A 59,092-nucleotide genomic window follows, 5' to 3' on the forward strand; every position below is an offset into this window, starting at 1 on the left:
TTTTTATTTGATTTTATTTTAACTGCATATTTTGTCATATAAGATTCTAATAAATTACTTTTTTTTAATAAGCTAGTAATTGATGTGATCTCATTACTCAATGCCTTGATATAAACTTGTGTGGAACTGAAGTAACATCTCAGAAATTTAATCGTTTAAACTCCCTATATTGACTCATGAACCACTTCATCTTGATCTGTTGGCTGTTTCTTTTAGAAAATAAAACAAAATGAGCTATTAAATTAATTTATTGCTGTTTTCCATTTGGAAGCTATTGGAGGAAGTAATGCCCGTCCAGCAGCAACTCAAGAGTGAAAAAAAAATTCATCTTTGATATGGCTGGGAATAAATTTTGAATAAGCATTTTCATTTTCACTGGTACAAATAGTTCAGCTTGTATTTGATGTTTCAGTATTGCTTCGAATTTTCCTTGTTCATGTGAGAAAAAATATTGGGAACTTTGGAAGAGCTGAAACATAGTCATTTTTAAAGTGCCGACAACGTATGGAAAAAGTTGATATTCAAAAGTTTTGACACAGTTCTACTGTAAATCTTGTGCTATGATCATGTGGGACTTCTGAAAATCATTACAATGCAAGAAAACTTGACTTTCTAAAAGTATACAAGGGGGTGACGTGTTAAATTGTTTTGATTAATTTTCTCAACTCAACCCAACACGGTTAAGACTCGGTCCCAAATTAGTTGGGATCAGCTAATGAATCATTTTCTTCCATACTGCTTGGTTTGGAGCCACATTTTCTGAAAGATATAGAAATATCAGTCCTTCCTTACTATTTTATCTCATATGCTTTTTGATCTCTCTCTTTTGTCTACACTTATCAAACCATTCCTCTGAGCTGGTGCATAATTTTTAAAGTGGTCATATTGGGTGAAATTGTATCAATTAATGATACAGTTTATGTACTAATTTGCTTGCAGCACAGTGCATCAGTGCTGTTGTTCTAAAACATTTAGAATGGAGTTTGCTTCCTTTCAGGTTCATCATGAAATGTACATTCCCAATAAAGCAATAACTTGTACGCCTCAAATGTATTGGAAGATGCTGAACGACTGTTACTCAAGGATTTGATGAAGGTGCCTTCTTAGATGCCATCGTTGCTTAGCTTATGAGGCTTTTTGTTTTAATTTGGACATTAGGACTAGTGGCACAGAGGGCGTACTGATAGAAGCAAGCTTGCCATGCAGCTTGAGATTAAGAAAAGCAATCAAACTTTTGTCCCACAGCCCATGAAGCATGGGTGTGATTTGCAAGAGAGGCAGGAAGCTAGAGCTCCAAAGGACAGTATGACGGTCTGTCCTTATATTTGACAAGGTAATCGGTTTCTTGCTGGTTCAAACAAAGAAAATAAAAGGAAAATATTAGCTCTAAATCCATCAAGAATTAGATGATATGAATGTTTCATGTCCTTTGGAAATTCAGTTTTCTTATGAAGTAACCAAAAAAGGGCAGCGGAGGCTATAGGATAACGAGCAAGCATAAGTGCCGCTAACCATGTTTGGCTTTTTGATATCCATAAAAATCGCTAGAGAAATCTATCACAACCTAGGACCTCATCCAAAAAGACTATCCAAAAATACTTTTTTGGACTCTTTAGTCCTGTATAAGTACCTAAGATCTCCTTGGCGAATAACCAATATGAGATTAAACACACCCCCGCACAGGTCTTCACATACTCATCCCGTTTAAGCTCTTATGTTCTCATCAGGCTAGGGGTTCAAATCCATTCAAATTTAAGTGAGGATGGATGCCTCATAATCCGAGCCCGACCGGACCCTAGACTCGGCCTCACCCAAAGACGGCAGTTGTCAACCTCAAACAGAGTGATTAGATGGCCAACTCCCCTCTGGAGCATTGGCATCAGCGCCACTCATAGTGGCATGGAAAAGACGAAAGAAAAGACCAACAAAAAATTAAGAAAGGGACACAAAAGAATATAGAAGTAGAGAAAAAGACGAAGAAGATTGGCCGAGCAGCTAAGGAACAAAATCCCACCAAAAATTAGAGAATGTGGAAAGCACGAGAGCCTGAGTGAAGGACTTCGCTAGAGCACCACCCGGGAGTCTGGACGTTTGGGCACCTGGGCCGCGGAGCAAGTGAAGCAAGAAGTAAAAGTTGAAGAAAGGGTCCAGCCTTATATAGGTGCCCAAACAGCCCCGATCAAAGCATCGGTTTGACTACCCGGGGAGATTGAGCTATGTGTCAACTTGAGGTGCGATGTAGGCGATTCTCTAGATCGCTGTAGTAATGATGCCTTGAGATAGCCATACATTAATGGTAATTTGGAGTCATCCTGCCATGACGATGTCTTGGGATACCCCGAATATGGCGACAATTTGAGAAGATTGATCGATACATTTATTGCCCCCTAATAACGACCCTATCCTCGACCGAGGTGATGGCTCGACTTCCATCTCCTAAACTGAAATGCAGTTCGTCCTCGGAAGTGGGGGCCAAGTGATGGAGGAATATTGGACACCTTGACCTCAAACAATTCTAGCCCCAGTCGAGGGGTTGATCGCCCAAGGTGAATGACTTCGGCCCCAACTGAGGATCTGACCCCCTTAGGTGAGTGAATTCGGCCCCGACCGAGGAGCCTATCAACACATGTCGACAAGGACTGACAATCCAACAGCTTTGGCATCCTACAGTCTTGGCAAAACCACAGTATACACCTGACCAGCGTTGCACGCCACCCTCATGGACTGACTCTACGTCGTGGCCGTACCACTGGCCATTACCTGACCATTCGTGCATGCCACGTTAGCTCAGGTAACGATAAATCCGGTTCCTCTATATAAAGGGGCGGTCTGAAGGACCTTAGGCATGATATTTATTCCTCACATAGCACTAGACTTTGCTAAAATCTTTTCTCTTCCACATTGTTGCCTCTCTATTCTGACATAGATATTGGAAGGTACCCCGCCAAAAACTCTCCAGCTCGACGCCACCACCAGCCTGCTCAGCTTGTCTCCAACCGACCTCAAGGTCATCCAAGCTGAAATCTGATCTCGGTCCGATTCCTGCGGCAACAGAGTGCCCTTACGGTCTTAGTGGTAGTAATGTCCTCGATTGTTTGTTTGGGACAAGGAGGAGCGGGTCTAGCCTTAGGAGGCGGAAGAGGCAGAGTTTGATTCTTGAACTCATATAAGTAAGTCAAGCTATTCCTTAACATGAAGGATTGGATATGAGTGGCTTGTCCATAGATTTCATCATAAGTTTTCATGCCATTCATAAGTCCTCTCCGACCGCCTAATTCATAATTCCCTAAATATTATCTACACCTCATCATCTTCGTCCATGGTGAGCCTTGCTCGTGTTGCCATCTCTCACCTAGCAAATTCAATGAAATCTTCCTTTGCCTACATCTTTCTGGTAGTGTGCTCACTCATGGGGCCAATATTCAATATAGTAACTATAATATTCTTGAAACAGGCTAGAAGAGCGGAAAGGGTTTGAAGTTCACAATCTTTCAAGGTTTTAAATGTTAGAAAAGCGTATGTCCTAAAGTCAATTGTATGTAATTGTAAATAGTGATTGGATTAATAAATAGATTTTTCCTTTTCCATGATCACAAATAGTATAGGGTGTTTTCACACAGAGACTTTAGAGTCAGAAAAAAAGTCCAGAAGGATTCAAGAAAGTTTATCCAAGTGGATGGAGTGTTTTCCATAGAGAGAATTGGAACTTTCTATGTACTCAAAATTTGTTCATAAGTATGGATGAGGTTGGAGGATAGTGATTTTGTTGGAGTTCCTCCTTCACAAAGGCGAGACCTCAAACTAGCACTTGAGTGTGTCATCACACTAAAGAGTCAACACTCATAATTCATTACATAGAGCAATGTTAATGGTATAGGTGCAAAACAAGTTCACAAGCTCAAAAGTGGTCCGTTGACCTGATGAGTAGGATGCCTTGTTGTGTTTTGAAGGTCAGCAAATTTACATCCAAACCCATGTATCGACAATCATATTTTGTACTATGTCCTTAATAAGGAGTATAATAGTTTACTGGATCTAGATATGAGTGAGGGTCGGTATGTCCAATATGAAAATTGTTATATATATTGGGGTAGTATTTGTAGTATAATAGACAAATGTCAGACATATAAGATCTGAGGCCTAGGTGGTAACTTGAAAGCTTAAATTATTATAATTAATAATTAATTATTTTCAAAAGAGTTTTGCATAAATAGCTTCATAAAAGGATGTCGGTCATGATCTAGGATTCTAATGGGCTATTATATCTTATGACTAAGGGTCTGATAGTGCTTAACTCATTGGTCATATGAGGATATTAGAGTAATAGAAGACTGAATTGTAGGACATAGCTTGTGTAGGAATAAGGATACCGACTAGTTTCATTCTACTCAATAAAAGTTTGAGTTATAGGCTTCATATCCCTATGCTGAACGATATTGCTAATGTGCGACTATGGAGGACTTGAAGGGGTAGATCTTTGGTGAGCGAGAATCTGAGTTAATCTATTTTAGAAACACATCTAGCATATACCATTTATCTATAGATAAATTGGAATGTGATTCTAGTTGATGATTCTCCAACAGATTGGATCAACAAAGACCAGGTTTTGATTGGAGAAAAGATTGGGCTAGAGAATTTATCTAGGCACCAGGATGGAGCTAGGTTAGGTCAAGCAAGTATTGATTTGGACCAAGGTAGAGCCACTTGGATTGGATCGAAATAGGACCAGGGTGACCTCCCAAGGGGCTGACACCCCTGTTCTCTTCAAATCAGAGTCCAGGTAAGACTCTAGAGAGGGGCAACCAAGAAAGGATGCTGCCCACATCGACACCCTTATCCTCTCTCAAATTTCTGTTAGGACTCCATTAAGGGGGCACCTCCCTCTGTTAAAAGGAGGGCGTCCTAAGGGCCAGGAGTCCCACTTCTATCCATGCCAACCAATAAAAATAAAGAGAGAGAAAGACATAGAGATACTCGTGTCTTTCTTCTCTAAAACGTACCTAGCTTTGATGGGCAGACTGGCTGAAAGAAGGTCACAAAAAGACCTAATTGTATGAAGGAAGGCCAAAGAAAATTATACGGTGATCCAAATAAGGTGTGTATTCTCCGGCAGCGACACAATGACCATTGGATCGGAAATAATAATAATGTGTGCCTCAAAATAAAGAGGTGGTTGATATCGGAGCCTACCGTTGGATCAGTTACATCCAAAATGTCTCAGACATCAGTGTGTGTGTATATATTAAATAAAAAATAATTATAACGATGCTTTAAAGCATTGTAATAAAAAATATTAGTGGTTAAAAGCTGACGTTTTAAGCGTCGCTAACTGCCAGACGCTTATAAGTGTTGGCTTTTAGTGATGCTTTAGTGATGCTAAAAGCCGATGCTTATGAGCCTCGGCAGTTAACGACACTTTCTAAAGCGTCGATATATTTTTTCCATGCTCACATTGTCGATGCTTTTGCGACGCTTCATAAAGTATTGGTAATAAAATTAACGATGCTTATAAGCATCGGTATAGACAATAAAAAGCGCCGACAATATCTGATTTTTTTGTAGTGGGAGGAGAAGCATGAAATTTTTTTTATATATATATTCTGCTAGAAAGAAGAAGAAAAAAAAGGGAAGGAGAAGGGCAGCAGGAAGAGGAAGAAGGAAGGAGAAGAAAAAAAAGTGATCTTAAAAAAACTCTCTTTCCCTAATGAACATTTTTTTTAAAAAATTGTTTTTTGATGTGGTAAGAAATTTGAAAAAAAAAAAAAGAGATGAAATCAGAGGATAGGAGGAAGGAGGAGGCAAAGATTTTTTTTTTTTTTTTTTGCATTGTGAAATTTTGAGAAAAAAAAGATGGGATTTGGAGATATAAAATTTTAGAAAAAAAATGAGATGCATAGAAAAATGAAGGAAAGAAAAGAAGAAAAGGAAGGAGGACAAGTGATGGGGACATCAGAGCTGATTATGTCCCCGCCTAGTCCACCATTTTATTTTGCATATTTATTTTATTTTATTTTATTTCTGGGCTTGTTTGCATTTTAGGGTTTATTTATGTATTTCGAGTTCATTGGGAATTATTTTCTGTAAGGGAGTTTTATCTTAATTGTTCATATTTGGGCCCTATTTATAGGGGACTTTTATGTTGATTAGGGTTAATGAAAGATTAAGAAACTCTTTCCCCCCCCCCCCCATCTCCCTCTTCTCTCTCCTTCCTCTCCTTCTCCCTCTTCTCCTCTTTCTGCCGTTCTTCTTCTCTTCTTCTCCTCCTGTTCTTCCTCCCTCTTCTTCTATTTCCCATTGTAACACCACAGCAGACGCTCCGAGTTGGACCTTCACTGCAGCCGATTTCCCCGTGCTTGGTGCGGCATCAACTTGGTATCAGAGCAAGGCTAGCTTTGCCCCTGCTGCCAAGGCCACGATCCACCTCTTTCCCTTCTCTCTCACTCTCGGTTTTCAACAGATAAAAAAAGAGAGAGAGAACAGACACCCTACGGCTGCTCCTCCCCTTCCACTCGTCACCGCACCCGACGCCACCACCACCCGCAGCACCCTCTACCGGTGTATGGCAGAGCAGCGCCGGATCCCAGGATTCCGGTGGGCGCACGAAATTTACGCGGTACCCAGACCACGGACGCCGGAGCGTGCTGACAGGCCACGAGCGACTCCCGTTGCCAAAAAGAAGAGGAGCATCGCGGCCCTTCTTTCGGCCCTATCCCTCGGACCTGTCGAAGCACCCGCCGGCCACCGCACAGGAGGAGTCCACCCGCCGCCGCGTTCGGCCGCCGACCACCGTGCCGGGGCCACCTGCTCTGTCCCCATTCCCTTCGGTGGTTCCGCAGCTACCGCCGAAGAGATCAGATCGCTCTCCCAAATCGGTCAGGAGGTTGAAAACGAAGTCAGGTAATGGGTAAGTCCTAAACCCGTTACCCACAACCCGGTAACCCGGGTCCAACAATTCAAAAAAAAAAAAGTGCACGTGATCTGCACGTGCTAGGCCTGACGGTTATCGGAGCGGGTTGCAACCGAAAACCCGAACCCGTAAAGGTTCAAAAAAAAAAAAGTAGCACGTGCCTTGCACGCGATGAAAAAAAAAGCCTACCTCTGTCCTGATGAAGTGGAAACCCTAGGGGCTTCCGCCGCCGTCGCCATCGACGCCGCCGCCCATCCCATGGACGACGAGCCGTTCGCTTCTCCAGGTCGTGTCGCCATGTTGCCACCGTCGTCGCCGCATTCGCCACCATCGTCGCCACGCTCCCGCTTCACTCGTCCCTTCCGAATCCGCCTCATCGCCTTCTCAGATCCACTCATCCACCGCACCCGCCTCACCGCCATCCCGTCGCCGCTTCTATCTCCACCACAGCCACTTTCGCCGCTGGAAGACCGCCGCCGCCTCCGTCCTTCGGGCACCGCTTCCTCCGAGCCTCCGTCGAGCTTTCCCCTCTGCATCGTAGAGCCACTCCACCGTTTGCGCCGCCCCTTCCAGGTTCCGCCTCCATCGAGTTTTATCCACCGACGCCGGAGTGCCGCCATCCTAGCCACCGCGGATCCGCTACCGCACGCCATCACCGCACGCCTCCCTCTTCTTCTGTTTCCCATTGTAACACCACAGCAGACGCTCCGAGTTGGACCTTCACCGCAGCCGATTTCTCCGTGCTTGGTGTGGCATCAACTTGGTATCAGAGCCGAGTTGCAGCGCCTTGACCCTGACCTTCTGGAGCAGTACGACAGCCGGCTCGCCTCCATCGAGTTCTTCCCACCCGGGAGGAGTTGATGGGGACATCGGAGCTGATTATGTCTCCGCCTAGTCCACCATTTTATTTTGCATATTTGTTTTATTTTATTTCTGGGCTTGTTTGCATTTTAGGGTTTATTTGTGTATTTCGGGTTCATTGGGAATTATTTTGTGTAAGAGGGTTTTATCTTAATTGTTCATATTTGGGCCCTATTTATAGGGGACTTGTATGTTGATTAGGGTTAATGAAAGATTGAGAAACTGTGGAGTGATTGATTATAACCCTATTTGATTTTGATGAGCTCAAAGCATTTGAGTATATCTTATGTCATACTAATGAATTCAATCTAGTGTTTCAGTCAAATATTTGTAAATTTATGTTCAAGTGTCTCTAGCTTTGGTTCAATACACTTTGGATAAGTAAGGAATTCAATTTGAACCAAAGTCTGAATCTCGAGTCGACTTCGGAAGATTACGAGTCGACTCCAAGCGTATCAGAAGCTCTGGCACAAGCTCGAGTCGACTCCTGCACATTACGAGTCGACTCCGACTGAGAACAGACAGCCGGACAGAAAGATTCATCTCAGAACCTGTCAACGAGTCGACTCCTGAAGAATTTGAGTCGACTCCGATGCTTGCCGAGTCGACTCCAGCATAGTACGAGTCGACTCCAGGGAGTAACAGACAGAAAGACAGAGAAGCAATTTTGGACTCTGAGAGCCGAGTCGACTCCCGAAGAACTCGAGTCGACTCCGATGGTTGGCAGGTCGACTCCTAAGGAAGCACGAGTCGACTCCCAGAGAAATGCAAGGCTAAAAGTCAAAGAGCCAATTTCGGACACTGAGAGCCGATTTCCTATTGTAGAAAGTTTACATATAGCTCTGAAAAATTGGAAATGAGACTTAACGAGCTGTGTTCAATAGAGCTGGTTTAGGGTATAAACCTAAAAATAAGCAAAAGCTCCTTAGTAATTTCTTTGTAAAAGCGGGAGAAAGCAAAACTAAGAAAATAACCTGTTTTTGCTGTGGAACAATAGGACATAAAGCTAATGTGTGTGATCATAGAAAAGAAAAAGCTAAAAGAAAAATTAAAAGGGTTTGGGTTCCAAAAGGAACCAACATTACTAACCATGAAGGACCCAAGAAAACTTGGGTACCTAAAATTGTATGATTTCCTTGTGTAGGAGTGTCTTGCAGCCAAGGTCGACAAAAACTGTTGGTACTTGGATAGTGGCTGCTCAAGACACATGACGGGTGACAAAGACCAATTCTTCACCCTTGAGCCTAAGAAGGAAGGTGCTGTGACATTTGGAGACAATTACCAAGGTCACATCATTGGTATAGGTAAAGTACAAATCACCCCTTCAACCTTTATTGATAATGTTCGATATGTTGATGGTCTTAAGCATAACCTACTTAGAATTAGTCAATTGTGTGATAGAGGTTTTGATGTTCTGTTCAAACCATCTTTATGCATCATAACCAACTCAATTGACAACAGTTTAGTATTTAAAGGAATAAGACGTGGCAATGTGTACGTAGTAGATCTTGAGGATCTTGCCAAACATAACCCCTGTTTAGTTGTTAATGATACTAAGGATAATGATGCAAGTTGGTTATGGCACCGTAAGTTAGGTCATGCAAGTATGGATACAATATCAAAACTAGTTAAAAGAGATTCCGTGATAGGGTTGCCAAAACTAAAATTTGAGAAAAATAAAATCTGTGAAGCTTGTCAATATGGCAAACAATCAAGGAACTCCTTTAAATCCATAAATTGTGTCTCTACCTCTAGACCTCTTGAATTACTACACATGGACCTACTTGGACCAACTAGAACCACAAGTCTAGGTGGAAACAAATATGGTCTTGTTATTGTAGATGATTTTTCTAGATATACTTGGGTCATGTTTTTAGCTCATAAAGATCAAGCATTTTCAGTATTTAAGAAATTTTATAAGGAAGTAACTAATGCTAGAGATGCTTCAGTCATAGCTATTAGAAGTGACCATGGAACGGAATTTGAAAATCATCTATTTGATGAATTTTGTAGTAAAAAGGGGATAACTCATAATTTTTCTGCACCTAGGACACTACAACAAAATGAAGTTGTAGAAAGGAAGAATAGAACCCTAGAGGAAATGGCTAGAACCATGATATGTGAAAGTAACCTCCCTAAGTATTTTTGGGGAGAAGCCATTAATACATCATGTCATATACTAAATAGAGTTTTATTGAGACCCACTATAAAGAAAACACCTTATGAACTTTGGAAAAATAGAAAGCCCAAAGTAAACTATTTTCATGTTTTTGGATGTAGGTGTTTCATTCATAATAATGGGAAGGATAACTTAGGTAAATTTGATTCTAAATCTAATGAGGGTATATTTTTGGGGTATTCTACAACAAGTAAAGCCTATAGAGTTTTTAATAAAAGAACCCTTGTTATTGAAGAGTCTATACATGTTGTTTTTGATGATACTAGTGATATCTCTTCTAGCAAGAGAGTTGATCTTGATGATGATGCTGAAATTCTTGAAGAAAAGATTGATGAGATGACATTACAAGAAGATGAACAAAAACTAATTGGAAATACATCATCAAGCCAAGAGGCAATTGTGGATCATGGGCTGACTAAGGCTTGGAGGTATGCTCATGGGCATCCTAAGGAATTAATTTTAGATGATCCATCTCAACCTGTTAGGACTAGAGCATCTCTTAGGAACTTAAATAATCATCTAGCATTTGTCTCACATTTTGAACCTAAACACATAGAAGAAGCTGAAAAGGATGTAAATTGGATAAATGTAATGCAAGAAGAACTAAACCAATTTACTAGAAATAAGGTATGGAACCTAGTTGAACGACCCTCTGAATATTCAATAATGGGTACCAAATGGATATATAAAAATAAACTTGATGAAAATGGAATTGTAATTAGGAACAAGGCTAGACTAGTAGCAAAGGGCTATAATCAAGAAGAAGGTATAGACTTTGATGAAACCTTTGCTCCTATAGCTAGACTTGAGGCAATTAGATTGTTACTAGCATTTGCATGCTCTAAAGATTTCAAATTATTTCAAATGGATGTAAAAAGTGCCTTTTTGAATGGGTATATTAATGAGGGGGTGTATGTAGAACAACCTCCTCACTACAAGAAAATATACTTTCAGCGACCACTTTCGGCGACTACATGAATCGTGGTCGCGGCAAATAAAGCTATTTGCGACCAACATCCTTATTAGTTACTGAATGATTGTCCTACACCGACGAAATGGATATTTGGTCGTGGAAAAGCAAAACCAAGTTGGCGGGGTGGAGGTAAAAGTTTGGCGACTAACGTTTGGTCGCGGATAATAAGGCTATCTGCGACCACCATCCTTGTTAGTTACGAAATAATTATCCTACACCGACGAACTGCATATTTGGTCGCGGAAAAGCAAAACCAAGTTGGCGGGTGGCAGTAAAACTTTGGGCGACTAACGTTTGGTCACGGAAAAGAAGGCTATCTGCGACCAACATCCTTGTTAGTGACGGAATAAATATCCTACACCGACGAAATGCATATTTAGTCGCGGAAAAGCAAAACTAAGTTGGCACGAGTCCAATATTTCGCGCGGGCTGGAGGTAAAACTAACGATGTTGTGCTAGCCCCTGTAAAATGCTAATTTCTAAGTTCAAAAAAAGAAAAAACTGCTTATTTTCAAACGGTGCCATTTGACATCTTAATTCACTTAGGCATGCATATTCTTGTCTCTTCGGCTAAATCTCAATCCCACAACTTTTCTTCATACTTAAATTCTTTTTTTATTATTATTATAATATAATTTTAAAAGCTCGAGCTCGATGCTTGACTCCTTATCAAATAAATAAATGGATCGACAGGATACGTGACATGCGGACGTGGCAGGAACGAAAATTTACTTAAAAATATATAGAATTTTTGGACATTCTACGGGCAGGATCGAAAATCCGCTCCGAAATAAATTTGCACGCATCCTTTTTAGTTACTGAATGATTGTTTTACATCAATTAAATGCATATTTGATCGTAGAAAATCAAAACCAAGTTGGCGCGAGTCCAGTATTTCGCGCGGGCTGGAGGTAAAAGTTTTGGCGACTAAATTTTGGTTCCTAAAGGTTCATTAGTAGCGACTAAACCAATTTAGTCGCGAAAAGTATGAATGCAGGGAAACCAAATAAAAAAAAACCTAATTCCATTCTTCTCCTTTTCACCCGCACGTCGCCTTCACCCCGCCTTCACCCTGCCTTCACCCGCACGTCTGCACGTCGGCATCGCCCGTTCGCCGGTTCGCCCGTTCGGTCATCCCTTCGGCGTCGGAGTCCCAAGGTACGTTCTCTTCTCGATTTTAATTTAGCAGAGGCCGGGAGGGAGAGGGAGAGGGAGAGGGAGAGGGAGAGGGAGAGGTGGCCGGAGGTCGTCGGGAAATTAGGAGGCCAGCCGGGAGAGGATTTGATAAGCTGGGAGAGAAACAGAGGCCGGGAGGGAGAGGGAGAGGGAGAGGTGGCCGGGGGTCGTCGGGGGTCGTCGGGAACCAGTGGAGGCGAGCCGGGAGAAGAAGAAACCCTTTTATTTTGCAGAGGCCGGGAGGGAGAGGGAGAGGGAGAGGGAGCGGTGGCCGGGGGTCCTCGGGGGTTCTCCTCCTTCGCCGTCGCCGCCGCCGCCGCCGCCACCGGGGAATTTGGAGGCGAGGCGAGAGAAGAAGAAACCGACGAGGGCTTCTCCTCCTTCACCGCCGCCGCATCCACCGCGGAGGGCTTCTCCTCCTTCACCGCCGCCGCCGCCACCGGGGAGGAGATTTGGGGCGAGGTCCTTTTCTTGGGCCGGCAGGGAAAGAGCGAGGAGGGATTTGGGGACGGTGGTTTTGTTTTGCGTGGAGAGAAACAGAGGATGTTTTGGTCTTGGTTTTCCTTCCCTCACGTTACTCCGATCCAGTGGGCCATCGGGAAGAAAGATAGGGGGATTGGAGATGGACTTCTCAGAGGGTGGAGATTTTTTTAATTTTTTATTCCCGTTTCTATTTGGGTTGAATGGTTGCCGTGCTGTGGTATCGAATGGGAGATGGGAGATGGGATTTTTTTTAAACTAAATATATTTTCATGCTCCTATTCAAGAATTATATTAAACTGAAGAGGCTTTTTTATCTTTGTTAGATTCATGCATCTTTGTTGAAATAGTATACTTGACAGCTATCTATTTTCATATCATTTTTTAACTATTTTGTACTTATTAAAATTTATTATTATTATAATAATAAAAGAAGAAAATGTCTCATTCACTGAATTTGTCTTAGGCCTCCAAATGTATTGGGTCGTCTCTGGTTTTCTGCTGCAACTTTTTTTTGCAGGATACAAAAATAAATCTATAAACTAATCAATCTAACTTGATGAAGTACTTTGTAGGTCAGTCAAAATGGACAAGAGTTGGATGACAATAAAAAATAGAATGAAGAGTAAAGAGTATAGAGAAGGGGTGAAGTCCTTTATTGAATTTGCGGTGGCAAATTTAGGCTCAGCAAATGATATTTGGTGTCCTTGTGTCGAGTGCATGAATGACAAAAAACAAAGCATTCAAGTTGTCAAGATTCATTTAATGTTGAAAGGAATCTCGCCTTCTTACAAGACTTGGGTGCAACATGGAGAATCGGTTCACGTGCATCAATCTTGTGTTTCAAATAATGCTAACTGTGACAATGGTGGAGGTGTTGAGGATAGAATGGCTGGGGATGGCACCGATGATAGGGAAGAATTGTCTAATATGCTGGAAGATGTTTGCATGGGCGCTTTCATGAATGACGATATTGACGAATTGCCTAATAACTTGGGGAGGGAGGATGCACAGAATTTTGATAAGTTGTTCGATGATGCTCAACGACCCATTTATCCTGGTTGCAAAACTTTTACAGTATTATCATTCGTTATTAAAATGCTTCATATTAAGGTGTACAACCAGTGGAGCAATTCCTCTTTTGACATGAACATGAAGGTATACAAGGAAATTCTACCGGAGTGTGATAAGTCTGTTCCATGGACCCTTTATGAAGTCAAGAAATTTTTACGAGATTTGGGTTTGGGATATGTGCTAATTCATGCATGCAAATATGATTGTGCTCTTTTTTGGAAGGAGAATGCGAACCTGGAGAAATGCCCTATATGTGATGAGCCTAGATATAAGCTGAATGATGGTAACGGTAAGAAGATTCCTCATAAAATTTTGCGGTACTTTCCCCTGACACTGAGATTGAAGCGCTTATTTTTGTCTCCGAAAATAGCTGTAGATATGAGATGGCACAAGGAGAAGCGAGTGGATGACGAAACATTAAGACATCCGGCTGATGGGGAGGAATGGAAGAACTTTGATCGGCAACATCCTGCGTTTTCCAAGGATACGCGGAATGTGAGGTTAGGGCTAGCCACCGATGGTTTCAATCCTTTTGGAAATATGAGCACATCGTACAGTATGTGGCCCGTTATCGTGATGCCTTATAATCTTCCACCTTGGAAGTGTATGAAAGAGCAATTTTGTATGCTGTCATTGCTTATTCCCGGAAAAACGGCTCCCGGTAAAGAAATAGATGTTTACTTGAGGCCATTAATTGATGAGTTGAAAGAGCTTTGGAAGGATGGCGTGCAAACTTATGATGCCTCTAGTGGAAGTACATTTAGAATGCGTGCTGCTCTCATGTGGACCATTAATGACTTTCCTGCATATGGTAACATGTCTGGATGGCCAACAAAAGGTTATTTGGCTTGTCCCATTTGTAACGAAGATGCTTCATCAGAACGTTTGAGGAGTAAGATTGGCTATATGGGTGCGAGGCGTTTCTTGCCTGAGAACCACATATGGCGAAAGAGCAAGCTCTTTAATGGTAAAAGTGAAGACAGGTCAAGGCCACGAGAGTTCACGGGAGAAGAGATCTTGGAGCAAATTAATTCAGGGACATACAAGCCGTTGGGCAAGCATCCAAGCATTAATAAGAAAAGAAAAAGGGGCAAAGATGCTGACACGATTTGGGCCAAGAAAAGTATTTTGTTTGATCTCCCTTATTGGAAAACACTCAAGCTGCGTCACAACTTGGATGTCATGCACATAGAAAAGAACATTGCAGAAAATATTGTTGGGACATTACTGGGCATAGATGGGAAATGCAAGGATACAGAAAAAGCACTTTATAAGAATTCTATAAGAAAACTCATACCAAGAAGAACAAAGAGTGGATTGATCCTATTTGCGCCGTGAAACATGTAGGTATCTAAAATCTCAATAATAATTTAAATCACTTTATGCTTTTGCAAAATTATATATACATTTAATTCTGTTGTTACCTTTGCATTGACAGTCAAAGATGTTGAGCTTGCGAGAAGAATCTTCCCAATCCGGTGTGCAATTAACATCAGAGGAGATGTCTAGGCAGGCACTTGGAAAAAGGAAGAGATACATTCTTGGATTTGGGGATGGGCCGAAGCCCTCTTCATCTTCTTCCACACCTAGTCGTGTGTCACAAGACCATGTTGGGGAGTTACAGAAACTTAAAGCTGAGATGGAGGAGATGAAGATGGAGCGTGAGATGGAGCGTGAGGAGCTGCGGAGGCAATTGGAACAGGAGAGGAGAGAGCGTGAGGAGGAAAAGAAAGAGCGAGAGGAAGAACAGAAGCAAATTGCACATCTTACAAGTTTGGTGACAGAGTTCTTAAAGAAAAAGACTCAAACACATAAGTCGTCTATCCATCATGATGGGGCCATGTCATCAACTGGTGGCACAAATACTCGTTGGTATGTATTCTCACTTATATTACGTAGGTTATTTAGAGATTTGGACCAAATTAAGCGAAATATCATTGTGAACTTATACTTGAATTTTAGTTTATTATTTTTCACATGTGGTTATTGATTGTGTATTCTTTTTTGCTTTCTCAGATACATGGTGGAGTTATGAGCATGTGAATCTAGTTTTTGGTACATGGATAGCTTTTGTTCAGATGATCATGGTGGAGTTGTCTACAAGCAGAAATCAATTTTTTGTTTATTCATATTTTTATCTACATGATGGTTGTTTGGATGACTTGTAAGATCAGATATTTTGGCATTTTTAATTTACATTTTGATGTGTTTGGTGATGATTATCACCTTAACATATGGTATGGATGAAACATTTTGATGAATGGTTAATAGGTTTGCTTGACTTTAGACTTATAGATGATGATATTTATAATAAATGATTATGGATTCTCCAACATTGTGTATACTTCTATTTCGATGAGCAAATGTATTGTGCAATATGGATGATGGATAGGCTGTGTTGGTTGTACAGGATTTGGAACGAGCCCAAAAATAAATATTAAGCTTATAATTTGAATTATTAATTAAATACAGGTTAATACTTTCTGCCACCAAAAAATGTTTGTTGCCAATGCATTCCAATACATTCTACGACCAAACTATTGGTGGGGGAAGATAGACATTCAGTGACCATATTTTTGGTAGCGGAAGACAAACATTCCACGACCAACTATTTGGTCGGCGTGGGAATTAGCGACAACAAATTTGGTCGCTGAAAAGTTGCTTCGGCAACCAAACGTTGGTCGTTGTTGGTGTACCTTAGGTGACCACACAATATTGGTCGCCAAAACCTTTCAGTGACTAGGGTTCGGCGACGAAGCGTATTCTAGTCGCGAAAAGATTTCGGCGACCAAATATGGTTATTCGGCGACTCGAATCTTAGTCGCTGAATATGTATTTTCTTGTAGTGCCTGGTTTTGAAAATCATCAATATCCCAATCATGTGTATGAATTAAACAAAGCACTTTATGGTTTGAAACAAGCACCTAGAGCATGGTATGAAAGACTTAGCAAATTTCTACTAGATCATGAGTTCTCTAGAGGAAATGTAGATACGACACTGTTTTTAAAGAAGAAAAACAAAGAAATGTTAGTAGTGCAGATTTATGTTGATGATATTATTTTCGGTGCTACTAACAATCGCCTCTGCGAAGAATTTGCTGACTTGATGCAGAGTGAATTTGAAATGAGCATGATGGGAGAGCTGAACTATTTCCTTGGGCTCCAAATCAAACAATCTGAAGAAGGGATCTTAATCAATCAAGCTAAATACATCAAAGAGATGCTTAAGAAGTTTGATATGGAAGGAAACAAGTCAATCAGCACACCCATGAGTTCATCATGCAAACTGGACCAAGATGAATCAGGTAAATCAGTAGATCAAAAGATGTATAGAGGTATGATAGGATCCTTATTATATCTCACTGCAAGTAGACCTGATATCATGTTTAGTGTATGCATGTGTGCTAGATATCAATCTAATCCTAAGGAATCACATTTAATTGCAGTTAAGAGAATCTTTAAATACCTAATAGGAACAAAAAATATAGGTTTATGGTATTCTAAAGAATCTAGCCTAAACTTAATAGGGTATACAGATTCAGATTTTGCTGGTTGTAAACTTGATAGAAAAAGCACCAGCGGGTCATGTCAATTCTTAGGAAAAAATTTAATCTCATGGTTTAGCAAGAAACAAAACTCGGTTGCATTATCTACGGCTGAAGCCGAATATGTTGCTGCCGGGAGTTGTTGTTCTCAAATCATGTGGATCAAACAACAACTTGAAGATTATGGAATTAAACAAGATAAAATTCCCATTAACTGTGACAATACAAGTGCTATTAACCTAACTAAGAATCCAATTCAACACTCAAGAACCAAACACATTGAGATAAGGCATCACTTCATAAGAGATCATGTACTGAATGGTGATGTGACACTTCAATTTATTTACACTGATGATCAACTAGCTGACATCTTCACAAAATCCTTGAGTGAAGAGCGATTCTGTGTACTTAGGAGAGGATTAGGAGTGATTGATCCATCCTAGTGATATTCTCTTCTAATTCATTGATTTTGATGATTAGCTTGAGTTAAATATAGAGTTTCTCATCTATGATCATCAAATCAGCTTATAAACTTTTTGATTATCCCTTCTTTGGCACGAAAATAACATGATTTTTGGGTGCGTGCCAGAGTTCGAGTCGACTCGGATACATTTTAGAGTCGGCTCATGGGGGAGTCGACTCGCACATATTTAGGAGTCGACTCGAGGTCGATGGCATCATAGGGGGAGTCGACTCGCGCAGATTTTGGAGTCGACTCGAGGTCGAGTCGACTCGCGACTTACTGGAGTCGACTCGAGGTCGGAAATCCGATGTTTTAACCCTAATCGAAACGTTTAATCGACACTTCTATTCACCGCCGTCACTATTCAAAAACCCTAGAGTCGTCTCCGACCTCGTCTCCGACCCTTGTTAGGGCATTTCCGTCGAGTTTCCCTCCGTTCCTCGTGTCCTTTCCCCCTCCTTAGGTCTAGGATGCCTCGGAAATCTGTTGTCCCGAGCCGGAAAAGGCCCCATTCCGCGAGCGGCACCGAGCGACGGTCAAAGGCTCGGAATGAACCCGTGAGGCCACAACCTCCGGTTCCTTCCCCGCCGAGGCCGATTCCCTCGTACCCGTGCGCCGGGAAGGCGGTCTCCACCGGGAGATACGTCAACTTTGACTTCCTCTCCCGGGAAGGCTTTACCCTAGGGCATAGGTTAAGGGCTCAAGGGTTAGAAAGGTTTTGTTCCCTAGATCTTCCTACTTACCCGGGGTTAGTTAGGGAATTCTACGGTACTGTAGCTAGGGGTAATGGTGGTATTCAGGAAACTGTAGCGGGAGTCCCTATATTTATTTCGGAGGACTTCATTGCTCAAGTCCTCCATCTTTCCCAAGTAGGAGTGTCTCCCTCTCACCCCACGGATAGGACTGAGGCCTTTACGGCCATACTAGAGAGTCCACCTCAGTCCCCCCTAGAAGAGGTGTCTGCAAATCAGCTATCAGCTGAAATGCGGCTCCTCTTGAGTATCATATCTAGGACCCTCTTCCCCAAGACAGGCCGTTTTGATTTTGTATCTGAGAGGGACCTAGCCCTGATGTTCTACATTCTTCAAGATACTCCAATCAACTTCCCAAAACTCATCTACAAATACCTATGTGAGCCTCTAGACAAACCAAGGCTTACTCTTCCCTATGGCATGCTGTATACCTTGATCTTCAGGGAGTTAGAGGTCCCCATTCCTGAGGGGGAACCCTCTCGCTCACTGCGATACACAGATCGCATGGGTGAGGGGACTCTGCACAGGATGGGATTCCATAAAATTGAGGGAGTCTGGGTCCGGAAACCATCCACTTCCACACCTTCTGACCCTACTACTCGACACTCCCCCAGCCCTGATCATGACTCAGATTTTTCCACCTATCCCTCCACTTCAGCACCATCTACCTCAGCCGGACCCTCCACTGCACCACCTTCTCAGCCACTGGAGGTCCGGATATCTCCTGAGCAGCTCCGGGAGTTGCGGCAGGAGATCCTGAGGGATCTCCGTGATGATCTACTGAGGGAGATCCGAGGCCCTCAGAGTGCTCCCTCCACTCAGCTAGTACCCTCCTTAGCAGCCGTGACGGAGATGGTTGCAAATCTGAGGGAGGAGATATTCAACATCCGAAGCCTAGTTCAAGGACAATACTGGAACATAAGTGACGTCAAGGACGACACAAGGGAGATGCGAGATAGCATCAAAAAGGAACTAGGCAACCAGAGTCAGGGTGCTGAGAGACTAGCCAACGCACTGATCTTCAAGCTCGACACCCTCCAAGAAAGTGTGAACAACATATCAACTATTCAGTCTAGAGCCACCTCAGAGATTCTTGAACAGCTGGGAAACATCAATGAGGGGCTGAGCATGGTCATCAAACACACTAGACTGAGCAAGGGCTAGAGTTGTATATTTTCTTTACTTTATGTTGTACAGTCCCTTGCGGACTCACTTGATATGTAATCACACTTGTACTTAATTTTGGATAAATACAATGAGTAGAACTTCTTTTCAAAAATCGTGGATTCTTGAGTTTTTGCATCTTACTATGCCTTCTGCCTTTTTGCTATGATGACAAAAAGGGGGAGAAAATATATTGAATAGACATGTAAAGGGAATCAATAAAAAGAAAACTTTTAAAGCACAAAATAATTTGTTCTAAGTGGATTCGATACCTCGAGGCTCATTATCTCTCTGTTGGGGCTCCTAAAGGAGTAATCTCCAGAATCTATTCAAGGGATATTCGGAGATTAGTTGAATCATACTCAAGAACAAATTGGCAGATTTTCCCTCTAAAACCAAAAATTTAAGTTCAAAAGCTTCAATACACTAAAAGAAAATTCAGAGAATCTAAACAAAGTTGAATGCATGTGTTGAGGGGGAGAATCTGAAATCTTAAGAAAGCAAACTCATTAAATATATATAAGCCAAACAATTGATTGCATGACATGAAGGCTTATATAATTCCAAATGAAAGGGGGAGCTTTAACTTCAGAATTTACTGTTTCACACCTTTCAGTTTTGGATAAATTAAATGACTAGACACTTGAATTCATTTTAAAACTTTACTATAAATCTCCTTTTTGGTTGAGCAATTCACTTTACAAATACTCAATGTTTTGTCAACATCAAAAAGGGGGAGATTGTGGAGTGATTGATTATAATCCTATTTGATTTTGATGAGCTCAAAGCATTTGAGTATATCTTATGTTATACTAATGAATTCAATCTAGTGTTTCAGTCAAATTTTGTAAATTTATGTTCAAGTGTCTCTAGCTTTGGTTCAATACACTTTGGATAAGTAAGGAATTCAATTTGAACTAAAGTCTGAATCTCGAGTCGACTCCGGAAGATTACGAGTCGACTCCAAGCATATCAGAAGCTCTTGCACAAGCTCGAGTCGACTCCTGCACATTACGAGTCGACTCCGACTGAGAACAGACAGCCGGACAGAAAGATTCATCTCAGAACCTGTCAACGAGTCGACTCCTGAAGAATTCGAGTCGACTCCGATGCTTGCCGAGTCGACTCCAGCGTAGTACGAGTCGACTCCAAAGAGTAACAGACAGAAAGACAGAGAAGCAATTTTGGACTCTGAGAGCCGAGTCGACTCCCGAAGAACTCGAGTCGACTCCGATGGTTGGCAGGTCGACTCCTAAGGAAGCACGAGTCGACTCCCAGAGAAATGCAAGGCTAAAAGTCAGAGAGCCAATTTCGGACACTGAGAGCCGAGTCGACTCCAAGGCAGCGCAACCCCAAAGACAAAAGACTGTTTTTTTCGGATACTGAGAGCCGAGTCGACTCCAGCAAGGTTTGAGTCGACTTCGAGACAGCACAAGTCAACAGACAGAAGATCGGGATTTCGAGCTCTGAGTGCCGAGTCGACTCCCAGAATATCCGAGTCGACTCGAGTGAGCAAACTTGAAAGAAAGATCTTTGGATTCCTTAGAACGAGTCGTCTCCAAAAGTGTCGGGTCAGCTCCAGACATTGGGGAGTCGACTCCAGATTCAGTCGAGTCGACTCCAAGTCAAGACAGCACTTTAATTCAAATACAGAACAGTTGCCGAGCTGTCTCCAGAAAAGCATGAGTCGACTCCTGCAACAGGCGAGTCGACTCCAGATCGCGCGAGTCAACTCCAATCCCAACGGAAATATTGTCAGGATTTGCAGAATGTGCAGAACGGCTAGAAAGATGTGTCTAACGGCTATTTTTCTTTGGGAATGGCTTAAATAGCCTGAGGGAACAATAATAGAGTAAGAAAGAGAGACTCCATTCAAAGCAAAAGGGATTTCCACCAACCAAGAGCTCTCTAGAGTGATTACACGAAAAAGAAGGAAGAAGTGCATTGAAGTCGACTCTCCAACTCTCTTCCTCACATTCAAGGCTCTCCTCCTGACAGCAAGTCTACATCAAATTCAAGAGGAGTCAAAGAGTTTGAAAAGCCCCTTCCTCCATCTCCGAAATCAGTTTGAGGGCTTCTTACTCTTCCTTGCTTAAATTGTTTAAATACGCTTTTGAGAAGCTTCCTTTTTCTGTTTGTTTTCAAACTACTTGTTTCTTACTTGATTCAATCAGGGGATTGAATCAAGGGTGTTAAGGTTTGTTGGTGAGCCAAGGTTAAAACCAACGGTGTAAGGGTTTGATTGTGATCCCGGAAAAACAATCGGGTGGTTCTAGTCGGTGAGCCTGTGAAAACCGACCGAGTTCGTTGTGATCTCGTAAAACAACAAGTTGGGTTGTGAACTTGTAAAACAACCGGCTGTAATCCGAGGGATTATAGTGAATTCCCAAGTGAGGCTTGGGGAGTGGACGTAGGAGCAAGGGTTAGCTCCGAACCACTATAAAATTGCTTGTGTTTGTGATTGCTCCATTGTCTCTTACTTTTCCTTCATCCACTGCATATAGCAACTAATTAATCCACTAGCAAAAAGTTTTAATTAGTTACTCACAAAGCTTTTAATTGCAATAATTATTTTAAAACCCAATTCACCCCCCCCCTCTTGGGTTGTCTATCTGGGCAACAGAAACTCTTTTCCCCCCCACGTCTCCCTCTTCTCTCTCCTTCCTCTCCTTCTCCCTCTTCTCCTCTTTCTGCCGTTCTTTTTCTCTTCTTCTCCTCCTGTTCTTCCTCCCTCTTCTTCTATTTCCCGTTGTAACACCACAGCAGACACTCCGAGTTGGACCTTCACTGCAGCCGATTTCCCTGTGCTTGGTGCGGCATCAACAAGAAGAAGAAAAGAGGGGAGAAAGAAGGAAAAATGAGGAGAAGATGAAGTATTAGAGGTAGCCAGAGTTTGGGGACGTTCAAGTACTGGTGAGAGTGGTTCAGATGAAGATTCCGCGTTGCTTGCAGTCAAAAAATTTAAAAAAATGAATTTGAAATTGAGGATTTCAATTGTTGATAAAGAGTACTTTAAATATTTGTATGAGAGAGCGTATAATGCTCATGCACAACTTGAGATGGAACTCAGGAAATCAAGGTGGGATCACCAGGTTCCGCTTGAAGGGCACAAAAGATTATAATAGCTAACTTTGGTGAAATAGAAAAAGAATTAACAAAGTATAAAAAAATGTTCTACCCTAATGGAGAATCATCCAATGTAGAAAATTCTGGATGAAGAGCTTTTCGCATCCTGCACCATTATCTTTCTTTTTCTTTTTTTGGAAATATTGTGGTACTATATCTTTGGCTCTATTTGAATATGTATAAATTTATATGTCTATTTGTGCTTGTATATCAAAAAATATATGCAAAAAAAGATTGGTGACGGTACAAAGGATATGATATATGTATATATTTATTTATGTGAATGTACTGAAAAAAAAAGGCTAGATATAATGCAGTATTTAACTACTTCTAAGTTTATGTTCTAATGCTGCTTTTTTCTTATTCCTTTTCTTTTTGTATAGATATATCTATATAAGTGTATATATATATATACACACACACACATAGATTTTTATAAACATTTATGCGTGTGCTTGGATAAATATTTATATACAAACATACTTAAAAATATATATGCAGATGTATGCAAGGCTATATACAAATGTATATACCTAGGTGCCTTCTATATGTGCATTGTGCGTGTGTATACTGTGTATTGGGGAGGAAGAGTAAAATTAAAAAAAAATGAAAAAAATACATGAATGAAAAAAATACAGAGAATATCACTAATCTTGAGAAAAATAAAAATAAGTCAACCAATTTATTTACATATTATATGTATATATTTGTATACATGTTTATATAATTATAATTATAAATATATATGTGTGGATGGATGCAGCTTCATGTGCATATACAATTAACTTTAAAGTAATGAAAATTTTCCAACAAGAGGAATTGCAAGTAGACGATCAACATATAATTTCCACTGTTGAAGCTTCTTCCTCTCATCCTATGGACAAAGCTATTGTTTCCACTTCAGAAAAATGTAATTAACAACTAACTTCCATTGCTAAAGGTTCTTTCTCTTATCCTATGGACAAAGCTATTGTTTCTATTCCAGAAAAACGTATTCGTGCCGAACTCTTTGAAGATGAAAGTCTCAAGAAAAATCCATAAGTCAAGTCTTATATCTTTAATACTAATCAATTTTTATCATTTTCAAAATTTTGAACTTTTATTTCTCTTTTTTTTTTTAATGTAGGAATTTACTTCACCTTCCTTCGGAAAAAAGGATGCATACTAGCTAACGTACCATACAAAGATATATATCGTTAACATATGTTCCTATCAATTCCTAAACATTTTTTTTTCTATTTTCCAAACCATCCTGCAAAAAATGAAGAAGTGATAGATGACTATCTCAGAATACATTGATGATTATATATACCTTCACATGAAGGTAGGGTAACTGAATTATAATCATCATGAAGCACTGCCACGCAGCATCATATTCAACCCTATCTTCTACCGGTTTTAAACATACTTATAGATTTTTTATATTACCTCAAAGCAAAATATTTCTCTCTATTTTTTTTGAAATATATTAAAAAATGCAGCGTAGCATGGGTATATTGCTAGTACTATCCGAAAATCATGGCGGTACCCAAACAAGCCTTCTACTCAATGTCTGCTATGCCAGAATCAAGGCCCGGACTGGTTGTCCAGCGGCATGGGTCGGTACACCCCCGTATCATTCTATGCCGGGCACATACCGACATAGTAGAGGAGTCGAGGTAAAGAGAAAATGGGAGAAAGGAAAAAAGAAAGGATGGAGACATGGAGAGAGAGAGAAGGAGGGTGGCAGAGGCCGGTGGAGCCGTGCGGAGGAGGGGCTCTACTCCGAGCCTTCGTGGCCCTTTCTCTTCCTTCCTCTTCCTCTCCCTCTCCCTCCCTCTGTCGCTCAGTCTCTCTCTTTCCTTCTCCTTCTCCCCCTCCGTCGACTTTTATTTCATTTTAATTGCTGGAACCATCCCAATCCGTCACCGGTACAGTTTGGAATATCTCAATCTGTCTGGTTCAGAATGGTTCCGCCAACCATGTATCTTGGAACTGATAGTCAAAATCTATCTCGTGTCACTTGAGCAAAAAAGTAATAGATGAAGGGAAGTCCCGAAACTTGGGCTTTTGACAATTGTCTCGGAACCTAGCTGATGTTGAGAATCTATCGCCAATCGGAGATATAGAGTTCATTGAAAGAACTGACCTGAAAGCACCAAGGGGTCAAAAAACTGATGGTCACGCCCTACCATCAATATCTATCCAACGACCATGTCCTACCATTAGTATACTAGGGATGCTCATGCCAATACCATCTGTACAAATCTGATGACTCTTCACCACCGTGAGTTCAAAACCAAGGAAAATCCCAGCAATGACATGCAAAAAGTTTTAAAAAATGTAATCCAAAAATAAAGCTAGAACGCTAGAAGCTAAAAGAAAAGGGGAAGAAATCATCTAGGGATCATGAAACACAAGGTGTTTGATCATGGTCGCTGGAGTTGTAGAACCCGGTTGTCTTGTTGTTTTCTCCTCGATGAAGTGTTGCTGCTTTATATGATTCGCAATCCACCTGCAGGATTCTTTTTGTGGACCTTCATTGTTGCTACTCAATATTTATGCTAGCCCTCAAAGGCAATTGATTGCTTCATAAGAGATTATTTGCTGTTGGCCCAATCTCTCCTAGACAAGGATATACTAGTTCAGAGGTTTCAAAGAGCCTATGAGAATAAACTTAAAGGAATTAAACTGGTTGGGTATAGGAAACTAATTGGGGTGAAAGTTCTTGAAGATCAAGCCACTTGGATCCACGCACTTTCATATCCTTCCTTTGATCACCATTTTTTCGGATACTCTAATGCCGGTGGCACACCCGTGCATTTATCTACATCATTGCAATTTGACTTGGCACCATTTTCATCGACCAACAAATTCCTCAGCACACTTTTTTTTTTTTTTTTTGGTAAAAGCGGCTATTCATTCATATAAGTCTAACCTGAGTACACCTATCTAGATCACGGGAAAGTAAAGACAACAAAGTGAAATGAACATCTGCTCCGAACATCCACAAAAAATTTCCGGAGTGCCGGACGACATAGGAGGCGACCCAGTCTGTAGCCCTGTTCGCCTCCCTAAACACATGAACTGCCTGAAAGCCGCCCATCGACTGAGCCATCCTCCGTATCTCCCGGATAAGGGGGTAACCATCACCATACCTGTCCACCTCCCGGATCTAGTCGATCACCACCGCTGAGTCCTCCTCAAGGTGCACCCGCTCCACACCAAGCACCTACCTGGTATAGGATAACCAATCCCAGGCAGTCCGTAGCTCTGCCCCAACAACAGTGAGCCCAGGTGTCCAATGCCCACCTGCAGCAAGCATCCTACCACAGTGGTCTCTAATCACAAAGCTAACCCCTCCAGTCACGCCATCCGCTGACCTACTGCCGTCGAAATTTACTTTGAGATAGCCAAGGGGTGGGGGTACCCAAGAAAAAGAGTAAATGGAGAGATTACTAGCATCTTTACTTCTTGACTAGAATTCTAGAACCAAGACCAAAATCCAGTTCAACCTAGAATCATTCTAAAATGGTTCAAATTCCAAGGTTTAGTTGCAACTTACTCATGAACCAAATTTATTAGATATGTGTACAATTAACTATAGTCTTTTGTCATTTATTTCTTTTCATCCAATTGGGGACAATGGGTTATAAAAACATTCAAAGATTTAAAAAACTGATGTATGCTTAGCCATCTTAGAGCTTAAATTATAAAGAAATATATTTGTTAGAGGTACCTGCCTAGGTGGGTAGCATGGTCTCCGGCACCTAGGCAAGGCTTGTTTGTGGCTGCAAATAGGTTGGGTTAGACTTAGACCTGACCAATTAGCTGATCAAGTTAGGTCAATGGAAGACCTAACAACTGAATCGGGGGCAAGTACGACCTAATCAGAGACTGAAATGTTTAGATTTTGATTTGGACTCAGTTGGATCAAGTTTACAATTCAAGTCAAGTATCTAACTATTCTTTTATAGCGAAAATATAATAAATAATAATTAAATATAAATCACTAAAAATAAAACAAGACTAAAAAGAGCCAAACTTGAATTTTCACGCAATTATTTTAATTTTATCCAAATAATTATTCATACTTAATTTTATAAATTACAATTTGAAAATATATTGATATACTTGAGGGCATTATAAATAGGTATGTTCATGGGATGGGTCGGGCCAGGCCTTTTCCAAAGGTCAACACAATTTTCTGAGGTCTAAGCCTCGCCCAGCTTGGCCTTCGGGCCTATCTTCTAGGCTCGAGCCCTGCTCTTACTCGGGCTTTGGGCTTTAGACCAAGCCTCGAGCTTCATGATTATTTTTTATTTTTTAGTTTTTTAAAAAATACTCAATAATATTTAGAAAAGCTAAATATAAATAATTAAATATTGGCAACAACCTACAATATATTTATTATCCTACTAAGTTTATATATCAACAAGAATTATCAATTAAATCTACAAACATATCAAACATATATAAATAACACAAGCAAAATAAAAAAAATAAGCTGGGCAGGGCTCAAGCCGGTCTTTATTCTCTAAGCTCGAGCCTTCCTAAAAGGCTTCAGCTCGAGCGGGCTAGCCTGAGCAAACTGTCCAACCCATGAACATGTCTAATTATTAATAAGAATCCATCAAAACAAATAATAAATATGAGCATTTAGACATAATTAAATGAGACAAGATGAGAGAAAATGTAGTTGTTGAGATTAAAAAAGAGAAATTAGTTTAAATAAGAAATCTAAATAAATTGGAAAGATATTTAGAGTGAAGGAGGAGGTTTCTATGATTCAGATTTTTGGATTAGGTTGCATCGGGTTTGGGTTAGGCCGATATATTTTTTGTTGACCAAAATTAGACACGGATGACATATAGGTTGGGTCGGATTGAAAAATACATAAGCCAGATCTGATCTGAGATTTAGATTTCAGTATAGTTTTTGAATCTGACCTAATCTACGGGCCTTCAAATGCGGACAAAGTCACAGGTTGACCCTACCAAATTGCAGTCGACGGCATGGATGCTCACCTAGAAAATTAGGCGCCGCCTAGGGGACTAAACATGGCCTAGTTTCCTACCAGCTCAACCCAGGTGCGGTCAAATGGAGCGAAATTGATGGTCAATTTTGGTGACTTGGGTCAAAATCGTAAAGGGAAAAGAGCAAGATAGCATAAAATATCATGTGATGAGGTTGTGAGTGGCCTACAACATCTGGCCTTAACCATGGATCTCGTAGCAAACAACCAGCTCTCAAACAGAGAGACAAAATAAAGGAAAACTATAGGGCGGAAAATGGTCAGATAATATCCAACAGTTTTTGCTTGCACTAGATTCGCATAGATATTCTAGAATATTATTGAATCTGAATACCTACCTGTAAATTTTATTGGATTCAGATTTGGATTTTAAAGATTTTTGAATCTGGATCCAGATATCTGGGAAATTCCAGTAAAAAGTTATCTCCAAAAATTCTGCTTCCACAACTAGAATTGAACCTGGCCGGATGACAAGCACTGCATTCAATTTTATTTTAAAATGATGGTTCAGCTTACTCATTTAAATCTCAATCATGTCATTAAATAAAGTTATCTGGTACGTACTATGATATTTTATGTCTAGTAATTAATTGTTTTCATAAAAATATCCCTTTCATCAGTAAGAAAATGAAATATATATATATATATATATATATATATATATATATATATCATTTTATAATTTATGATATTTTCAAAATTTTATTGTGAAAATATTTTAAAAAATATCAATAATTCCTACATATTTCTATATTTAAAAATAGTTTCTATAACATTTTTTTAAAAATAAATAATTCAAGATTATCTTTTATACATTTTACAATTATATAGTAATGATAGTATTTGATGTACAAAATTTATCAAATTTATTAATATTTTTGTACTATATATTTTATTTATTTATGTTTAAATTTTTAGTATTTTAATACTTTTGCTGTCCAAAACCTAACTTGATGGAGCAAGGCGATCGGGTGGATGAAGATGAGGTTGTTCGACTTAGCTGGAGTTAGGTTGTGCGATGTGAGAGTTGATGTACAACCAAAAAGAAGTAAAGTTGCAAATGGGTTGGGGTTAACCTGTGATCTAACCCGACCTGACCCATTTTGGAGGACCCGTGGGGCCGAGTCAAGTTCTAAAATTGGATCCGTTCTATTTTCTAGGTCGGGTCTAGGTTTACTGAATTCAGATCGGACCCAATCCGACTCGACCCATTTGATCTGTACTTGTTGCAAACAAGACATGTTTTGCTTCCAATTCTTTGTAAATCTCACACATTGATAGGTTGAGTTCTAGATATCTTAATGGTAGACGCAGAGGGGATCATGCATATATTTTGACACGAAGGTTTCATGTGGGACTGCATTTTTACAAAGAAATCACGTACGTAGCATCACTACATGAATGTATTCATGGATGAATGTCCTTTTATAAAGTATTTTTTTTGTTTAATAAAATTCTAATCAGTTGCTTGATTTTGATTCTTGTGTGATTGGAATCTTGCCTGATGAGAGAATTTAAGTTTTGGTGCTAATATATCTCAATGTGTAAAGTGAATCCGAATGTCAAAGAGCCTTTGCAATCCTCCAAGTTTGTATTAAATTGCTCAAGTGACTAAACAATTCTTGAATTCATATTGGGGATGGTTATGGATTATTTAGCAGAATCAAACAGTGATGAGCAAGAAAAAAAAAAAAAGAAGGAAAAGCACACATTATTTATGTGGATTATATATTCATATTACACTGAATTCTTATATCTGTACCTTTATTTCAAGAGTGGCAATTTTTGAACTTGTGAAGCTCCTGCTTCAAGCCACCGAATGTAGGCTGTTGAATTTTTGTTTTGTATTAAAATTACCCCAATATGACGTTATCTTTATGTGATAGTGTGACTGATAGACATATTATATTTATCTTGAGACATTGTGGTGGCAAACTAGACAATTATCTTCTCTTTGAGTTTATAATTTTTGTGTGGATTTTATTAGTATTAGAATTTTAAAACTGCTCCATTTGGTTATCAAGTTGATCGTGACGGTGTGAATTGTTCTCACCTTTGATGAATCGGACCTGAACAAATAGACCCGACCCAGATCCGGTTCGGACCTGAATTTTTTGGCTTGGGTCCGGATTACACATAGACCCGATCCGACCCAATGACCCGTTGGGTCAAAAATTGTAGCCGTAGACCGACCCGACCCGATCTTCCATTGGGTTGGATCTGGGTGCAAAATTAGGACCCGAATAAAGAACCGAGTTGGATCAGGGTCATATATGACTTGGTCTGACCCGACACCCATTTGCACATCTAAAAGGAAAAGATCAAGGGTTCCTAGAATGTGTCTAGCTGGAGACTTCCAATGCTTAAGTCCAGTAGAGATTGGAGAAAAAATAATAGAGATCTGACCAAAATGCTGAGGTCATAACGAGGTGAAATGTCTCTTCCTTAAGAGGTCATTTGACCTTGGTCTGACCCGACACCCATTTGCACATCTAAAAGGAAAAGATCAAGGGTCCCTAGAATGTGTCTAGCTGGAGACTTCCAATGCTTAAGTCCAGTAGAGATTGGGGAAAAAATAATAGAGATCTGACCAAAATGCTGAGGTCATAACGAGGTGAAATGTCTCTTCCTTAAGAGGTCATTTGACCTAGTTTATACATAGCGTAAGACACTAGTCTATCATGATTCGGATTGTATGATCTCCTAACATACTGTTATGTTCATTTCTTATTTGCTTCTCTAGGCTACTACAATCTTCCTTAACTAGCATGTCGAGATTGCGCAGAGTTGTAACCATCCATGCTGATTGTTCGGAGAATTGTTCAGCCATTGATTCTGCATGACACGTGCCACGCTCGCATTGGTTGGCCGTGTTGGTGGGCATAATTTCAATAAGTGGAAAATCCGAGCCATATCAAATACAAATCTAATTGGATAAAAAAAAAGGAATATACTAGGCTTATATATCACTTGTATGACTAATATCTAATTTATATTTTTATCTGTTAATAAATATCGGCTTATTTAGGTATCCATTTAGGTGTGAAAGTAGATCGGATAATATCTATCTGGATTTATTTTCGTATCTAAATTTATTCGAACACGGATAGAAATTTAAGTATCCGACTAATATTCGTATCCAAATCTATATTTATTAAAAAAAGGATATAGATTAGATAAACAACTATCCGATCCATATCCCAGTATTCGATTCTATTTATAATCCTATTTAATTTTATATAACACTCATTAACTTTTAAGAAAAATAAATGACTGTATTAACATGTAATTAACTTGTTTTAGTATCCACTTAGTAATATTTTTGATTTCGTGATTATAAAATTTAATTATTCGATCTATATCTATATTTACATTTATATTTTGGATATTCAATTGATGTCGACATCTATTTAAAATAAATATGAATATAAATATTTGCATCCAATTAATATTCATTATATTTATATTTATATTATTTAAATAAAATAAATATAAATTTGAATAAACTAGTATTGGATCCATTAGAACCCAATAAAAAAAAATTTCTCTTTCTTCCTCACCAATTTGATACGCCTATACCTTTGTGCGGAGGATAGCATTGTCGGGAAGGGTCGATCACTCTTTCTTCTTTCCCTTGCCTCTCTCCGACCTAGGGCACGCCGAGAGCGCTCTCCCGCCTCTCCTACCTCTCGGCTCGATCTCGGACGGTGGCAGGTCGGCGAGGCTTCTGGAGCTCGGGATCGACCACTCTTCTGATCGGCCGCTGATTGAGGTGACTTCTTCTCTGCTCTCTTTCTCTCTCTCACATTCTCGAGACCCCCTCCATCATCCATTAACGTTTCTCTCTCGTCCGCATTTCACCGACGAACTTAGTCTTCCTCTCACCTCATGAGAAAAGGTGAGATTGGGGGTGCTTATAATTTGCAGTTAAGTATAACAAGTTACTTAAAATTGGAAGAAACTTGTTCCATCCTAATAAAAATAGGTTAAGCTTCCAGAGGAAAAAAAGAGAATTCCAAGCGGACTGACAATCGACATCCCTTTCATTCAGGTTTTACAGAATAGATCATGAGGTCATTTTAATTCCAAGTAAACTCGTAAAGATTTTTCTTTTTCCCCCTTAGACTTCTTAATTGAACTATTTAATGGTGCATCTGCCTGCTGGAGATTGAACTCAACTAGTTCTATTTGATTTCTGAGGGATTCTAACTTTTTTTTTTTTCATTATTCTATGTAGGAACCTTTTGTTGCAATCATCTCGCCAATTGCTAAAGCTTTTGCAAAGATCTTTGTTTAGAGTCAATATCTTGCCTTGTCAAATATATATATGGGCTGATTCTGACATTTCATGGGAGGAGTTGAAGACGATGAACCACCCTCAAAACGTATGAAAACATCCTCAGAAGATTTGGGGAGTCTCCGTGATAAGTCATTTCTTTCAGAGCGCATCAGTCCTTTGGGAGGCTCAATGGCTAGGCCTTTACCACCCCAAGGGAAAGATTATGTGGTTGGTTCTAAAGGACTAATTAAAAGGGTGGAATTTGTGAGGATCATTACAAAGGCTCTTTATTCTCTTGGTTATGAGAGTAGTGGAGCAGCTTTGGAGGAAGAGTCAGGGATATACTTGCATTCTTCTGGAGTGAATCTTTTCAGGAAGCAAGTTCTTGATGGAAATTGGGATGAAAGTGTGGTTACGTTGCATAAAATAGGACTTGGTGATGAAAGTATCATAAAATCTGTATCTTTTTTGATATTAAAGCAGAAATTCTTTGAACTCATGGAAAATGATAGAGTCGTTGATGCATTAAAGACATTGAGAAGTGAGATAACTCCTCTTGGCATTGACAAAAAACAAGTGCACGAGCTTTCTTGTTGTATTGTCTCTCCTCAGCAGCGAATGTTACATGGGCTTGCCAATCTGGGAATTGAGACTTCAAACTCACGAATGAAGCTTCTGGAGGACTTGCAAAAATTGCTTCCTCCCACGATTATGATACCTGAGAGAAGATTAGAGCATTTGGTTGAACAGGCTCTCAGTGTGCAACGGGAATCTTGTTATTTCCACAACTCTTTGGATAATTCGCTGTCATTGTACGCCGATCATCAATGTGGGAAAGACCAGATTCCTTCTCATACAGTGCAGGTTCGAACTAGTATCTGATAGAGAATTACACTTTTTTATCATTACATAAGTAAAGCATTTCAATCTCTCTCTCTTTATCTGTGCGTGTGCCCCCACCCCCCCCTTCCCACCAAATCTGATTCTTTTCTTGGAAAATTAGTTTGAGCATTGTGTTCTATTATCTAGCTATGATTCTCTTTCCTTGGGAATTCTTTGACATAAATTATTCTTTATACTCTCATGCACTTCCAAACTTTCTGGACAAAGGAGTGCAACATTGATACCATAGAAGCCAATATCGAGAACAAATTCCAAGAATTTAGTGCTATAAAACATTCATTTAGAATGAAATCTTTAATCTGAAACCATAAGCACTCCATTCAGGAGTTCTTGATTTCAGATACCTTGTTGACATATATTATAGTCTATTACTTGATTAATGGTGCCACCAAATCATATGTTACACTAGCAACACCATTGCATAAAATACTGATTGGCAGTTGAGGCAAGGGAAAACAAAGGGAAGAGATTGTGGAAGTATAGGTGGGAAGAGGGGAAAGAAGTTGCAATTTCGAGGTGAGCTGCAACATATAGGTTCAGATGAAACGGTGGAACATATTGCATTTTAGACTTGAGTCATACTAAGACCTTAGCTTTGATAGCTCGTCAAAGGGTTACCAGGGTCAGGTATTGAAGTATCTAGGATGAGGGGATTGCATGGGATGTAAAAAGATGGTTTGTGAGTTTGTATAGCATATAGAGAGTTATCATGAAATCTTGACTTTGTTTGAAGATAGGATTGAACTTTCTAATGGAACCTTTTGAGTTTGCCTAGAACCAAAATAACATTTTGAACTCCCTTGGACATGGATTTATCAGATAGGCTAAAGTCCCATTTGATTCAACGAAGAGAAAAAAGAAGGGATATGAATTGTTATTCCAATTGGAATTTACTTTCTCCATAATTTTTTTTTATTTTTTTTGGATGGGATAAATTTCTTCTGAAATTAGCTAATGGTTACTTGTTATACATCATAGAAAAATATAATTAACCCCAATCTCATTTTCTTCCATGAAGTGAGAGGAAGGCTGAGCAGTGGGAGTGAGAGAGGAAAACACTTAGGGTAGAGTTGTGTCATAGGGTTGAACGGGGGCCAATTGGAAGGGATCTCAAGAATCGTGGAGGAGATTAACGATATTCAGAGTGTTTGGTGGTTGGCTAGGTTAAGAGTGGGTGATCGAGGGAGGAGGTAGGGGGGCAGGGGTAAGAGTTATATGGAGTATTTACAATGTTGAATTTGATGAGAGGGGTGTGTACTGTAGCATGGGCGAGAAGGATGGATGATGGTGATAGCTGTTGGAGTTAGATGGATGAGACTAATAGGGGCCTATAAAAGGGTGGATGAGGGTGATAAGGTTGAGTATCAGTTGTAGAAGGTTGTTAAGTTGAGGATTGAAGCATGGTCAAGAAAGGCCATGTGAGAATGGACACCCACAATGACCTTGTTTATTCTCAATCTCCCCCTGCCAGCAAACAACCTTTAAACCTGTGTCATGCACGATTTGTGACACAACAAATGAAATAATTTATTATTCAAAATGGTAGAAGATAGAAAACAATGGTCTATTATGCAAAGTTGGGAAGTTTAAAGAAGAGAGGAATTAAATTCATCAATGAACTTTTAATAAATAATTTTCAAGTTGAAAACTTACAAAATTTCAAGCTCCTTCTAAAAGGCGTTATAGGTATCGATTTAAATGTCCCAAAAAGCCCATAAAATTCAGACCCAACTTAGTGGATCAGTTATGGTTGAGTATCACAACTCAAAAATATCCAGAGTTGATTCTGTCTAGATGGAACTAAGTTTATCCCTTATCCATCTTTGATTAGATTTGGTTTGACAGGAAAGTAATAGAGGAATTGTTGCTTCCTTACTGTTGGGTGAGGAGAGGAAACATAAGGAGAGTGGTCAGTAGATTTGGGTATATTTTCTTCATTTGGCTTATTATTATCTTCAAATTCTCAAGAAAAGGTTTAATAGTCTAAGGCAGGTCAAAACCCATGTCATGTATAGTTTCGGGAAAAGGATGGGATTGCACTCTATGTTACATTGATTTTGGTATGAGTGTTAGATTTGGGTGTCTTTCAAATTGTTTTATTCTACAAGCATCTCTTGTAGACTCATACTTGAGTGTCATGCTTATTCCCCATGAATGCGTGTAGGGGTGTGGCTGTATTCATGCCTTAGGATAAATGGAATGATCTAAATAACAAAGACTTCATTGCTCTAGGAAAGCTTTATGCATGCCACCCATGTACAATGCTTTTCATCTTATATTCCGACCCACTTTTTAATTGCATGTTTTGACCTCCTCTAACCATCGATCTGGCAAAGCCCGTGATATGGTACTTTTGGATTATTTCTCGTAACATGCATCATTGAATCATTCCATATAATACTATGTTACACAATCTTATAAATTAGAGAAACATCTTTGCGCATTTGAAGGAATTAATGAATTTATAATAAGATATAAATCCTTACGAGACCTGCATAATATTTGTAAAATCAACAATGTCATCTTTCTAAAATCAGGTTAAAGGATCAAAATATTGGAGTTGGAGAATGCTCGGTTCTTAGCCTAACATCAATCCTCTAAGCTGGTAGTGATTTCCTAGCCTCTTCCAATATAGTCAATTAGTTTTTAAAAATTTCAAAAGGCTATAATCATGATCGGTGGAACCATCCTGAGCCATACCGGCGGCGGACCGGGACGGTTTCAGCAATGAAAGCGAGACCGGTGACAGAGGGGGAGAAGAAGAGAAAAAGAGAAAAAGAGAGAGCGGGAGAGGTAGGGAGAGGGAGAGGAAGGAAGAGAGAGGAAGGTGGAGGCTGCGGAGTTGCCGCATGGAGAAGGTGGAGGCCAGGGAGTCGCGAAGGAGGGGCTCCGCTGAAATAGAGGACCAGAGGGGGGCCCTTTTATTTTTTACTATTTTTAAGTAAAAGTCGCAAAAATAAAATGACGCTCCTCCGATCCTCCGTTTCGAACAAAATAGGAGACTGGAGGCGGAGCCCCTCCTCTGTGGCTCCCCAGCCTCCGCCTCTTCCGCGCAGCGTCTCCTCGACCTCCGCCTCCTCTGTGCGGCGGCTCCTCGGCTCTCCACCGGCTCTCCGCCGGCCTCCCTTAGCTTCTCCCTTCTCTCTCTTTTTCTCTCTCCTGTTCTCCCTCTCCTCAGCCTCTTCTACTATATCGGTACAGGGCCGGCATGGCACGGCACGGGGCCGTTCTGACTTGTGCCGCTGAGCAACCGGTCTGGGGCCCGGTATCGACACAGCAAGCACTGGCTGTAACTATACATACTCTAGTATTCATTGGAAAAGATCAACATATAAAGTTGACATTGACATTATTCCTTATGTGTTATATATTTGTAGAAAAACCAGATTTCCTTTGCATTAGTTTTTCTCCTCTACCATAATTATATCCTATGGGGTTTTTGCTTGTAGGATATGTTCCAAGACATAACACTAATAAATGCATCAATTTTTTTTTTCTTTTTTCCTTTTTGGGCCATTTTTTCATAACATAGCTTATAAGTTGCACTCTCATTAGGTATTTAGGTTTGAACACTAGTTTGATTTTGACCTTGAAAGGGTCAAATGAGTTTCAGTTTAGGCAGTTCCAGTGGTTTTAGTATCTTCAGCCTAGTTTTGTTAGTTTTAGATTTAAAAAATGAGAGAAATTAAAAAAGGACGAAATTGATAAATTAGAACAAATGAATTGAGGAAACACTATGATATCATTTTTAAGAATATTGTATTGTTTGAGACCTTTGAGGACATCAGAGACCTTTGAGGACATCATTTAGGCAGTTTTATCTTAAAACAATGTATTTGTATGTATATATGGGATGCAAATGTGCATCTATAAATGCATTTATTTATATAATTCGTTTTCTGAAAAAAGAGAAAAATAATCATTATATATGTTTCACATTATTTTGTAATATGTCATTTTATTTTTTGATGGCATGCTAATGCATAAAATTTTTAATATCTATCTGGTTAAGGCTCTAATATAGGCAAACTTACATAAAAAAATTGGCTCACTTTGAATTTCTTCATAACCTAGTATCAGAATTGAAATCAAAACTTCATATCATGCTAGTTATCTTTCTTACATCATGTGCCCCTAGAGGTGCAATAAGGTTGATTTTGTGCATGATGATAGAAAATTGAACCAATATTGCACCATATATAGCTGATATTCTTGAGAAATCTGAGCATAAACCAAGATCTATGGTGCAAAAGAATAAAATGCTATACAGACTCTCTTTAGGCAAATGTTTCGGTTGCCGACATAAGTCATGGTCCCTCGCACTACTTGGAGAAAGCTGTTGGCTATTTGGATTATCTTGCTCAAGTAGCTTTAGTTGTTCCTTCTATTTTCATTATTCATCTTCTTACTATCCTAGCAGAAAAATCTCTGTCATGAAAGCATTCCAGATAAGGGGCAGAGAAGGGGGGAGGGGGAGGTGAAACTTGAAAGAGGCTAGAAGGAAGAGAAGAAACAAGAAAGAGGACAGATGAAAAAATTCTGTTTCTAACTAAGATGGTCTCAAATGTCAAAACCTATTCTATGGACTAAAGTAGGTATTATCAGCTTCATGCCTGCTAGAGTATTGGTTATATTAAGTGTCTTAATCTTGCTAATAGCAAGCAGTTCCTGATGGGTGAAAGAAAACCAAGTAATATCTGAAGTGTGTTTATCCAGCACTACCTTAATTATGGAACCTTGTGCCTATTTATGTTAAATTTTAGATTGAATGCTCAATCTCACAGTCATCATGGTAATATTGTCACACGAAATTTTCAATCTAAAACTGATTTTTCCCAGTTATACACCATGAGTGAGCATGACCAATTACCTAGGTACCTTTTTAACACAAACAACATGCATCAACAAAGAAGAGCGTATATATTTTATGTGTAACATATCAAAGATTGCAGGGAAGTTTTGGCAACCCTTGGGGTTTCAGCTTTGTAGTACGATATGAAAAATATATCTAATCAACTTGCATAAGCTATTGTTTTGATTAATTTCAGTTTTTAGAAACTTAGTTATTGACAATCTTCTAAGCTAATATACTACTGATTTGGAGCAGGTATTGCAAGCACACAATGATGAAGTATGGTTTTTGCAGTTCTCAAATAATGGGAAATATTTAGCATCATCATCGAGTGATAGATCTGCAATTATATGGGAGGTAACTTTTAATTTTGGATTTTGATTGGAGATTGCTTAGTCTTCTCCCTTTTTCATAACCTTGTTGGTAACTTGATCTCTCCCATCAATCTGGTTTAACATGCGGTTAGAATTGGAGTTTACTTTTGTTGCCTTCTCCATATTCTTAGTGGCGAGGATGCTACATAATTTTGCTACTTGTTTATTTGTAAGATAAAATAGTGAACGATATGAATTTTTTCAACTATGCTGATTTTTTTTTTTCTTTTTGTGATATATGCTCGTTTCAGAGATAGATTCAATAGAAATTTTGCAAGCCATTTATGAAAGCTTTTCAGGAGAAGAAATTAGAGGACTCACCCTTTGATTCCATCATCTCTATCAAGTGATCTCGTTCAGTAGGTTTCTTCTAGATCTAGTATAGCGAACAATGTTGTCATTGATGCCCTCGTGTAAGTCTACCATCATTCAACACTGTGAGCTGCTGTTATCCAAAGATATAAATGTGCCTGCATAAGGACTTTGCCAGCCAAACCACTTGTCTCTTTAAAAAGTCCCTCCATTTTCATTTTGTATTGCAGATTTTAAACTTTTACCTGACTTTTCTTCGGTATATGGAAGTACTTCATCTCATGAAAAACATAGATACCCTTATTTAAAAAAATCATAAGCCTGTCTACCATCTTTGTTGCCATTTTTTTTCTGAGTGCTCGATCATCAATAAGTGTATGTAGAACTGCCAAGTGAGTGAGTTGTTTGCGAGGCAGCTTGTGATCAGCCAAAAATGTGGTTTTAGTTTGGCTTATTAGATTAGCAAATGAGCCAAGTTAGAGCTATGCTTAGCATGCTTTAGCTTAGCTGGATTAAGCTCAAAATATCAAATATAAGGAATTTATAAATATTATGCATTATTTAAATTTTATATAAATTTTTATATTTTTCTATTATAAAATATATGTATATCAAATCGAATGAATTCGACTATAAGGTTAATATACAACCAGGGGAATTAGCTCAAAGTATATCAATAAAGTCCTTGAGTGATCTCAAGCTCTCACCAGCTTTCTTAAACAAGCAGTTTGTGAACAGCTGTAGTTGCTCTCAAAATTAAACTTGCTGGCTCAAGTTCAGCACGACTAGAGAATGAGCCGAGCTTGAGCTAGGCCTGGCTCACTATGCTCAGCTCGTTTATACCCCTGCATGTCTTTCCACAATGATTCAGCAAGAAATTTGAAAGTACGCTTAAACTTTGATTTGTAATTTTGGAAATTCTTAAGTTTGAACTCTCCAATGCTCAGTTATGGTCTAGGCTGTTTTGTTATCTATTCATTTCAGACACCCCCTTATGCGTTGTTGATCTCTGTTGTATGTGCATAGATATGGATTCTCATAGTTGTGAGATTATATGATGCGAAAGACGGCATGCCTGGTATATGGACCATCATTCACATGGAGGATCTACTTCTGTGTTCTTGGATATATATGACAAATGCATGATCAAATGTGCATCCCTTATTTTTAGAGCATGATCAAGATAAGATTGGTGGGAGCATATAGACATACCCCTTTTTCTTTGGAAAACTACAAATAAAGGAAAAATGGCGTATAATCATAATCATAATTATCAAGCCTTGTCCAAGCTATTTGAGGTATTGTCTATGAATCCTCATTATCCCTAGTTATGGCTACCTCCGATTTTATATCAAGCTTTTCTATATCCTTTTTGACAACTTCCATCCATGTTACATTAGGCCTTTCTCTCCTTGTTGTATATACTTCAACAAAAATTAAAGTATCTCCTTCTTATTAGAGCATCTTTGATTTTTTTTTTCACATGGCCATACCATATTAGAGCTCCTCATACATCCTTATTTCCCACTATGCTTCCTATTTTTCAGTACGTCCATCTCATAATTCTGTTTTTTGCTGCATTCAATTTTGTTTTCTGGGAACCACTTTATTGCCCAACATTCTGAGTCATACAAAGTTTCAAACCTTATTGTTGCACTATAAATTTTTTCTTACGTAATCTACATGCAAAGGAAGATCAATTTATTTTTACTTAAATAAACTCTTAATAAGCTGATTCACCCATATTTGCATGTTATCTCTTGGAAAGAGAACTCAAAAAATTTAGAAGTTCCATTTTGTGGGGCTGTCGCTTGTGCTTTCTTTCATTCTTCAAATTTGAAGTCTTGACCTCCTTTATGGCTCCTCTGTGGGGTGAGATGTGCTTCTTTTCATTATAATTCTTTTTTTTGTCTTTTGATTTGGTATGATGCACTCTGCATTTTCTTTTAGTCTTTTTTACTACTTATCAACAAAGAAATGATCAATCTTCAGCAGGATTCGGTAAATTGCCCTTTTGAATTTATTGGATCAAACTATTTTCCTTGGATAACTCACTAGATCTGAATGATTGTGCTTTTCATATTTTTATCAAAATGAAGTACCTGTACCCTGTGTAAGCTTGATAAAGAGAAGGCTTTTCATTTTTACCTTTTCTCAAGGTAAAGTACTGACTATTTCCTGATGGAACTAGATGTTCCAGCTGCGTCGAGCTCTTGCTACAACAATACGATCCTTAATTATTTTGAAAGTTTACAAAGGCTTTAAGTTCTCATTAATTGCTGCATCTTGTATAAGTATAATCAAATAGCCCAAACTTTCCTTCAGGTGGCTTAAGTTTCACATTGCATTTTGCTTGAGTCACCATATCAAATAATACATAAATTGGATGAACGTTTGACTTAGTTCTGGTTTCTATTTCGATACCTTGATTGGAGTTTTGGTTTTGGCAATTTCAGCGATTTCAGCAGTTCTGCTTCAAGTTTCGGAGTTTCAACTAAAAAAGCTAGGAAAAATCTGAAAGATGGTAAAAAAAAAAAGAAATCAAGGTATCATTTGATTGTGTTTTAAGTTATCTGGAGTCATAATTTATAAAATTTGAGTAATTTTAATCTGAAATTAAATTATGTTGAATTTATGTTAAATATATTACATGAGTGTACCAATTTCTTAAGTGAAATACCCAATATCAAGCAATCAAGCATAAACTAACAATACAAGTATACGGGAGTATAAAATAAATCAACTTTACCTATTCAACACCACCTATTATTGAAAGATGAGTTAATAGCGGCAATCATCATTGGCACAATGTGGGTTGGAGTATTGATAGAGATGAGGATAAAAATGAGATGGTTCCCCACAAATTCAAAAAATTATGAATTGTTTTATTTATTGTACATAAAAGTAATATTTTTGTGAAATATATTCTATATAGTTGTTTATATTGTAAAATACTAAGATAAGGGTTATTAGAAGTCTGTCTTGGCCGTTAAGAATTATACCTATTTTATATTTCTTTTTAGCTCAAGAAACAAAGAAAATCCATTGAAATTTGTATTACATAGTACATAGCTGATGTACATTAAACAAAGAAATAACAAATATATGATAGAAAACATCAAAAGAAAGATTAAAAAAACATTTATGGCTACCTTTAGCCAATTTTGGCCGAAATTGACCAGTTTCTGCTAAAAACTAACTGTAACTGCTGAAACAGACCAAAATCTGAAACTGGGGGTCAGTTTCAGTTTGGGTCAGTTTCAGTTTGCTCTTGGTGGAAATTGATCAGTTTTGGCTGGAACGGATTAGTAAAACCATGAATTCGACCATCCAAGATGGATCTTGTTTTTTTTTTTTCCTTTTATACTAACTCTCATGATTAGATCTGTTAAACTTCTAAGATCTGATTTGCAATCAGAATTAGGAGGAAAGACACTCAAATTTGAAATTTTTCTAACTTTAAGTCAACTGAATTTCTGGCATCAGGTCACTTCCCACATTCCTTGATGGTGGATCCTGATCCTAATATTATGGAAAGTCAACAATGATGGACAGCATTTGGAAAGTAGAGAAGTACATCTTTCTTGCAACATTAACAAAATATCACTTCAAAACCCTATCATCTCTCCTAAATTTCCCCCTCTACTTTCTTTATTGAAGGTGGACTAACGCAAAAATAAATGTTGAATGAAAAGAAGAAAATATTCTTTGATTATATGCTGAAAAATATCAAAGTAAAAAAACCCTATTCTGTCTTCTCACTGGCTGTCTCTCTGCATTTTTCTTCTATTTTTTTGGATAACTCGAAGATTTCTTTTTTGATGAGTGGAAGATGGATTGACACAAAAGGTCCTTGAATGGAAAGAAGAAAATAATCTTTGATCATATGCTGAAAAGTAGCAAAGTGAAAAAAAAAGCCAGTCTTCTGTCTTCTCAATTGCTGTCTCTCCACATTTTTCTTCTATTTTTGGGATAAATTGAAGATTTCTTTTCTGATGAGTGGAACCCTTGATTACGGGATTGATTGGTCCCTAGGTGTAAATTGTTAAGTGAGTGATCTCTACAACTGAAAACTGTCTAGTTATTGTTTTTACCAACCATGTTCCAGTTATGGACCAAGAACTCTCCATGTTCCATATGTTGTAATTTATTTCATCTTCCGACGAACACATATTTACTTCCTAAACCAGGATTTGTTACTTTGAAATCCTAAACCCTCTTAAGGACCATAACAGTAACCACCCTTACTCATTTACTTTCATTTCTCCATTCTCACCTTTTGGCTTCGTGTTCCCCTCTAAGCAAGAACAGACCCAAGGTGAATAATGATCTGAGATATATCGTGTAGCAGACAGTACAGCATGTACCTGTCAACTCCAGCAAACTTGGACTTACTCTCAACTTCTTTAGAGAACTGAAGTTGAAATATTTGGAGGTATCCTCCATATTTACATTATATATACATCTATAATCTATTTTTTATTAATGGTAGATACTCTCCATGATATTGCATAGGCACTCTAAGTGGATCCGAATAGAACTTCAAAAGCACTAGTATTTTGTCTCCTAAAAAACAATCTTGGTTCAGTTCTTGTTACCTCCCTTAGAAAGACAGCTGAACCCACTTAATTTTTTGCTTGATGTCACGGAAATTCTGCCAATTTTATGATGGCAGATGTATCTTTCCTCTCTTAAAAGGGAAGTAATACTTGAGTTCCTCTCCTGTTTGAAATTAGCCATCTTTCTTATGCTTAGATGAACACTATTTCCTATTTTATTTTAGGTCCAAGAAGATGGGGAACTGTCATTGAAGCACATGCTAACTGGTCATCGGACACCTGTGCTGATGGTCGCGTGGAGCCCTGATGACCGCCAGCTACTCACATGTGGAATGGAAGAAACTGTAAGGCGTTGGAATGTTCGTACTGGAGATTGCCTCCATGTCTATGCAAAAAGTGGTCTTGGCCTGATCTCTTGTGGCTGGTTCCCTGATGGAAGACAAATTTTTTCTTGTGTGGAAGATAAGAGCACTTGCTTGTGGGATTTGGATGGGAAAGAACTAGAATCTTGGAAAGGGCAGCGAAATACTAGGAGCTCTGAGATGGCAGTCACGAAAGATGGCAGGTGGATAATAAGCATATGCAGGGAAACTGCAATTCTGTTGCTTGACAGGGAAGCAAAGCTGGAGAAGCTGATTGAAGAGGACCAGACAGTTACTTCGTTTTCACTATCAGGAGACGACAAGTTTTTGCTCATAAATCTACTGAACCAGGAGATTCACTTGTGGAGCGTAACGGATGATCCGATACTTGTCACCAGATACACAGGTCACAAGCGCAGCCGGTTTCTAATAAGGTCTTGTTTTGGGGGTTATGAAGAGGCTTTCATTGCTAGTGGAAGTGAAGATTCCCAGGTATGAAGCACTTAATTCTTTTTGTTTGTTAAGATTAGTCAGTTGTGAGCATTTATGTAATCACTGGCCCTGCATTTTGGCCTCATGCATGTTTCAGTAAGACAATGTACTGAGAGAAGCAAACATGGTAACTTGTGGTTTTGGTTTACTGCCTATTGCTAATGGATTTCTATCCAACTGGAGATATGGGATCCAGGTTAGATTGCTTGGAAAGTCTCAGTTGATAATATGATCCTTTACGTGTGTGCATGGATATGTTTTGATAAGGCATACTCCCATATCAGGTGTAGTTAATTCTCTGAGAGTTTTGGATTTTGAAAAGGCAATAAAGTAGAAAGTTAGCACACATATAAGAAGGATAGAAAAGTATGTTAATATTCAAAATTGTTCATTTTTAAGCTTCCAACACTGCTTAAATTTCTTAGAAATATCACTATTTAAGTTGTGTATTTTGATTGATATGGATGTTCAGTTGGTGAACTTATAAAATGAATAATAGCTTTACTCATTATAACGTACAAATACATATAGCAGTCTGTCTTACAAGTAAGTTTTTTATTTTCTGATTCTATCACTTGGAGCCCTTTAATTTTGCATGAACTGCAATTGATCTGCTGACTGCTTTGCTTTTACTGCTGTGATCATTAATAGTTGACAGCCATAGAAAATTGAATGATGATATTGTGATTGTCTCCTAGTGGATGATGAGTAAGATAAATTCTTCGTAAAGAATGACTATAAAACCTGTAAAGAATGACCAGATATTTGTTTTCGTAACATGAACTTTGGGCAAGTTAAAAGTTTTGTTGCCTTATTTTTTCCTGCTTCGATGACTGGGATAAACTTGAAAAAAAGTCTTCCTGTGTTACTTAAATCTATACCACAGTAAGTCAAATCAATAATTTCCTCCTCCATCTTTCTTTCACTAAGCTTATGGATAATATCATAGTCTATAGTTGCTTTTTGATTGACATACTTTGTTGAATAACCAGTTATTCTTGGATATTTAGTTGTGGAGGATTGATGATCAAAGAAATGTAACAGAACTGAATACATAGTTTTACAATCTCTCTGGAAATTCACATTGCAAACCATATTCTTTCGTAGCTTAAGAAAGGAGGCTATATCATTGCTATGAATTTTTGTTTGGAAATTTTGGTCTGTACTGAACCTGTCCAAGAGGAGACGATGTTGATGTCCTTACTGATGACGGGATAATTGTAATATCAGGTGTATATTTGGCATCGGGGAACTGGAGATCTCATCGAGGCACTACCAGGACACTCCGGTGCTGTCAACTGTGTCAGCTGGAACCCAGCAAACCCTCACATGCTTGCATCAGCCAGTGATGACCATACAATCCGCATCTGGGGACTAAAAAAGGCTACCTTGAAACGCAAAGAAGCTTACAGCAATGGAGTCATCCACCACTGCAATGGAAATTGTCAATGATGTGAGACCATTCAAGTGGTCAGGTTCTTAAATTCCTTAATCAGTCCATTGACAGTATAAACCCCTTGCTCTCCATTTTGTGGGCACTCATACAAAAGAAGCCTGTAAACGTGAACAGCTGCTACCAGCCCATAAACCATCTAATACGATTATTTATTTCTTCCATTCATTTCTTAATTGAAGCAGAATAGAAATTTAAGTTATTTTATCGGTCTTCATGTCTCCTAGGTAAATTTAGCTTTTTACATCAAGCTTAATAATGACTTTCAATTGAATCACCATGGTATGCTCATTTACTTATTAAGACTTGGCCCAATATCTGTATGCAGATTCATAGACTTTGTTGCTTGCTACTTTTTTTACCAGCCAAATGATACAAGTGCTTTTTGGTGTGGTTCATTGGACAGATTATTTAGTGGTATACCCTCCCAAATTACCATTGAACGCCAGAATTAAGAGGTGCAGCTTAAAAAACTTTTATGTTTCATGTCTGCGAATGAGAGGTTGAGGAGATGCAGCTTGATCTAATGTGCTTGGCACCAATCTTGCTACTTGCATAGACTTAATGATTCGCTTTGCCAATTTCTGGAATTATTGAGGAATGGAGAAGTCACGAAAAAGATCTTCTAATCATCATCATCATCGTCATCTTATCATTCAGATTATCAACCATTTTCACTAATGATAAAAAGGAAAAATTCTATGGGTTTGCGTAGGCAAAGAACCTATGTATGACACTTCAGAACTACCATCTTATTTTGCCAGTCCCCGTTACCAGCACCATTGCATCATTATCAATATGTCATTACCTAGTTCGACTCCCTAGTCTATTCTTCCAGTCTTTGGTACCTTACAAGTAAATAGAACCTTCTCAATTCTAATTTGCAACTTTATAACAAGTGCAATGAACATTCCTAGTTCCAATTTGGCTTCTTCAATCTGCTAACGATGCCCAATTCCGGAAAAGATAAAAGTACGTATGTTCTGTCTTCTCTTGATTTGCCCAAGGATGCCTAAATTCAACAAAGTAGACAGGTGCTGTGAAAATGAACAAAGGCAACAAAAAACCTGATTGCTGTGAGAACAAGACAGCATATAGATAGTTTATGCATGCTAAAATCAAGCATATGACCGCACAGCCAAGCCAGCCCAGTCTATTAAACCTAAAATCTTTTATGGTGCATAGTTTACACTGCAGAGTGATGTATAGTGCTCTATGGGTACCATTAGAAGATGGACAGCTATTAACATCAATGTGCACCATGTATGGCACGTAAAGCTATTTTATTTGATAGTCATTTTTCTGATGGTAACTATCTAGTACTGCACAGTACTCTGCGATGCTAATTGTCCACCACCGAAGATCCATGCTCTGTCCATTAACAATGGCAAGTTCTCCACCTTCCTACCAACCTTGTCCCCCCAAGTCCACCAGAGAAACCCATTATTCAAAGTCTTCTGGGGGAAATTTTATTTATTCTCTTCTTTAATCTGCCGAAAGTTCTCAGTTCCATTTAAAGTGGTCAGAAGGGCAAATGCATGGACCCCAATGAGTGACTGTGGTAGATTCTTAAGAATACTAGAAGCGGATGGATCCATTTAACAGGGGAAGTTCACTGCAACTTCCTCCCCTTTCCTTAGAAGTGCTAATGGTGATTGGATTCTACAGTTTGAGAGAGTGATTAAGCAATCAGAATAACAGACGCACCTAGAAGAGGAGCATTGAGAAACATCACTACCTACCTTGTTGGTGTGCGGACATCGCTACTCCTAAACCGATCCAACCCAACCCGTGCGCACCGCTACTCTCAACCCTTTTTCTTCCACCCAATCTCGTCCTTAGCCCTATCGCTCCTGCCAACCACACTAGTCCTCGGGCCTTGCTAGCTACCTCTTTGCCTAAAGCCAAGTTATGCTTCATTCCTGGTCACAACACCGGCTCTATCTCTACTTTCTTTTCTTTTACCGCTCCTTTGATTGCCTATTTGCTTGACATCAAGCTCTTTCTTATCCTCGACCACAATGCCGACCCCATCTCGCTCCCTCTCTCTCATCGCCAGCCACGTAACGGATCCTCATTGTGAAAAAAATAAAGAAAGAAAATTAAACATATTTTCTATTGTTAGAAATCTAAAAAAAAATAGAAATAGAATTTTTGTTTTTAGATTTTTTTTGAAAAAATAAAAAGCGGCAATGATGCCAAAAGTAGCCTTGGGATGCTACTTTGTTGAATAATCAGATAATTGATTTTATCTTAATTTTGATAAAATTTGAGTATATTATTTCGGGCATTGAGAGTTATAAATTAAGGATATGTTTGGTTGAAGGGAGTTGGGTTTTGAAATAGAAACGAGAATAAGTGACTCCTATTCTAGCTGTTTGGTTGGAGGGAGTCTAGAAGAATGAAAATGCCTCAATTCCCCAAAATCCAATCCGAACACTCGTTTAGTATTCAAATCTCATTTCAATTCCAATTTTGATTTCGATTCTAGCCACGAACGAAACACAGCCTAAATGGTTTGGATCTTTGAAAGTCATTTCTCATTGGATATTTAAGTATCCATATTTGGTGAGACCTATTTTTTATTTTGTTGTTTATTATTGAAATCAGTCTTATTGACGACGAATATTATTATCGAGGAAGTTAAGATTCAATCTTAATAATATTTGTATAGCCTCTAATTGAACTAAAAAGGGGCTACTGTAATCTCATTATTTCAAATAGTGAGTTTTTAACTTGATTAGGTTCCGTAATTTTTTTTCTTTATATTAAAAAAAATTTCTATATTAAAATTATATCTCTTATTTATGGATTATTTGATTATTTTACTTGTTAAATACTTATATGGATTGTGGGGATTATTGTTGCTCGGTAAATTACAGTACTATATTATTTAATTACATAAATAGGAAAAAAATGCATCTAATTTTATGATATTGTAGTTTCTTGGTTATTTTTTTCGGTAGGGTGACAAGCTTTGCACCTTCCTACCAAACTCATTATTTCAAATAGTGAGTTTTTAACTTGATTAGGTTCCGTAATTTTTTTTCTTTATATTAAAAAAAATTTCTATATTAAAATTATATCTCTTATTTATGGATTATTTGATTATTTTACTTGTTAAATACTTATATGGATTGTGGGGATTATTGTTGCTGGGTAAATTACAGTACTATATTATTTAATTACATAAATAGGAAAAAAATGCATCTAATTTTATGATATTGTAGTTTCTTGGTTATTTTTTTCGGCAGAGTGACAAGCTTTGCACCTTCCTACCAAACCCACAATTGAAAGTGTTGTTGGGGAATTTTAATTTATTCTCTTCTTTAATCTGCCGATAGTTTTCAGTCCCATTTAAAGTGGTTAGAAGGACCAGCGCGTGGACTCCACTGAGTGACTGTGAAAGATTCTCAATAACTTTGCCAACGTATGAAATTATTGAGGAACGGGAAAATCACAAAAATGTTCTTCTAATCATCATCATCATCTTATCAGTCAGATTATCAATTGGTTTCACTAATGATAACAAGGAAAAATTTTATGGGTTTGCATAAAGCAAAGCACCAATATATGACCCACTGCAGAAACTACCATCTAATTTTGCCCCCCTCCACCCACCATTACATCATTATCAATATGCCAATATCTGGTTTGACTTCCAAGTCTTTTCTTCTGGTCTTTGGTATCTTTGTAACTAAGTAAATAGAACCTTCCCAATTCTAATTTTCATCTTTATAACAAGTGCATTGAACGTTCCTATCACCAATTTGGCTTCTTCAATCTGCTAATGATGCCCAAGTCTGGAAAAGATAAAGCACATATGTTCTGTTTTCTGTTGATTTGCCTAAGGATGCCTAAATTCAACAAAGTATATAGATGCTGCGAAAATGAATAAAGGCAACAAAAAACCTGATTGCTGTGGGAACAAGATAGCATATAGATGGTTTGTGCATGCTTAAATCAAGCATATGACCACACAGTCAAGTCTCTCCAATCCATTAGACCTAGAATCCTCTGTGATGGGCAGTCTACAGCACAGACTCATGTATAGTGCTCTAGGTTGCCATCGAAAAATGGACAGCCATTAATAGTACTGCACTATATATGATATGCAAAGCAATCTTGTTTGATAATCGTCCATTTTTTGATGACAACCATCGAATGCTACTGTTGCCCAAGGTGACAACCCAAGAGGGGGGGTGAATTGGGTTTTCTAAAAATTATGTTCCCTAATTTTTACTTTGAATAGAATGCAGCGGAATAATAAGATGTTATTTACTTAAGCTCTAGGCAATTACAAGTAAAGCAGTGGAAGATTAAGCTAGAGCAATTATACTATGGCTTTAGGGTGCAATTGATCTAACATTAACTTATAGTTGTATGATCAATTTTAATCTATGTGTATGGTAAGAATGGAGTGGAAGCTAAGCAAATCACTTATAACTCTATAGAAACAAATCCAGAGATATTACACAATCAAGCATGAATGGAAGGCATGAAATACAAGAGATAAAGCATCACAAACACAAAGATGTATAGTGGTTCGGTGTACCCCAGCACCTACATCCACTCCCCAAGACCTCTTGGGAATTTCACTATAATCCCTTAGATTACAGTCGGTTGTTTTACAAGCTCACAACCCAACTTGTTGTTTTGCGAGATCACAACGAACTCGGTCGGTTTTCACAGGCTCACCGACTAGAACCAACCGATTGTTTCCACGGGCTCACAATCCAACCCAGTTGGTTTTCCCAAAGGCTCACCAACCACAACCTTACAATGATTGTTTTCCGGGTTCACAATCAACCCGGTTGGTTTTCCCCAAAGGCTCACCAACCACAACCTTACAACGTTGGTTTTTCTCTTTGGCTCACCAACAAACCTTAACCCCTTGATTCAATCCCTTGATTGAATCAAGTTACAAGATATTAGAACAAGAGTTTAAATCAAATACAAGCTTCTCAAATAAGCAAATATAGCAAATGTAAATAAGTAAAGAAAAGAGAAGAAGCCCTCAAACTAATTTGTAGATGGAGGAACTCGGCTTCTTCTTCACTTGCCCCCTCTTCTGATTTTGCACGAAGTAGAGGATCTCCGAGGCAGCACACGGATGGAGAGGAAGCTTTGGGATTCACTTGGATGCTCTTCTTCTCTCTATTTTACTTTGAATGGCCCTTTTGTGCTTATGGAAGATTTTCCTTGTAATCTCTTTCAAATCTCTTCCCTAAATGTTTTCTCCCACTTCCATACCTTCTCCCCTAGCTCTTCTCTTGATTTTATAGCTTTAGAGGGAGTCCCAACAAAAATCTAGCCGTTAGAGACAAAAATAGAGCCGTTGGAATCAAGAAAAAACTAGCCGTTATGCCTCCCAGCGTGCTCGAGTCGACTCGGCTGAAGTAGGAGTCGACTCGGCTGAAACAGGAGTTGATCTGTGAATAGTAGTCTGCCGGCACTGTAGCTGGGAGTCGACTCCTGAAGTTGGGAGTCGACTCCTGAAGTTGGGAGTCGACTCGAGATCACTGTAGCGCAGAAAATCAACTCTCTGTCTTTTTGTTTGTTCTCAGTCGGAGTCGACTCGTAGAGTCCCGGAGTCGACTCGAGCACTGTTCCTTGAAACTCTAGAGTGCCAGAGTCGACTCGAAACTTCCAGGAGTCGACTCGAGGACTATTCTTTTGAATTTTTCTTTGAATTTGCTCCTTCAACTTGAATTCTTTGAACTTGAAGCTTGGGCCAATGAATTGTAGCTTTCTTCCAACTTTTCTTGAGAACTTTGGAGGCCTTCTTGTATTCTTCCAACTTGCTATGTTCCTTGCAAAATAAATATCTTTCTCCTTGCAACACAAACATTAGTATTTATACTTCAAGGTTTTGTGATCATCAAAATCAATCTTTGAATCAATCTTTGGGTCATCAGTCTCCCCCTTTTTGATGATGACAAAACTTGGAGTATATGCAATATAAAAGATATTGTTTTCTAGAAGTAATACATAGCAAAGTTGCATGAAGTAGAAAACATATATATTTAAAAAACATACTTCATGATAATGCTTTAGATTTAATCAACTTAAGATAATCAATATATGTCAATTCCAGCTGATTTGTATTCAATTCAAAACATAAAGCATTATGAGCATATACTTAGATATTTCTCCCCCTTTTTGACAACATCAAAAAGATAGGGAAACATTAAGCACAAAGATCAGAATACTCATATATTTCTTTTCCTTATTGTACTCTGATTTGAATGTTAAATTATTGCAAGGATATGAATCATATAACTCAAGGCAATAATATTGGAATCAGATTAATGAGCACAGATCAGAGCCAATTAAGATAATTTCAGAACAGAACACATTAAATGTGATTTCAAGAAGTTTTCTAATTTGATACCACAGATAGTTTTCTATTCAAGTGTAGGTGGAATCTTCCTTAGGTTAATCCAAGAAGTACTACAAATGATATTCAAAGAAAACACGAGTGGAAATCTAACCTCTCTTCAATAATAAGTATGAAAGCTTGTTCATTTAAGACCTTTTGCCCAATCTATTAAGTATTTTATCAAACATGAGAGCAATTTTAGTTAATTTTTAGAGTAAAAGATCAAAACTTATATATTTGAGAGACATATCATCATGTTGGATCATTAATTTTTAATGTCTTCAAAGTTCTTTTATTCCATTAGAAAATAAGCACAATTTGATACATATATAAAAATATGAATTGGCACAGAATTGACGTTCTAAAGAGCAAGCTAATTAGGACTTATTAGTGAATTTCAAAATAAATTTTCTAAGAGATACTCAAGACCATTCAACACGTTATTCTCCCCCTTTGTCATTAAGTTAAAGGCTCTTAAGATCAACTTGCAATTTGGTTCATGATTTATGCATAAGATATACTAACCAAATAACACGCCTCAAGGTGTATCATAAAGGTTTTCAGATTTAAATTTCAGATGATACATATTGGAGAGTATTAGGATCACTTTTCATTTAGTATTCTTTCTCTCTCCTTTATAAATTTATGCAATTAAGTTCCATCAGACCTCTCCTTCTGAAATTTTCTTTCTCCCCCTCAATTGATCATTCCATCTAAGAGTTTTAAAATTTGAAGATAATGTTCAATAAAATCGTCAATCTCAAAAATATATTTTCTATAAGTTTCAGCTTATTTTCACAAGACTCAAGGTTTGAGATAAGACAACCTTTATAGAACTCATCTCAAGGTAATTAAAGCATGTCTTGCAATATAAGGAGGTTCATCAAAATCAATCCATAAAGTGCAAGGTATGCATCAAATTGAAGTGACTTTAGGATAAGATACTGAATATCTAAAGCTCCCCCTTAAAAGATGCATTCTTCTTTAATCTTTCTTTTCTTTTGTCGAATTTCAGATTTTAATGATAAACGTGAATAGAGCTGAAACTTTATGATATCAAGAATGTAGAGTGATCTAGAAATATTCACAATTTATAGTAATCACTCTTTTTAATCTTTTAAGAACAAGTTATGCTTTCTCCTAATCTTAGAGAAAATGTATGAAAATATTAATCAAAAGTAATTCATTTGAAGCTTAGTTTCTTTCAAAAGCATTTACATTTTCTTTCTTTTAGATCATTCACTCTATTGATGAAAGTCTTTAATGATATAGGAGAAAAAAAAAAACATATAGATGATCATGGAAGTATATGTATTTATAGAACTCAATTTCTTAATCACAATTTTTCAGCAATGTATACATGAAACTCAATAAATTTTTAAATATTAAAATAAAGTCATATATTTTAAAAATATTTACTTGCAATCAAGATCATTGAAAGACACATCATTTAGACCAATATTGGTACATTTTAATGATAAGAAAAGATATATTTCGGATGCGTATCGGAGCAATCAAAATAAATTCTGTTTTTCTTACATTAACATTTTATTTAGTAATCATATGGAGTTTAAGCTTTTATACAAAATCAAATTCTGAATTTCATAAAGATTTTCAATAGAGGCCTTTTAAGTCATAATTTGAGATATGTATCTTTCACATTGTGGCTCATCTTAAATTATTATGATTGAAAAATACATATTTCAATACCATTAAAGCACTTTCAGAATCTTTGTGTTTAATTTTGAGTTTCGATACAAAATAAAGGATATTTTAACAAGTATTAGGACATTATGTATCAAAGTTAGGCGAGTAGAAAGATAGATCAAAATCAATTTATTTTCCCTAAATAGAGATATTCTTCTCTTCTCCTTTCTACAATTTTATTTAGCTTTCAGATTTTAACAATGATTGTGAATGACAAATCTGAAATTTCTTTTCAATAAAACTAAACAAAAGATGTTATGTAGCAATTCATGCATTCAATCAAATTGTCCAAGTATGAAACATTACAAAATATTGAGAACCCATAAATCAAGACATCATACTATATGCAAAATATATTAAGTGTTAAGTCATGCATTAAAATAATAATAACAAGCATGTCAAGGATCAAAGTCAATTCTTTTCAAATACACTCCCCCTATTTAAATATCATCTTGCATTGACTTCATCCTTATGGTGTGTTTCCAAGTGACTAATAATTAGACTTGATTCTTCTTATATATTTTCATTTATTTTGTCTTTCATTTTCAACTTTCTTATGCTTTATATTCTATTTGCTCCCTATCCGGTGGAGTTGGAAAGGGGCACGAGGTACTACCACTAGCCTCCCTCTTGTGCCGTCCCTAATATGCCCTACACCGAATAGTTGGGTCAAATAGTGCCGGGTACTACCACTAGCCTCCCCATTGGCACCATCCCTATGATGAGCAATATAGAAGGATTAAAATGTTTGCTTCGAATTCTCCCTGTTTAAGTGTAATTAATTATGGATTTTATCCCTTCCAAATGTGCCAAATATATTATGCTTGTTTTACTTTTCCTTAAGATTGGAGTATTTGCCTTTGCTTAGATTCTACACCTCTTGAATAATATTCATTTTCTTTTCTTTATCTCTCTCTCTTTTTGTTATTCTCAAGTAATTTACATGAAAGAACAGAATAAAGAATTAATCTTGTGTATCATATATATGTATATCATGCAAATAACATTTTTATTATGCTCATGGATTCATAACTTCTCACAAGTTATTTTACATCAAACTTTTAAGCATATACTTGTGTATTTCATGGTTATGATATAGGCAAAGAAATCATTTAGTTTAGGCAAACCATGAAACAATTTCTAAGAGCATAAGTCAATCAATATGTATAGAGCCATGATATCAAAAGTTAATAATTAAAGAACTTAATCATGCCATAATAAGACTTAAGTTGTTGACTTTGCTCAACAAGTATCTAGAATTACCAATCCATTCTGCATTCTTCAGTCAAATACCTACTAGATTTCTTATGTATGAACCTTTGGCTGAAGAAGGTCCTCTCTCTTGTTTGCAAGTGAATGTTTATTGTATCTTACATGGAGATATCCTTCAAGTTGAGATCTCTCATTTTCTTGCTCAAGGATCCTGCATTATTAACAAACTCCTTTTCTTTCTTGAAAGAAAGTCATTGGTTTCTTCAAGATACAAAACATTCATCCAACATATTTTTTTTTTAACTAGATGACTCAATATAAGATATGACAATAGTTGAATATTGAGTCACTTTACGCCAGAGATTGCCTAAATATAAGCAAGCACATATCACTTGAACTAAAGAGATAGTTTCATTAACCAAGATGGTTCAAGGACAAGTATGTGAGGCAATAGGAAGTTTTATCAAGGTCAAATCAATTTCTCAAAAACGATTTAGATTTTATTTGCTTAAGATAATTATTAATAAGACATGCTAGCTAAGTTTTAATCAACTTATCTTAAACAGTTGTTTCTATCAAAATTCAGATTATGATTTATTTGTTATCAATAAAATATGATTCATTAAACTTAGATTGAAGGCTTGCACAAGTGCACATAATGAGCATACAATCTGGTCTACTAGCTGTATGATAAAATAATTATTCTATCATGCTTCACTACAGCTTTAAAATAATAGATCTACTTTGCTCATCCTTTTCAAATTCTACAAGATGGGGTTATAGATATACCTTCTTCATGCCAATCTTCTATAAGAGTTTTCTTGTGGACTAACTTTGGTCAATGAAGATCCCCTTTCTTGTTTGTCTTAATTTGGAGTTTGAGAGAAGATGTTAATTCATTCATCATACGTATTTCAAACTCACCTTACATGAGCTCAGTAAAATCTTCATATAACTCTTCATTAGTAGAACCAAAAATGATGTCATCAATGCATATTTTGAGCAAATAAGATATCACAAATTCTTCTTTTTGATGTGTAGATTTATCACTATTACTTTCTATCAAAAAGGTTACTTAAGCTTTTATATTATGCTTTTGATGCTTGTTCCAAATTATATATTGCTTTATCATATTTGTAATGAGTGTTTTCAAATATGGTGGTTATTTAACATATATCTTCTTTAATAAAGTAAGCATATAGGAGTCCATTCTACACACTCATTTGATAGAATATAAAGCTCATAAAGCAAGCAAATAATAATGGTGATCTTTACTTCTAATCATGCAAGAATCAAGATCTATTTCATCTTCTAAGCAAACAATTTTTCTTCATTAAATGTATTTCTGAAAAACTCAATTTGGTTATAATTATTAACAAGTTTTTAGATTGTTATATGTAAAAGATTAACCATATACATATATAATTTAATTTTAGTATTTTGATAATAAATCAGTAGTCTCATAAAGAATAAGATACCTTGATATTTTTGCACCTAAAAACTTTTCATTGAATACTCTATATGCATTGCTTGATGAATGATATCCAAGGGTAGACATATCTCTATCAGATTTGGCATTATTTTCATAAGAGCATATTAAGCATAACATGTACGACTGAAAAATGTGAAAGATATGCAATGGTTCATTTTCCATTTTTTCAGAAGATCAAAAGGAGTTTTCATCAAAAAATAGATCTAATAGAAATCATATGTATGACAAGCAGTGATGATAGCTTTTTTTTTAAAAAAAAAAAAAAAATTATTTAAGTAGATGACTATCATACACAATTGTCTTTTTCATTTCTTCAAGAATTCTATTAACCCTATTTTACTTAAGGTGTCCTTGGTGCTGAAATAATTAATTTCTGTATAAACTTTATCAGGATTTTGGTTTTCAACATTGTGCCATGATACTCTTTATCTTCACAGTTTGGAAACCTTTATCATTTGAAACATTTTTACATGATTTAGCAAATACAGAAAATATTTTAATTTTATTTGCCAAGAACAAATCCAATGTAAGCTTTTGAAAACTTAGTGATGGAAACAACAATTTAGAAATTGATTTTTGTTTGTTTCCTTAGTTAGCATGCATAGCAAACTTTGACCTTTCAGAAGATAATCTAAGTAAGCCAATGGCAAGGTCTTTTGAGATTATGTACATACTAGCATGAGTTGATTTTATATGCCAAAGATGGTTTCTTTAATCTTGGTATTCATAGTGCATATATTCAAAAGCACACCAAGTACACATTATCATATCTATGATCAATAAACAATAATGCCATGGATAAAAAACTCTCAATCAAGCATATAGAGAATTCATAGAGTTATTTTTAATAAATTGATTAATCATTTAGCAACTTATCCAATAGTGAGTAAAGTATACTATAAAATGAAGTGATTTGATTATATTTCCAAAAGTATTTTCTATATCATAAAATTGATCAATACTTGCAATTCATATTTTAATCAAATACTAAGGCAAAAATAATGATGAGATGCAAGGATTACTGATTTCATTATTATTATTATTATTATTATTTATTTAAAAATTACTTTTCATAAGTATGTTTTAAGTTTCATTTTTTTTGACGTGTGTCTAGAACACCCATTTGTATGAAATTCCATGGGTATCTTGGCACACCTATGTCTACATCCTCATATTTTTATTTTGGGTACCCAAGCTTGCTTGGGTCCTTGAGAGTTAGGACATATGGTTCCTTTTGGAACCCAAATTTGTTTAATTGTAATAACTTTACTACTTGATTTAATTATGTTAGAACGATAGGTAAAGTTGTTATGTCCATTCTTTTCATGTTCGAAATATGTTATCTTATTTAATGGTTTGCTTGATAAATTCAAAACATTTTTCTTTAGGGATTCATTGCTAAGTGAAGGAATCAAGCCAAATTTTGATTTATCAAAATCAGCATGTTGGCTTTCAAACATCATTTTTAATCTTTTTGAACTTACAGTGAACTTGTTAATAAGAGATTTCAGTTGGTTAACTTCTTTACTCAAGTTTTGGTTTGTTTTGATTAAGCTATGATTTTTCTGAATCAATTCTTCTGAATTTAACCTTAAGCTTTTATTTTCAGAATTTAGTTTGTCTTGTATTTCAGCAATAGAATTTCTTTCTTTTGAAATTTGCAAATTTAGCTTTTTAAGATTTTTATTTTTCATAGCTAATTTTCTACATTCACCATACAAATCATGGAAAGCATTTAAAAGTTCATCATAAGAAAATTCTTCATGAAATTCACTAGATTCAGATTTTACTTTATTTTCTAGTGCCATAAAACATAAGTTAGTTACCTCTTGTAGTTCATTGTTGCTTCTAGCTTTCTTGCTTTTTATCTCTTTCTTCCTTTCTTCTTGCTTCCTCTTCTTCTTTGACTTTAGGAAGCTTTTGAATTTTCTTGCTGTTATTTCTTCCTCGAGTCGACTCGAGTTTACTTGGAGTCGACTCGACTGACTTGAGAGTCGACTCGAGATCTTCGGGAGACGTCTCGTTCTCAGAGGCCTAAAAGATGATTCTCTGTCTTTTGAATTGTTCTGCCTCGGAGTCGACTCGGGCCTTGTCGGAGTCGACTCGGCTAACTTGGGAGTCGACTCGTTCACAGGGTCTTCAAGACTGTGTCTCTGCCTTTCAGACTGTTCTTCTCTAGGAGTCGACTCGGACAAACTGGGAGTCGACTCGGCTACTGTGGAGGATTCTGCAATCTCATTGTTAGTATGCAATTGAAGCACATGTGAGCTAATCTGAGATTTATCATAAATATTTTCTAAAGTATCCCAGATCTCCTTAGCAGATAAGCATGCAGAAATTTCATTAAACTTCGTTTCATGAATAGCACAATATAATATGTTCATAGCATTAGCATTCAATTGTGCTAAGTCCTTTTCATTAATAGTTTGAGAGAGTGTGTGAAGGTCATTTATTATGATTTTCCATAAATAATAGTTTTGTGATTGAATAAAAATGCGCATGCGTGCTTTCCAATATGTGTAGTCTATGCCATTAAACAGTGGAGGCCTATCAATTAACTGTCCCTCTCCTAGAAAACTATCTATTTGAGTTGTCATGATCTTTGGCTCTTGATCGTGAGATCAACAATTAATCTTGAGCACCTGCTCTGATACCACTTGTTGCCCAAGGTGACAACCCAAGAGGGGGGGTGAATTGGGTTTTCTAAAAATTATGTTCCCTAATTTTTACTTTGAATAGAATGCAGCGGAATAATAAGATGTTATTTACTTAAGCTCTAGGCAATTACAAGTAAAGCAGTGGAAGATTAAGCTAGAGCAATTATACTATGGCTTTAGGGTGCAATTGATCTAACATTAACTTATAGTTGTATGATCAATTTTAATCTATGTGTATGGTAAGAATGGAGTGGAAGCTAAGCAAATCACTTATAACTCTATAGAAACAAATCCAGAGATATTACACAATCAAGCATGAATGGAAGGCATGAAATACAAGAG

At 37.7% G+C, this 59,092-nt stretch overlaps 2 protein-coding genes across 3 annotated transcripts; both read left to right on the forward strand.

The window, feature by feature from the left end:
* Window positions 1-13,007: 13,007 nt before the first annotated feature.
* On the forward strand, window positions 13,008-15,983 carry LOC120112826. Of its 2 annotated transcripts, none has more exons than XM_039132716.1 (3): window positions 13,008-14,997; window positions 15,089-15,522; window positions 15,667-15,983. In XM_039132716.1, exon 1 carries the CDS (start codon window positions 13,162-13,164, stop codon window positions 14,986-14,988), a length of 1,827 nt encoding a protein of 608 aa, XP_038988644.1. In that variant the 5' UTR covers window positions 13,008-13,161; the 3' UTR covers window positions 14,989-14,997; window positions 15,089-15,522; window positions 15,667-15,983. The 2 variants fall into 2 exon arrangements, with proteins under 2 accessions (XP_038988644.1, XP_038988643.1); XM_039132715.1 differs by having other exon boundaries at window positions 13,025-14,993.
* A 15,298-nt stretch (window positions 15,984-31,281) lies between these two features.
* Window positions 31,282-45,507, forward strand: LOC103696220 (WD repeat-containing protein 26 homolog). The gene is made up of 5 exons (XM_008777763.4): window positions 31,282-31,486; window positions 31,952-32,857; window positions 38,004-38,105; window positions 43,218-43,847; window positions 45,078-45,507. Exons 2-5 carry the CDS (start codon window positions 32,063-32,065, stop codon window positions 45,297-45,299), a joined length of 1,749 nt encoding a protein of 582 aa, XP_008775985.1. The 5' UTR covers window positions 31,282-31,486; window positions 31,952-32,062; the 3' UTR covers window positions 45,300-45,507.
* The last annotated feature ends 13,585 nt before the right edge of the window (window positions 45,508-59,092 follow it).

This window comes from Phoenix dactylifera, chromosome 13, assembly GCF_009389715.1.
Source record: "Phoenix dactylifera cultivar Barhee BC4 chromosome 13, palm_55x_up_171113_PBpolish2nd_filt_p, whole genome shotgun sequence".
NCBI classification, from domain to species: domain Eukaryota; kingdom Viridiplantae; phylum Streptophyta; class Magnoliopsida; order Arecales; family Arecaceae; genus Phoenix; species Phoenix dactylifera.

Bases quoted from the DNA above. Each gene is read 5' to 3' on its own strand.
- LOC103696220 (XM_008777763.4), top strand. From the start codon at position 32,063: ATGGGAGGAGTTGAAGACGATGAACCACCCTCAAAACGTATGAAAACA. The intron at 32,858-38,003 runs GTTCGAACTAGT...GATTTGGAGCAG, and splicing joins TTCCTTCTCATACAGTGCAG to GTATTGCAAGCACACAATGA. The intron at 38,106-43,217 runs GTAACTTTTAAT...ATTTTATTTTAG, and splicing joins GATCTGCAATTATATGGGAG to GTCCAAGAAGATGGGGAACT.
- LOC120112826 (XM_039132716.1), top strand. From the start codon at position 13,162: ATGGACAAGAGTTGGATGACAATAAAAAATAGAATGAAGAGTAAAGAG.